Source organism: Porites lutea, chromosome 1 (assembly GCF_958299795.1).
Source record: "Porites lutea chromosome 1, jaPorLute2.1, whole genome shotgun sequence".
Lineage (NCBI taxonomy): Eukaryota > Metazoa > Cnidaria > Anthozoa > Scleractinia > Poritidae > Porites > Porites lutea.
In genome coordinates this window covers 14687543-14759631 of record NC_133201.1, presented here as the reverse complement: position 1 = coordinate 14759631, position 72089 = coordinate 14687543, and the positions used below count along the sequence as shown (strand labels likewise).

Here is a 72089-nt window from a genome sequence, read left to right as displayed (position 1 = left end):
TTTAAGTGTAGACATTTGGGGGCAACGTAATCAGCATTCAGTGACTGACGAGAGAAACGGAGCAACAAGTGCCAAGAGGCAGTGCAGTTTCTCCCCAGCAGAGACAACTGATGTCCAAAGGATGTAACGTTCTTTGAGTTTTCCGGCAGTGTATTAGCTGGTAGGCCAAACAAAGTTTTCTTGATATTCGGTGGTTGTTTTCTCAGCGGCTTGTTTGTTTGAGGCTGCTAGGCCTGTGACTAACAAAAGGATTCGCTGTTCTGTATGATCAATAGCTTTACAATCCCATTTCTGACATTTGTGAAGCCGGCCACCTGAATACTTGTTATTAGATTGTTCACAAGTTGCTGAGAAGAACTTATTGAAATTTCTGCAGATGTCAGGCGATTTCCTTTTTGGTGCTGTGGACTGTTGTGCACATTGATGAGCTTTGTGTTGATTTTTACCGCAAATCCAATACAAACTTTGCTTATTTTGAAAACAAGGTAGTTCGATGAGGAACCTCATTAAAACACAGTGTTTGATCTAGAGCGTGCGCCTTTAACCAGCGTTCACTTCTGAGGAATTCCTCTATCCTTAAACCCCGGCTTGCGTCATCCGCAGGATTGATAGCATCTGGATAATGTCTCCACTGGTGTGGAAAAGTTAGTTCCCTGATTTCAGTTACTCTGTTTGTGACATAGGTCTGGAATCACCGGCTTTCATTCCTGATGTAATTCAGCACTATCATTGAGTCAGTCCAAAAGATAACCTTCTCAAAACTAAACTCTAACTCTCTCTCGAGTCGATCCGCACGGCAAGAAGCGCTCCTTGAAGCTCAAGCCTTGGAATGCTGGCGCTCTTGATGGGCGCATTTCTAGATTTCCCAGTCACAAAGGCGCACTCAGTGAAACGGTCCAGATCCTCCAAGCACAAATAAGAAATAGTTCCATAACCAGATTCTGAGGCGTCACAGAAGTGATGCAGTTGAAATGTGACTCCTTTATGTTCTAAAAGACTGAAGTAGCACCTGGGAACAGTTAATTCCCCGAGGAGGGGAAGACTGCTCTTCCAAACTAACCACTTTTCAAGAGTTTCCCCACTGATCGGTTGATCCCATGGGGCTTTGCGATGCCACAAACTTTGCGTGATCTGTTTGGCTGGCAGCATTACTGGGGTGGCGAAGTTCAAAGGATTAAAAACTGATGAGATCGTCGACAGCACACCGCATAGTATTCGGATTGTTTAAGTCTGCTATTTTAAAACCAAACTTGTCTAACGCAATGTTCCATTCCACTTTAAGAGCTCAGTTAACAGGCAGCTCATCAAGATCGAGGTGTGATGCTGGCACAGCTCTCTCCTCAGCAGGTATTTTAGCCAACACGTTACGATCATTGCTCATAAACTTTGTCAAATTAAACCCTCCCTTAGCACACAGCTCAATCAGTTGACCGGCCAGTCTTGTCGCTGTAGCAGGCGTGGGCACTGTCTTCAATAGATCGTCAACATAGAAATTGCGTCATAGCATCTGAACTTTGATGGTGTCAAAATCCTTATCATTATCGTGCGCCGTTCGCTTGAGAGTTGAATTTGCTACACATGGTGAGTCGGTCGCGCTGAAGATGTGCACCGTCATCACATACATCTCTAATGAATCACCTGTACTCTCATCCCACCACAGGAATTGTAGGGAGTCTTGGTCTTCTTCACGAACCCTAACCTGGTGGAGCATACTTTCGATGTCAGCTACTATTGCAGTGTTTTCTTGTCGGAATCTGAGCAGGATCCCAATAAGAGAATTTGTGCTATCTGGACCCTGTAGCAGGTTCTTGTTGAGGGAAGTTCGATTATTTTCAGCGGCAGCATCAAAGACAATTCGCACTTTTCCTGGCTTGTTTTGATTTATGACAGGAAAGTGAGATACCATGTTCTAGCGCTTAGACGATCAGCTTCTTCCGATAAGAGCTTACGGGCATAACCCTTGCCAATGTATTCGTTCATCACTGCATGGTATCTCTGCTCGAGATCGGGGTCTCTAGAGAATTTCCTTTTCAGGCTGCACCTTCTCCTCTCTGCTTCACAACGGTTGTTGGGTAACCGGACATCTTCTTTGCGCCACAACAGAAAGTCTGTTTCTGAAGGTTGGGTAATCACTTGGGTTTTCCTGAGAATTTAATAGGGTGCATTCCCTGAAACATTGTTAGCTTTAGCAGGATAGCTGAAGTCTGATTACCCTCAATAACAGGCTTGTCCCTTTGAGCTTCGTTCTTAGGCGTCTTGCACCCCTCCCCTAGTGGATCTTTTTTCCCGCTCTGCTAATGGTCGTGTTTGGGCTTTTTATTCTTATCGCACAGCTCACTCTCCATTTCTCAATCTTTTCTTTATCACTCATTGTCGGTAGAAACTCAAAACCACTTTTACCCCCCAGACCACGTTGGCTTCTGCTATCGCTCCTATCATCTTCTAAAAGCTGAGCCTCTTTCTCGGCTATTTAGATCTGAAATTTTAGTTCGCATGCTCTTTTCTTCCTTTCAAATTCCAGTTCAATTTTCTTTCCTCCTTGTCAAGTTCAAATTGTGCCAGTTCTTGCTCTTGCTCTAATGTTAACTTTTTCATTTTTATATCCCTTCTTAAATCTTTTAATCTCGATTGTTTCGAAGAAGGCTCTGATTTAGCTGACTTTCCTTTAGTACTCGTTTTCTTCATTTGCGTTAAACAATCATTAATTCTTATTGTGCATTCTTCATACTGAACTACTATTTCTGTGTACCTGTCTCGCACACGATCAAGTTTGCCTTTTGGCAAGGTCTTCGTAATATATTTCTCATAAAAACTGTCGTACCTCTCCCAAGCCACATCTAATTCCTTTCGAACACTCTCTAAGTCGCCTACTCTCTTATCCGCGATGCAGGCATTTGCGTTCCTTATCCACCTGCTCACTCGACCAAGGAAGCCAGCGAGGGATCTCTTTTGATGTTCAAATTCGTCGGCTGATTCTTCCATATTTTCGTCGCAGGGAGGACCTTCGGGATCTTTCTCCTGTTCAGCTTGTCGAATGATGTTGTTGTCTTTTCGCTGTTCTTCAAGATTCATTATTTAATTCTGTCTCAGTATTCTAACAGTTCAAGTTAATCAGCATTCACACATCGACAATGGCTTGCCTCTTTCAATTCTACATTTCGAGGATTAATAGTGTGAGTTACAGAATGATTCACTGAAAAAGGAGAAACCGAAATGTGCTGATAAGATATACGCACGAAGGATGAAAAAACTCTTAGAAAAAAAAAACTACTTACACTAGCGTGAATCTTCGGGTCTTCGTTTCTAAATCTGAATTCTTCTGTTCATGTCCACTGCTAGCTCAAACTGAATTTTTGGTTTTGAAATTTTGCTTTTGAAATTTTGTTTGTGAAATTTTGCTTGTGAAATCCAGAATCCTGGGCTCTGGAGTCCAGAATACAGCTCTACGAATCTGGAATCCCACTAACGACTGAAATTCAGAATCCAAGCTCCACTGACAAATACTGGAATCCAGAAACCAAAACTGTCTTGATTACCTTACATGGGGCGAAATCATCAATAAACCAAAGCATGCATAAACTGTATTTTCATTTAGTAATTATGCTTACCTGAGCCTACGGGAACAAAAAACGTCTCATGTCTCCTTTATCTCTTTCGACGTTTTCAAATTCACCCCTCTGGATACTTTACTCTTACGGCGACCATGTAGCGGATTGTTGACGGACAATATTTTACTCCAAGTAAAGCGTGATGCTTTGGGCAAATAACCATACCCTTACCCTCCTTGCCAAACAAACCGACACGAGCAAGTGTCAGCTCTCTCTCAGAGGCTACACATGATTGTTTTGTTTGCAGTTCTCTCAAGTACGCCTTTGCAAGAATTCAAGGAAAAAACTGCGTACGATCGGGTTATCTGGTTGATACATCACACTCACTTGTACAGTGCCCGGCAAAAGAGCACGAGAACTGCGACATCGTTTTTAACAAGAGATCGTTTCACCTCTACATCGTATACCTTAAACTGATCGGCAGAGCGGAGGAAAACTTTGAAATATTCATGCACGTGCATTTATTGATAGAAAGCCTGTGAATCTCAACAACCTTTTGATGTATCTGGGCTATTAGGTCTATTACATATCCTAAGGCCGAATTCAACATTAAGAATCGCCCAACCTTTATACATGTGAGAACTTCGATTTTAAAGAAAAAAACAAAGCAACTCGATTCGTTCTGATCAATTTGTATTTTTAAAGCGAAAGTTTGTTCTTTTTTGGTTATTATGGAAGATCGAATCAAGCTATCAAATTACAAAGATGTATGCGCTTGCCAGGAAGTAATTTCCAGGGATTATTTTACAGCCTAACGCTCTTCTCCTCTTTTACTCCTTTTCAGCAGTATTAAGCAACCAACATTGAGTCGCAAGCAAATCAATTTATTTTCAGAAGAACGAATTCTTTTGGATAACAATTTGTGCATCAAGATGTAATGTGGTGTGCAAGTTTCAAGCGAATATATTACTCCTTTATTAGACGAACAAAAGCAAATTTTATTATACAATCATTGTAACATTCAAATACAGACAATGTAAGCCTTTTAATAGTATTCTGTGAATCGCGTGTTTGACTTGGCGAAGAGTAAGTTCCGTTACATAGTTCACTTATACAATAATAGAGGTCATCATAAGGCCGCCGATTCTTATTTTCATGGCTTGGTTGAGATGACTTGTGTGATAGCAACTAGCCGTAGAAGAACGAAACGTTAACAGTAAAGTTTCTTTGCGTAGGATAACATTCACTGAAAATATGAAAAGATTTGGTTGAATTCTTTTAGCAGTAGAGCTTTATACTTTCGACCAATTTTTAGGTGACTTTTTGTCATTTGTGTAAAAAAAAAAAACAAGGGGGGTGGTCATCTCCCCCCGGTTTTGACCAAATTTCCTTAAACTTAGAGTGAACTAGTTTTGGGTGACCCCTTCAAACCGGCCAAGTTTCACCAAAATTGGTGAGATGGCTTGTGCCACCCCTGCCTGGTCCTCTCGTGGATGCACTCTTAAACGTATGAAAAAAGAGGTCATTATGATATGAGTACCTAAAACACGCAATAAAGAACGCATTTATGTTAAAAATGTCAAGGATATTAGGAATCCGAAAAAGGGGTGCGGCATGGGCAAGATGTTGAGTTCCACAAATCATTCTAACGATGCGTTTCTGTAGGTAGAGAATCTTATTCAAATTGGATGGATACGATGAGCAATAGACAAGGTTACATTTTAGTTAAGATATGGGTACACCAATGTACAGTGTAAGGATAACAAAGATTTAGAAGTAAGAAAGTAGTTTTTATGTGAATTTTGAAGGCTGCAAGTTTATGATCATAGCAGTTTGTTTTCGCAATCCTTATTAGCCTGTGATTAAGCTTATTTTTAAAAGTTTCTTAACCCTTTTCAACAGTGACACTTGGGTTCTCAAGGAAGTTTTTGTAAAGTTTAGCTTTTATCGTTATGGATTTCAAAAGACCTTTCATGAGCCAAGGGTTACAACATGATTTTTGACCCCGATACTTGAGTTGAATGGCTTTGGTAGGAATGTTTTTGTTATACATTTCACGGAATTTATTAAGAAAAGATACATGGGCTGAATTGGCATCTGATTTATCAAGATTCACCCAATCAATAAGTTCTAACGTTATTACGGCTTTGACTTTCTTACACGATTTACGAAAGAAAGCTCTATTAAATTGCATGACAAAAAGAAATCGAAAAGGTTTCGACTATATTGTGTGTAAATTTCCAGTTTATCGTCGCAGTAAACACGGACTGTCGAAAAATACTTTTATTTTCCTAATTTCGCCGCAGCTCGAAACTTTTTACCCTTCCTATACTCCAAATTGTGTTGTGTTTGATCTGAAATGTTTTGGCCATTCGTACCAAGTTTGTTCTTTTTTCATAAGTCGGGTTGCAAAGATTTTCATAAAAGTGCCCAACATCAAATATTTGTGCCTCAAATGTGCCCAAATTGTGCCTAAAATGTGCCTTAGCAGTATTTAACACGTGCCTTAACTGTGCCTAAAGTGTGTCTAATCTCGGCCTTTGCATGTTTTTTCCCCGTGCTTTTTCTTGAGCGCAAATTGTAAGTAGGCACGGTGGTTATCCTCATGTACACCAGTAGCGTGCGCCAAGCCGTATCTTTTCTGCCCGAGAGAAAGCTGATTGTATGGAAAGAAAGGTTTTAAGGTTAACTCACATTTACCTTAATGGTTTGCTTGATCTTGAAGACTGAGAGGAGTTCGTCATTATAGCTCCAAACTGTAGTGGTTTTCAATCATCGAAATGATAGTAAGGCTTCAGTTCTGCACTTTCCTATGTTAAGCAAGAGTGAGAAGCGAATAACTTTAATTTCTTAATTTTGATCAGTAATTAGCACTCAACAAGTCAAATTCTTTAAAATGCTCAATACAACAACTCAAGTTTTCCATAGAACGCCGATGACTGTGGTTTGCATTGCGAACACGAGTAAGACACAGTGGAGAGAGGGTGTGGACAGTTTGGCTACCTTCGAGCACAACGTCTGGGAATGAAACTGTTGTTACCTTAAAAGTCCCATTGTTGAATGTGGGATCAATTTAAACTGGTCGAAAATCCACTTCATCTGCACAAGACTGTGAGTATACAACTCAATCAGTTGCTAAGAATCACATTAGCTCAGGGTTATTGACGATTGCGCATTGGAGTGAAATCGCGATCATCTTTGGCAGCTGTAATGAGGTTGTACAGTTCATCCTTCTTATTTGTGTTTACTACCTGTTCCAGCACTAGCTCTGATATTCCCGAGTGGCAAAGTGACCTTGGTGAGTGCGTCACACATCTTCAGCAGGTGATTTGTCATCAAAAGTGGAGAAACCAAAATCGTTCTCTGTGAGTTCAATTACTTTCCTTCATTTCTTACAAGATTCCGTTCAGGTTTCCTCTTGGAAAAACGTTCATGAAAGCAAAAGGAATGTTGTTCCTTTTGAAAGTTCCATGGGGCGCTAACTTAACCTTTTCTTCCTCTTCTTTCATGGGTTTGATTTTCCATCTTTCTTAATATATAAATTCTTCTGTGAAAGGTCGTCTTCTATTATTGTCGATAATATAGTCAGGCCATATGGTAAAAAAAATGGTGCACTTAGGGGTAAAAGCACCAAATTGGGCATGATAATAGTACTTGGGCTGCTTAACAATATTAGCTATGGACCCCAGTCAGAGGGGCAATTTTCTATTTAGGGGGGTGGGGTGATTGCAATTTATAAAAACATTTGACATTATGCCGAATTTTCTCAGACAAATAGGGCGTTATGTCCTTAAGATGTTATGTAGGTCTCCTCCGGCACTTAGAATTCCTTTATAAAGGGTGGGGGTAAGGGGTAGGTGGTTAGACAGGAGGGGTGGCCGTCTTGATCTCTGTATGCCTGTGTTAGCATTTCTCGTGGATAGAAATGCAATGCCCTTCTTAAAAGTCGGGAAGAATTAGAATTTTTTGCGATTAAGGTTCTCCAGAGCTCTTTAGAGGGCTTCGTCTACTGTCATGGGGGAAGTGGGAGGGGGGGAGATGATAGGGCAGTTTTGCAGCTTGGCGTAGAATGCACAACCACGTGTGCATTTTATCAGTAAACCAATAGTTCTACCGAGAGAAACTACACGATTAAATGCAATGTTTTTTACTTAAACTCCTGGTAATCGTTGAATCATTTACCGAAGAGTTGCAATATATTTTGTCACGGATTTTAGCAGTATCTTGAGTTCTTTTTTGAAGTCTACTACTGTTTCAATTGCACTGATAAAAAACCCGTTTGAGGTAAGTAAGCCTTGTCTAAATTCTTGTCAAAAAGTCGGCGAGCTTAATCCTTCCTTGTGCATTCACCACCACATTTACAAAGCGCAGTACAAGACATTCCAGCTGTTAAACATTTGCACCGTCCTTTACAACCTCTCTCGTCTTTACACCCACATTTCACTAGCTCCTGGCAAGGTTTTGATACTTCAGGTAAGGTGGACCACAAAGGCTGCCACACATCTGATTCAGATCTTGTCCATCCCCATTCACTAGGAGAGGGCAATTCTGGAATACAAACCAAACACTGTCCCCAACAATGTCCAGCTTGGTAGGCCACTCTCTTGGCATGTTGTAATAATGCATCAGCAGTAGGGGAATGTTCTCAAGGGTCCTTCCCTTTTGTGTGAACAGAACTTTCCTGGCATCATTGACGCTCTGACACTGGCTTGCTCGGTCATACATCAAAACTACAAATCGTTCAAGCACAGGCAGAGCATCTTGAACATCCTTCATAGTGGGCTGTTTGCTAACGGATTTAAAAACTGCTGTGGCTTCTCCATCAGACATCCACGTAGCCCAGGCGGTACTTTTCCCTCTTCCTAACAATGCTTATGTCTGATCCCAGCCTGTAAATGCGTGGAAAACGTGCTGCTGGTAATGGAAGGCGCTAATCCCTCCGGCCAGAAACATGAGAAACTGGTAAAAATTTGCATCAAGGAAATCCTTGCATTCTCGTACAAACTCCATCCAATCAAAAAATGCAAGGGGTGATTCGACTTTTAATGGGGAGCAGCGAATTTACTCCTTGAGCAGATTGTCTAAAATGGGAATTGTCATCCCAGTGAGAAACGAGAGCATGAAAACATGCTCCTGATTCCCATCTGGAATGAGGAAACCTAAATAGGTCATCTGCCGAAAAAAAAGGAGAAGAAATAATTACCTCGCCCCTCCTAGATTTGAACACCTCTTGTAAGCCACTAGGTCAGCCTGATTCTGTCATTGACAACCTTCAAAATGGATGCCCAATTAATCTTAAAGAAAGAATTAATGCAATCGTTACAGAAAATCGTAAACCCTTGCAAGTGGAAAGATGGGCTCGAAGGCCTGGTGGAAAAAGGTCGATGCGCTGTCAAATAGAAAAGAAAGATCCAACCCAAACTTTGACGAGGACTCTGTGAGAGAACTGAATCATTATTTTGCAAATTTATGTCACGATGAAGATTATATCAGACCCGTACCCATGGACATCACGGAAAACATTCCTGCACCAAAGCTCACACTGAGCCAGGTTTCCTACGCTCTGCTCAAAACAAAGCAAACATCTACCAGCCCAGATTATGGGTTTGGAAGGATAACGCTGCCATATTGGCAGTACCTGCAGCACAAGCAATCTGGAACGTATCCCTGTCAAATCAAAGGTCGCCCAGTGCATGGAAGCGAGGTAATGTCTATCCGCTACCCAAAGTAGACATTCCAGTCAAGCCTCAGGACTTTAGGGGAATCTGCGTCACATCGGTAATTGCTAGGACTTTTGTGCGAGTGGTGTATTACACCTTGGTAAAGAAGGTGTGGAGAATAACTTGAATAATAACCAGTTTGCGTACAGAACAGAAGGCAGTTGTACAAACGCGCTTCTTAAAATGCAGCTTGAGCTTCTCCAAGCTTTAGCAGGCAACGATAACCAGTCAGGTTATCGTCGTGGTTAACGATAAAGAGTCAGGCTATTTACGATGGATTTTTTAAAAGCCTTTGGCAGAGTCAAGCACAACTTTTTAATAGAGGAACTGACACAGAGCCCTTTAAACCCATATATTGTCAACTGGTACGTCAGCTTCTTGTCGGACAGAAAACAAACAGTGGTCTGCCATAATACTGTTGGTGATTGGAAGGATGTCAACTGCAGTACTACTCAAGGAAGCGTCAGTGGCCTGTATTTGTTTAACCTGTTCTAAAACGATCTTGACATCACTCAGTACTGCCAAGATAGCGGTCGTACTAAGTATGCTGACGACTCTTCTATTCTTGTGACTGTGTGTACAAATAGTGTACATGAATCACAAAAGGTACTGAATGCTTTTTAGAGTGGAAGGAGATTTATGGTATGAGCTGTAACACAAGCAAATGCAAAGAACTGGGAATCGCTAAAAAAGGTGTCAAACCTAACTTTCCCCCACTATGTGGCATACAACAGAGCGTCAGTCTTACTCTATTAGGTGTCACATTACAAAACGACTGTAAGTTTTCATCTCATGTTAAGGGAAAGCTTCGGGAAGCAAACAAGTGTTTGTACATTTTAAGATCACAAAGAAAAGATGGATACACCCAGGTAGAGATAGATCACCTCTTTAAGGCTATTGTTCTGCTAAGGATCACATACGCACTTCCAGTCTATGAAGCCAGCCAGGTAGATTTAACCGCCAAACAGTGTTACACGTTACACTTCTGAGTTAATTAATATCTATGACCTTTTAGAAAAGTGTGACCGCAGTTTATTCACCAAAATTAAGAACAATGTTAACCATCCGTTATATGCCTTTTTGCCGAAAGTCAAAGAGTCATCCAAGAGGTTAAGATCACAAGCAAGTCAATTACAACGGATTAATACAGAACGTCTTAAGAATTGCTACTTTAATAGAATAAGGTTTCAATACAACGTAGCCATTTAACGATATAGATACCCGATGTTTTATCAGGTTTTATATAATAATTGTAAATGATCTGTGCGATTTTCATGATTTGTATACTTCACTCTTTGTAATGATTGTTATGTATTTGAACGGGCGAAATAAAGACATTTATTATTATTATTATTATTATTAATGTCATATACCTGTAAACTACTGTTAAAAACGTAGACATTGCTGTCACGCTGCTTTCCAATGTTGAAGGCTGCTTTCTTTTTCCGCATGCCTTTGCTGTGGAATTTTTCCAGCTCTGCCATTAGAAATTGGCGCAACTGAGAGTCATTGAGCTTTGAGCTTTTCCCACATTACCCCTCCATTTGCGGCTAAAACTCAGTTTATCCAAGTGTGAATCTCTTTACGGTGTTCATCTCCCCGCAAGAATTAATTAAAATGAATTCTTATGATAGCATAGAGGCAAATACTCGAAGGAGCCCCAGTCCTGCCTGGCAGGGGTTGAAGGGGAAGAGAAAGGGACGATACCTGCCATGCTGTGAGTCGCAAACAGGGCTAAATTGTAGCAAAAAATAGTTGCTCAACAAACTTAATTCAAACAGCACTAGATTGGGGCGAAAAATAGTTGCTTGGCTAACTTTATTCAAGTCAGTTGCGTGCTAACGATATTTAGGATCTGTTAGAATACCTTTAGTGGTTTTGTTTTGAATTTTCAGACTGCCGGGCATTTCTTACTAGCAGCAACTAAAATTTTTATAAGTGTCGCAATGAGGCGATTTTATTCTGAGCCAACGCAAGCCAAACTAGTTAGCTGAAAAGCCACTATCCTTTTCCCAATTGCACGGCAAATCTGAACAAAGATAGGACACTTTTGAGAGGCTAGGTCAAAGCATTCCCTTTAAATCTGTAAAAATGTCTGACTGCCGTGGGTACTGTATAGCGAACATTATTCTTCCTTAAAATCTACTTAAGCTGTTTCGCAATTCTGATATTTTAACTTATTATCGTTTTTACACGCAGGGACGTGTGGGACGTCTAAATGGCTCCCGTCCCTAAACAACATAGGGTGTTACATTAATTACATAAAATCACTAAAAGTAGTTCTTGTTGACTTCGCAAAGCTAAGTGTGCAATTATCTAAATAAGCCACTGTTTACAAATTTTACACGATTTAAAATATTATACCTATGATTATTTTAATTAATTACATAACTGGACCTGTTAAATGAGAACATGCCTTGAGAAGCTGCTTTGCATTTCTTTGGCATTGATTAAATTCATCCCATAGACTGAACAACTTAGTTTGCAGTTTCATATACTTATTTCTCTGAATCCTACGAAGTTTCTTCTCTAATTCGAGGCCAATTTGTACTTAAGTGAGAAGAGCTTCCTTGTGTAGCAGTTTTACCAAGATATAAGATGATAGCTGTGACTTGCCAGATGCCTGTCTGTTCAGTCGGAAATGCCAGCCCTCTACGTCGTTGTTAGTGCGGTTGATTCCATAAATACTGACCACTACTACGGCGCCCAATTTCTTGTCTCGTCGATCCATGTGCTCTTCATGTACTGGGCTAGGTTGGTGAGCTCTGGGGTCGACGCATCTCTCTCTAGTTGTCTGAGCATTGGACCTAACTCATCTTCCGGTAAATATGGCAAGGCCATCATCTTTTTTAGAAGGGCGTGGGTCCCCCGATCGTTTAAAAAGGCTGCCTGAAGACCCAGCTCTTGAACCTAGATAGGGAAACAAATACAAATTGCTACTTCTTGTTTGCATAAACAATGGTTTTTGGCACGCGCATGGATTCGTACTTCAGTGAAGATCTTTCTTATAGGGACCACATGGCTTTTTCAAAGTCTACAGTGATTTGTCTTACTCGTGGCATACTTGGAACAATCTGTAAAACCATCTTTAAAACCTGGAATAAAATTGTGTTTAATAATACAGCATATATGCATGAACACCTCTCTATCCTATGTCCACGGGAACTTAACATCAATGTTTAGGCTTTTCAAAAAAAAAACTATGGGAACTTAGCATCGCTTTGGCCATATGCCCTTGAGGCATTAAGGGTCTTAAATTGTTCTGGCTTTTGCAAAATGAAACAAGTAATAAATTCAGCTTTCGTACGATCTCATGAAATAAAGATTGGAATTCTTACCTCAACGTAGTTTCATTCCTTGTGAGCCGACATCAGCACCAATAGGAGAGGTACTTGCCTGACATGGTCTTTTCCCACGAAGGCGTTGATGGACAGCAGCTGCATGAAGGGATGCCGACAGACTTTAAATGTACTGTCGATATACCAGGACTTTGACCGGGCTTGGTCATGTAGCTGCTCATCCGTGGCAAAAATCAGGTGACGCCGACTATGAGCTCCTAGATCTGACCACAGAAAACCAGTGGGGATGTGCTCTTCTTCAAGGTCGAAGTCCAGGTCTTTAGGGTCATCTGGTCGGAGCTTTTGCCGTAAGCGATTTGCTTGTCTGGCAAGGTAATCGGGCTGGGGAAGACCAGGGCAGGGGGCATTACTTATTTCTTCCAAATAAACCTATAAGAAACAAAAAGAATATTTAAATGACTGTCTATATTCAATTTGACGATTAAATTCTGTGGGGAACAAAAGATAAAGGACTGCAGTATACTGATATTTTATGATTTATCAAATATCATGGATTGAATAACTTCAACATATAGTTTACATTTTATCATAGCTTACCTGATGAACAATTGCTGGAACTGGTCTAAAGATGTCTTTCTTGAACTTGGATTTTACAATGGAAATCACTTTCGCGGCAATAGTGGACCCCACATAAGCTGGGTGGTTGTGTCCACTAGGTCCTGCTTTGAAACTCTTACCACGTTGTTTTACTTTCGCTCTACACGGATTCAACATGGGCCTGACTGAACACTGTCAGTCAACAGCATCGCCTCGACAATGATGAAGATATATCCTCTGCTGTCAACGAGCTTCTGCTGCCCCCTTGTAGTTTCGTCGTAGACTATTTGGTACGTCACCGGTCATCATCGAGTTGATGCTGGTCTTGCTGTTGGGGTACAGATGGATCGTCGAGCGAAGATTCGGCACTAGCACCGTGGATGGTAGGAGAGGGGCATTTGGCTGCCCTCGACCTCACTGTTAACGGAATCCCTATTCCTATATTGCGAAAAAAAGGACAAAAGCGAATAACTTTTTGGTACTTAATTTTGCGGGTTTTAAACAGACCTATCCCTGAAAAAGCGATCAACTGGAGAATGTTAGGGCCTGGATTTCAGAAAACAGTCCAAAACGATTCCTAGCGGAGCTCTGGCGCGCGAAGCGCGCCTGCGGAGCACCATGGGTAAGTAAATCTACCCATCCCAGAAAATTTGGTAATCACGTGACCGTACACCGCCCTCAGCCCGCCCGTCCGTCCGCACCACAGGCATACCAACGCAAAATTTGGGGTAGTCTGTGTCGTCTGTGAGTGAGTTTTTTTTTTTTGGCGCGAAAACGAATGGCCACCCGCGTTTTGTAAAGGGTAATCTTAAAAGTTCAGCGAAGTAAATTCAGAACAAAAAGAAATTTTTCGTATTGGTTGACGGAAATTGTTTTTACTTCTATATTTTCTAAATTTTTTACTCATTAATTATGTCCTCTGGTTTGGAGTATAGATACAGAGAGAGACAGAGAAAACGAGAAAGTAGGCGGCAAGCAAGCCAAGCTCAACGAGAGAGAGAGCGGCAGAGAGCTATAGAAAGGAGGCGAAACTGCACTGACAAGCAACGGGAAAGGGAGAAAGAAAGAGACAGAGAAAGGAGACGCAATGTTACTGACGAACAACGGGAAAGGGAGAGAGAAAGAGACAGAGAAAGGAGAAGCAATGTTACTGACGAGCAACGGGAAATACAGCAGGAAAGGGATAGAGAAAGGAGGCGCAACTTTACTGATGAGCAACGTGAGAGGGAGCACGAGAGAAACAGAGAAAGGAGGCAAAATTTCACTGAAGAGCAACTGGAGAATGAACGAGAGAGAGCAAGAGAAAATAGACGCCGAATTAGCGACGAGCGGCGAAGAAGAGGGCGAGAAACAGCAAGGGGAAACGCGCGTCGTATAAACGAAGACGAGCGGGAAGGAGGAGAAGGTGAGTGGCTATCTTCGAGGTTAGTTTACTGTTAATATATATGTAGCGGATAGAAGGCGTTTTTGGTTTTTACAAAAACACTTTGAAAACTATCTGACTAGCTGTTGTTTTGTTTGTCTGACCAATCAGCACACGTCACTTATTGTCACGCAGTGTCGAGTTTCAGACATCTTACATCTTGAGGGAAATGTATTCCGTCTCTAGTAATTTGCCGCGGTTAAGATATTTTGACATGTGTTTAAGTTCGGTTAAAAGAAAGGAAATTGAAGTTTCAATTTAGCAAGACAGGCACATAGTTGCTCGCTCGCGTGGATAAGTAATATATTTTTGAGTTGTCCTTATTGAGATTGAGTTTTTCGAGTTGTACGGTCATCAATGATCGAATGAGGGTTCCATTTAACGTTTCAGCTTTTGAACAAACGATCGGATCACATTAATTCATCTTAAACTTGATTTGTTAGTTTCTTTCATTCGTTTAAATAGGTGATAACTAATGATTATTTATTAAGATTAAACGGTTTTTAATAGGACTCGTGCATGTTTTCTGAGAGGTAGGTAAAGTTTGATTCTCTAAAGTACGATATTTCTGATGTACCGTAGTTATCGGACTCAATAACATTTTGTAAAACGAAGTGACCTTCCATGTATTTAATTTTAACGTAGTCTAACGAGCCTTTTGTCCATGAAAAATGAAGTGAAAGTAATATGCTCGCATTATCCCGAGATATATCAACCGCAGGAATATTTAAAATGCACAGGCCTACCGCATGCGGAAAAGATCGTTTGAAAAGGCCTGGGTTCAAAGAGCAATGTTAGGTTAGGTCCTTTCATGTGTCGATCGACTTTAGGATTTGTAACTGTACTCTCTGGGCTAATCCAGATGTCAACGATATTTGGCGTCCTCCAGGACCAATGTGAAGTTAATTGATTCGCAATGTGCAGTGAAATTAACACACGATGCTCTCACTATAATTTATGTAAGTAGATCTGAAAATACTTTCATCTATGTTCTGGTCGCTACTCTGTATTATCACATTTACGCACCCTCAAAGTTCACGCTAACTCGAAGTAATTTTTGTTTTCCTTCAGATCATTCCTATAAAAATTTGCCCTAGATAACTTGAACCTTGAATGTTTGATTTACCTGGGAGTTGACTGTAATCTTAACGCCTGGTTTCTAATATTCTGTATGTTCAAAATGGCGTCACAACGTTTGGGAGGTGTAAAAACACTGTTGTTGGATCGTTGATGTTTGAAAAGATGAACTTGGGACCTGTTTCATACGCTGAGTTGGATGAATCGAATCAACTTTCTACGTGGATCGAATCGACTTTGTTGATGAATTGTAACCACCGTCTGTAGCTGAAACAATTAGCGTTAAGTTTATGTACCACTGAATTGGCTCGGATAACCCAGAATGTACTTCGTAGAAAGCAAGGGGAGCAAGGGTGGCACAGTGGTGAGAGCACTCGCCTCCCACCAATGTGGCCCGGGTTTGAATCCTGGCGTCGACGCCATATATGTGTGTTGAGTTTGTTGTACGTTGGTTCTCTCCCTTGCTCCGAGAGGTTTTTCGCCAGGTACTCCAGTTTTCCCCTCTCCTTAAAAAAACCAACACTTTCAAATTCCAGTTCGATCTGGAACGCACTGACACGTTTCAACGAGTTCTTATGAACTCCTTAGTGCTCCGTGGGTAAGCAAATTACAATTTACAAATTTAGAACATACTCTCTCCCCGAATGACCAGGTGCAAAATGATAGTGCCGCACTATCAAGTTTGTAACGTGGTGGTCTTTAGGCAAAATGATTTGACGTTTGACATGTTCAGGCAGCGAAGCCTGCCGCAACTGTCCACCAACAACCAGAATTCCGTCCACCAGAACGAGGTCCAAACCAAATATGCCACTACCTCTCTTAACTGAACCTCCTTTGGACCTTTGACTTAGAATCACAGTTACAATATCCTGATTTCTCTTAAGGCTTTCAATCTCCTCTCTGAAGTGCTTCTCTTGAACATACTTAACAATACTTCATTCAGCCTCTCTCATTTCTGGCACACTAATCGGCTCAATACTAGACTTTACAGCCGCTATCACCGGCTTCTCCTTGTCTCGAGCACAGAACTTGTGGAGGCTTGTCTTATATCTTAGGAATTATGCAACAAAGTTCTCTTAAGGCTGTGCCAAGACGAGAATCTCCCCAACAACTGGTCAACTTGTACAGCATCACCATCAGTGAGTACACCACCAACCTTCGCATCTTTCTTGTCTTCAGGATCGTCTTCAGAGAGCTCTTCCACACCAGGATAACTTGGCCATTTGTCTTCTAACTGCCACAGAAAGGGTGGACTCACCTTCAAACTGCTGTTTGTAAGTAGCTCATCAACTTTGAGACCCCTCGACGCATCATCGGCTGGGTTCAATTTTGACGGTACATACCTCCATTAAGAAGGAGAAGAACAGTCATGAATCTCACACAACCTCTTCGCCACAAACGTGCGGAACCTTGTGTGACTGTTTGCTACATACTTCAGCACGGACGTACTATCTGTCCAGAAAAACGATCGATCAACAGCTAGTTCTAACTCTCGTTTGGTCATCTTATCAAGTCCGACAGAGACAATGGCAGCGGAATATTAGTTCCAATCGAGGTATAGTAATCCTGTTCAGAGGGACGACCCTTGCCTTGGACATCACAAAGGTACAATGAATATGACTTGAAACGTTGACTAAGCGAAGATAAGTGACTGCACCGTAACCAACTTGCGAAGCGTCACGAAGTGGTGGAGTTCACAACTGCTAGCATCTCCAAACCCATAAGAAGTACAACAGCGATTAACAGAAAATCCTTCCAGTCGTGGAAGATCACAAAGCCACTGTTACCAGTTCTCCAAGTGTTTGTCAAGGACCACCTCGTCCCATCTCAATCAACAACAGAACAGGTCTTGCAGGATAACATAAGCAGGTAATACGAAAGGACTGGCGAACCCCAGAGGGTCATACACTGAACTGACCAAGGACAATATACCGCGGCCAGTAGGGGGCTTCTCTTTAACCTTCACTTTGAAACCAAATATGTCTGACTCTCGATTCCACTTGACGCCTAGGGCCCGTTGAGAAGGCATGACACCTAACTGAAGATCCTTTACAGACTTCCCTCTCTGATTCAGGAACAGTGGCAAGTACGCTCGAGGAATTAGACACCCACTGAGTCAGGTGGAATCCTCCACTTGACAGGAGCTCTCCAAGCTTAGGCACGAGTGAAACTGGTGAGACTTCATCTGTCACTGACTTTAAGCAGTCGTCGACATAAAAGTTCTTGTTCACTGTCTCAATAACCTCCAGAGGAAATAGACCTTCATTGTCTTGGTCTGTTCTGCGCAAAGCATAACCAGCACAAACAGTTGAGCAAACAGCACCAAACGGAAAAACCTTTAGCCGGCAATCTTGTGGCTCCCTTTCCATGTCATTTCCTGGCCACCATAAGAACCTCAGTGCATCACAGTGATCTAGAGCTACTTCCACCTGATGAAACATGGACTCAATGTCTGACATTAAGGGTATGGATTCCTTTCCAAACCTTGCCATTACGCCCACCAAGGTATTGATGAAATCCGGCCTTTGCAAGAGTTTATCATTCAATGACACTTCTCTAAACTTAGCAGCACAATCAAAAACAACCCTTTTCTTGTCGGGCTTGTCAGGATACAAAACGGGGTGGTGGGGAAGGTACCAAACCCAACCATCAGAGCGGTCAAGCAGACTTTCAGGCACCTTTTTTGTGTATCCTTTGTAAAGATGATCATCTATTACCTGCGAGTATTTACTGAACAAACCTGGATCTTTGTGAAATCTCTTTTTCAGGAGCATTAATTTGTGTAAGGCCATCACCCTGTCATTCGGCAAAAGAGGAGGAGATGATTTCTATGGCAACGCCATTGCGTAATGATTTCCATTTAGAACCGCTGTCTGCTCCATAATTGCAACCGCTTTGTGATCATCTTTAGACATTTGCATAGCTGTGTCCACAATAGTCACTAAACTCTTGGTTACAAAATCTCTTAAACTGCTCCTCCAGTTCGAAGTCCTATTTCATTAAGTTATCAGTGTGGTTACCTCCAGTCCTCTCGCGACCCAGTGGATCATTCATTGTCCAGCCAAACACAGTTCTAACGGCAAATGGGCCCTTTCTCCTGCTCTTCTCAATCTCCCTTGGTTCAAGTGCTTTCGGATTGTCATTACCAATAAGTACACCAACTTACGCTTCCACCTTTGGTATATAGACCCCATCGAGGTGTAGCCATCTCTTAACATCCTCTTGCTTTGGGATATGATCGCATGTAATTGGCAAAGCTGGTGTAGAGAAGACTGATGGCAAGTCAATAAACTCGTCCTCTTGAAGATTGTGCACAACCAAACTAACAACACTACATTTGACCTCACTGTTCTGTTTCTCAATAGTGGATAATGAGAAACTTGTCTCCTCGCCCGTCAGCCCCAACTCGTTTAGTAGGTCCTCTGTGCAAAACGTTAGATTGGAACCATTGTCCAAAAATGCATAAGTTATCACAGGCTTTTCACACCCTATCCCCGTAACCTTTACGGGCACCACAGGCAGACCAACCGTTACCTTTGACATTCCTGTAAAACCACAAAGTACAGGCTCGACTTCAATAAAACTATAGTTAATCTTTGGGGCAGCTGGTTCACGTCCTTGTTCAGCGGGATTCTTTTGTCGTTTACCAGCCGAATTCTGATCTTTGTTTGCATTACCACCAGCTACCGGGGGATGAGGTAACAATGATGAATGTTTTCTACCACAGTCGTTGCAAGCTCTTTTCTTTCTGCAATCTTGCACTCTACGGTACAGTCTCAGGCACTTGAAGCAGAGTTTTTGCTTCTTCAAACTGTGCGCGCTCGTCAGAAGACTCCCTTTTAAATTCGGGAGCGTCATGCAGGTAATGATCCCTTGTACACTTTAAACAGTTGTTTGGATTTCCATTCCTTTCACTAGCGGGATACTCCTTGCTTTCATTGCTTCTTCCCTGGACGGCATCTTCCCCTTTGATTGCAAAGCGTTTTCCTTTTGTTTTGGAATAGGTGTTCTTTTCCCTTTCATGATCCCAGGAGCGAGCTGAGATGTCACCAAAAACTGAGTGTGAAGCAGCACGGGCTTGTTTCTCTACAAATACAACAATGTCTTCAAACTTAATCACTTCTTTCTTAAATCATAAGGTGGCCTATTGATAACGCCCCTAAGCTGTCTGGATTTTCAATCTTGCTACTGCAACCAATGCTTTTCAAAGTGTTTCCACAACTTGTCAGCAAGGTGGCAAAGTTCTGCAATCCTCTTCTGTCTTCAGACTAAATTGTTGTCCCTTAGTCACCTTATCTACATAAGCTGTGGCAATCTTATAACTCTGACCATACCGCTGTTTCAGTAATTTACAGGCTTCAGGATAACCGTCTTCTGGATCTATAGCTAAACAACTGTGCATCAACTTCTGAACCTCTCCTTGTGCATAGTGTACAAGGTAATACAATCTTGAGCTACTACTTTCTGTCCTAGACTCTAACAGACACTCAAATGCTTTCACAAAGTTTGAATATTCAACAGGATCTCCCCCAAAACCTGGTACTTCAGGCTTAGGCAGGGTTAAAGTTAGTGCACTCTTGTATCGCTGATTAATTAGGCCCTTCATGCATTTTGCCTGTTTTTCCTGGATGTCACCATTCTTTCAATAGCTTCTACACTGGCTTGTGATTGATACATTCCTTGTTCTCACGGGGCATAGGTGAAGGAGATCACCCAGAGACCACAGGGTTGAGCCCTCACGTTCAACTTTAGCTGCTCCTGTTTCTTCACATTCTTTGATCTTGCAATTTTGAGGATAAAGTTCCTTTGACTTGAGACCTAACTCAAATGTACTACTCTTTTGTTTGTCTGTTTGTTTGTTTTTTACTCTGCTAACTCACACACACTATACTTTATATCATACACATCATTTTGCCATCTCCGCCTGCAAATAGCAAAAGCTACACGAGGCTGGCGGAGAGGAAAGGTTACAGCAGTCAATATAAAGATAATATACAGATAATATTGCAGTCAGTATACAGATAATATTGTAAAGTAACTAAATAAACTATCTGGATAAATAAGAATTACAGAAAAACAAGCTGAAGTTACAAAATGTATAGTCTTTTTAAAAGCTCCTTTGCAGAGTTGACGAAATTCGTTAGGAATTGCGTTCCAAAGTTTAGCTCCAAACCTGGAAAAAGAATCTTGATTTAGATTCATTCTTGAAGTTTGGACATAATAATTTCCAGACGAAGAAAACCTGGTCTCATGCTTGTGCTTTGAATTAGCTTTAGTGAAGAAGTCACAGATGTTAGACGGAGCATTCATGCAGGAGACGTCAAACATTATAGAAGACACTTTTTCAGCATATAACATTTGTAAGGGTAGAATTTTTGAGGAAATAAATAAAGACACAGCATGGGCTCTAGGTTCAGAAAAATACATCAAACGAAGGACTCGTTTTCGAAGCACGAGAATTTCTTGTAAATGGGTTTTGGCAGCTTGACCCCAAGCCGCCAAACCATTTGTCAGATAAGGCAATATCAATGATTGATAAATATTTAAAAGGGTTGTACGTGGGACGAAGTGCCTAAGATGGGCAACAACACCAACAGTTCTGCTTATTTTTAATGCAACATTATTAATTTGAAATTTCCAGCTTAAATTGCTGTCCAATAGGACGCCAAGATATTTAACATGGTCTTCGCACTGAAGCGTGGTAGGAATTTGAGTACAGTTATCAATCATTTCAATGTTAACCGAGTAGTTCAACTTACGTTGATATGGACGAAAGATAACATAGTTTGACTTCTTAGCATTGAGTGTTAGCTTATTTGCATTGAGCCAGTCGGAGACTTTGAGCACTTTGCTATTAACGGTTTTTTCAAGAGATTTCAAATTAGTGGCAGCATAGAACAAGCTCGTGTCATCAGCAAAGAGATAGAATGACAATTTCGCTGAAGAGTTGTGTATATCGTTAATATAGATGAAGAATAACAGAGGACCAAGCACATACCCCTGTGGGACACCACATGAGATTATACATTCGGTAGATAAGTTAAAACCCAGTTCAGTTACTTGTGAACGACCGAGAAGGTACGAGGCAAACCAGGCATTGATAATTCCTCTGATGCCATAATGATTAAGTTTTTGAAGCAAGATTAAATGGTCGACGGTATCAAAGGCCATTTTTAAGTCGAAAAACATCCGGCAAGTGAAAAGTTTTTAGTCCATATTGTTTTGTATGACATTAACGATATTAATAATGGCATGTTGCGTGGAATGGTTTTCGCGGAAGTCATACTGTGACTTAAAGAGAATATCGTTTTTACCAAGATAGGATTTGAGGCGGTGGTATTTTAATTTTTCAAATATCCGATTGAAAATAGACAGTAATGCTATCGGACGATAATTACCAGGCTCAGTCTCATCGTCCTTTTTGCACACAGGAACAACTTTCGCTTTTTTCAGTTTGGATGGAAAGATGCCCTTTTGCACAGATATGTTTATGATGATGGAGAGAGGGCCTGAAATAACACATCTTGCGTCAGTTAAAATACGACTCGGACAAGAGTAGAGACCGTAAGTTTTATTTTTAGGGATCAAAAGTATATCACGTACATCAAGTGGATCAAAGAATAAAGAGCTTGGATTATAATTGGGAGACAAGTATTCGGTAAAATAGCGAGATGAACGAGGTACGCGTGAAGGTAGGTTTTTACCGACCGAAGAAAAGTAGTTATTGAAGATGTTAGAAATCTCAAGAGGATCATTAGTTAAGCTGTTATCATCAGGACGTTTGAGGGAAGAAATGACTTTTCTATTCTTTTTGTTGTTAATTAGCCTATTTATTCCAGGTGTTCTTCATATTTAAATTTTAAGCAAAGAATGCGTGATAATAATTCTTTTTACTCAGCCGAGTAAGACTAGAAATTTTATTTCTGTATATTTTATAATTTAAGAGATCACCCGATTGGAGGAGGGAATTTTTTATTTTGATGGATTTTCTAAGGCCACTCGTTATCCATGGCTTAGAGAACTGCTTATAAGCTTGCGATTCGAAACAGTCTTTAAAGAAGCATGTTTGTCAACGAGTGCCAATAGTGTATTAATGTAAAAGTAAGAAAAAGCTGTATCGACATCAAACTGATCGCTAAAGTTAGTTTGGCTTACCAAAGCATCAGAGAGTTCAGAGTTGAACTTGCTCCTGGAATAAAAAGAAAAGTCTCTGCGTTTTTGCTTTCCGGGTTTTGGCCTCTGAATAAAATTGTGAGAAATACAGAATTGTGAATAGTGATCACTTATGTCAGAGATAATATTCCCACTGGTAATTTCAACATCAACTTTGTTAGAATATTATCAATTAGGGTGGCTGGGTTATTGTAAACACGTGTTGGTTTGTCAATAGTTGGGATAAATGAAAAGCTTTGAAGAGAAAGTAAGAAGTCCTGAGCATAACAGGAAGTTACAGCGTGAAGGAGGTTTATGTTGAAGTCGCCCATAATATATATTGATTTGTTTGAGGTAATTAGTCTTTCAAGTTTATCATCAAAATGTTCTTGGAAGCGTTTGGGAGAGTTATGTTGTCTATATATGATACCAAAAATGATGTTACTTTTCTGCTGAAGTTGGATTTCGATCCAAAGTGACTGGAAGGCTTCATCAGATACTTTTTCAATGACAGTATATTTCAGAGAATCATTAATGTACAAGCCAACACCTCCAGAAGCTAGAGGTGTCGGCACATATTCGAAAACATATCCAGGTATGCTTGGATTAAAATCCATTTCTTTACCACTGATTATTTTAGTTTCTGAGACTCCTATATTGCTAAATTCGAAATATAACTCGTCCAATAGATGAACTTGAAAGTTTACAAGGTTTCCCTTAAGACTCCTGATATTATTATGTAAAAGAGAGAAGCTCGAATCACTGACACGACTGGGAAGTTCACTTTTAAATTTGTAGAAACTATTTGGGGAATAGTATCAAGTATAAATACGATGATTATAGAGACTATCACCCAGATTGGGGTCTTCAAGTGCGTTTAGTCTGAAAAGATTAAGGTCATAAATGCTAGAGTTTTTCCACGTATTTTTTGGCCGGCAAATGGGAAGGTAAACAATTATTAAATTGACCATGAGCCAAGTTTACATTTAATCCAAAATATGGGAGCTCACGGAATAAAGATAGAGTATCGCAAGAGTTTTGATCGTTAGCACTAATGAATAGAACTAACTAAAATAGATCATAGTAAATACTTATCGAACTGATAATGTCAGGTCTCCGAGACAAGTCGCTGTAGACTACCAATGTCCGTTATCTTTATTGGTCGGGAACCCTCACTCTTGCATAAATAAATCGTGGAATTCTTGGCGCAGCAGAAGCGGTATTGGTTCTGTTCTTTAAATCTGTTCGCTTCAAACAACAGGTATTGTTTTTTGGGGGTGAGGTGATCGAAGATTCTGGCTTGTCAAGAACACAATCAGCAGACAGACCGATATTTGATGGGTTGACTTGAGAGGCACTTTGTCGAATTTCCATGACACTTGCTTTTGCAATGCGTCTTACAAATTTACAGATGGTCGGTTTCGGAGCGACTTTTTGCTGCCTCGAGGGGACGTGATGAGCAAGGTCAATGCCCGACAGAAACACTTCTGCCCCCATCTCCTGGAATAATTTTACGCACAGGGCACTTGTTTCAGCTGCGGTCTCACTGCTTTTCTCTGGCAATATTCCTCAACCTCGTCAATGGCGTTGCCAACACGTGTGACTTCAGCGCTAAGCTTATTAAGACGACGGCTTAATCATCCTTGAGTTGATCAACGACACCAGAATTAGACGACGACAGGTCGTCGTATTCGTCGCTCAGATATTGTAGATTACAAGACACGAGTTCATCATTCGAAGCATTATTATTGCTATTACCAGACGTAGCAGCTGCTTCAGCACCAAAGGTAATGGCCGAATCGACCCGAACCTTCTCTTTCAGCTGCGTTATTTCCTTCGAAAGGGCGTCGACCTTATCCTTTAAATCTTGATTTTGTTGCTTTAGTGAAGTAACTGACTCTTTTGGCATGATTTCAGTGAAAATTATTAACAAAAGGACAGTAGAAAAACGACTCATAAAGGTAAGAAGCGGGAGCTCAAAATTAAACGTCCATCTTGGCTCCCGACTGCTGACCTCTTTCCAAAGCATCTGCTTCTGCATACACTTGCTCCTTTGCTGCTATCTGGATAAGATCAGACTTAATTTTTGATCTCTTGTCCTGCTTCTGCAACTGGAATTTTCTTTCTGCTAAAGCTTGTTGCTACTCAAACAACTTCAACTTTGCGTCCAAGGCTCTTCTTTTGGCTGATTCTTCAACATATCTTTGTCTCACAGAACTTGCTTTGCTACTACTGGCCACAGATCTACCACCTATACCTGCCTGACTGATTAAATCTTCAGGTAAAACATTAGTACCAGGCAAATTTGGATTTGCACACTCAACACCGACGATCCAACTAGCTACCTTTTCTTTCAAACGACTAGCAGCATGATACTCGGCGTGAAAATACTCAAAAGCTAATTTAATACTACCGACATCAAGAAGACTCTTGGTGTACAACTCATGAGCTCCCTTGAAGTTTTCAAATGCTTGATTAAGCTCAGATACTTTCTTCTTTACACAATCAACGTCAGCACCAACCTGTGATAATTCAGAGAGTTCATTCCTCTTCCTCGTAAGCACTGACTTAAAACCAGCTGTAGTTCTTTTCAGTTAGGTACATTCTTGCGCATGTCTGGCTTCTTCACCGCGTGGACCAAACATTTTATCGCTAACTGCATTTGCTTTGTATTCCATGGAGACACCGGCACCTGTTTAAACTAATGTAGCCGCCAAAAACCATAAATTCGGAACTACAGGGAGATCTTACGTGTCAAACTCATGTACGATAATCAACTTCACGATAAACACGGTTTCTGGATGGAATACAAAATACATGAAGATTACAGAAATAAAATGGAAAACTTACACTAACACTTAAAAGCCGCGAGATACAGAAAACGCTAACAAAGGAAACTTACAAACACGTGTTAAGACGTCCAGCGAGTACGATGAAAACCGATTACTTAATGCAAAAACAAATACAACTTAAAACTTGGCACAAGCATTGCGAGCACCTTTTCACATGTTTACGACTGTGCGGTCCTGGGCGTAAGTAAAATACCGCTGGTCGGTTAAATAATAAACCGAATTTAGGCATAAGAAAGGACCCAAAAAACTGGAACTACAGGTTGTTCCAGGGAAAGCAAAACTCAAAGGCAAGTTTTTGAAGAACATGATTTGTTTACGCGCGGGCAGATGACAACGCACATGAACTCGTACCGAGGACTCAAATGAAGGCAAATAGAAACGTTTTCTCTTTTGATTATGTTATAAAAGAAATGGTAAACGTTGCAGCTGTGCAACCATGGACTTATGGATGCACTTGACAGGTTTGCTAAGCACTCGAGAAGCTAGAGTTGTACTCAGCTGTCACCTCGTGCAACTCTTACGCTTCTTTCGTGCTTAGCAACCTCCCGCGTGCATCCATAACTCCATGGTTGCACGCTGCACGTTGACCATTTCTTAATTTAACTTTCTGGATGACACACTCAGCTGAAATTCTATCATCACGATGCCCTGTCTGGTATACAAGGGTATCTTCTTCCGACTTTTCCTGCAATCTCAAACCCATGCGATCTTCCTGCAATGTTATAATCCTCAAATGTTGTTTCTTTTTTTATAACATTTTTCTCAATTCCTTTTCACTTTTTCTCTTCATTTAACCCATCAAATTCAAAACTATAAAGTTTTGCTCTGAGTCCAACAAAATGTCCACAAGCTTCATCCTTAAATTTGCCAATCACTTCTTTATTTATTCCTGCCTTAATGCCCGTTGGATGGGCCTCTGGATAATCACTTGTAACAAACTTTTTCTTATAGCGGAGCTCTCGCGCGCGCGAAGCGCGCGCGCAGTGGAGCACCATGGGTAAGAAAATTTGGTAAACTATCCATCCGAGAAAATTTGGTTATGACGTAGCGTCCGCCCACCCGTACACACACTTCATGTAAGCCGAAGTCAAATGTCACAATAGATCTTAAACAACTTCACTAGCCTCTTAGTTATGTAAACCATCCGAAACCATCCGTATGAGTATGATTAGATTGACAGCTGTCAAAATCAGACATCCGCTGACAATTATCACATGGCCATCTCGCGGGCTCAGATGAAAGACTAGTCGTTTCGCCCCTCCATATAAGCTGATACAATATGTCACACTAACCAATTCAACATAAAAACGAAACTACGCCTGGCAAGGCTGTCAGTTGGCTGACAGTCGTTTAAAGTTATATTGGTAAGCCAAATTAAGGTCAATGACAGCTGTCAAAATGGGACATGTGCAGACCACTATCAGAAAACTAATAACGTGAGCTCAGGTTCGCTCAGGTACACGATCTGGCATTTTCCACTACATGCCGGACGGATATGTCTTACTCACACTAGTAGTCTGTTAATTCGAATATTCGCATCCTAATAAAGGTTAATTGACAGCTGTAAAACTAGAGTATACGCTGACCATCATCACCTGAGTGTATCGCGGGCTCATTTTTCTATCCATTGAGGTCACGTAGTGTTTAAAGTTTTCCGCTGATATTTTATTTGATCACGGGCTCAATTCGAAGCCCCATAGCTTAGAAAACCTATCCATTCTAGAAAATTCGGCAATCACGTGACCGTAAACCGACCACCCGACCTTCTGTCCGTCCGCACCACAGGCATACAAATGTTTAATCTCACACTTTCTGGCTAGTTTGGGAGCCTACAACCTGACATTGTAAATCCATGTTTTGATTAATTGACAGCTGTCAAAATAGTGTTTCTGCTGACCAGTATCGCCTGACCGTATCGCGGGCTCAGGTATCGACCCACTGAGTTCGAGTGTTTTTTGAAGGTATCCGCTGACAAGTTGATACTTTTCAAATGATCGCAGACTCAAGTTAAATTTTTTTAAAATGCATATGAAATAAGTCGTGTTCATGAGCAGCACTTAAAAGGTTGATTTCGAACTGACCTCGGATGCGAAAATTCAACCGGCTTTTACATTTACATGCAGGGAAGGCAATCGCTTTTGACTTTTCTTACTGTCACGCGTTGATCACGCTCTACGTTCAATTCTTATGTTCTGATTGGTCAAAATTTGACAGGTGAGTTCATACGGAAAATTTTTGCAGCGTCTGGAAACTTGCTTACTGATAGCTGGAGCTGACAGAGTTTTGTCGGGGAGTTTTGTGTCATCTTGTGATGTTTTAAACTGTCTTTTTCTACTTTGTGTACAAAATGAAATACAGCTGCTATCAAGATTGTTCTGTAATTCATGGCTGGTTTGTTTATTGCGCTTTTTGTTGACAAATGCACCGCTTGTCAAAGTCATTGGAAATCCGATTTCGGATGGCATCGTTTTCAAAAATGAGCTTTCTCACTTGCCCTTGCTTGAGGCGTAAGAGGGTTGAAAAGTCTCAAGCGATTCTGGAACACTTGATGACCTTCAGAAGCAGCATCTCGACTGGTAGGCCTCAGCAATTATTGTCTTTGATGTGTTTTTTTTTTCGGTTTCCTGAAGTCGAGCGTATGGTTTATGCGGCTTAAGTTTATACACGAGCAATGATCTAACCTACAGTAGTATCAGGTTTAAAAAGCCTTTAGACATTTTTTGACCGCAAATTCAAAGAAACGGTTCCGAAGATTATTTAGTTATGATTTTGGCTGTAAACAGAAAGCTCTGAGCGATTTTCTTGCCTCGAGTTCATCTTGAAAAAGAGCAAACACCGGGAGCCGGCTTAAAACATAAATAAGCTTATGCTTACCTGACTCATGATTTTCAGAGACTCTTTACTCTCAATACTTCTCTTCGTGAATGAAAATTATTGTCTCTGTACATGTTTCACTGAATTATATTCATTTTATTGATTGTTAGTAGTCCCTCTCGCAATTTTTATCGCTGCACCGGTTGTTTCCAGTCGAACATAAACATCGCATGTATCGCATCGCACTCAAAACGCCGCACGTAAATGTCAATCGCTTTTAAAGATTACACATAAAACCATACACAGTTTAATAAATAAAGGGAAATAAAACCTAAACATAACAATTTCTCTATCATGTTGAAGCGTAAATGGTAACTCTGTTAGTCGCACTGCAAATTTGGTGCCTGTCAAAAAGTGAGAACCCGTCCGGCTGGCCGAAAAGGTGATTTTGGGAATTTTTTTATCGTTTTCATTAATTATTATCCTGCATATCACATAGGACCAGATTTTTCTAACTGAAAAGTCCCTGCATTATCTGAGAATTCTCTTCATGACAACGTTTTATAATTCAATGCTATAATTTGTTGTGCAAAGGAAGCGCGTGCTTTGATCGTCGTGGATATTGAATGAGTGCAAATTCTCTTGCAAAATTGTGAAAAACTGCAGAATTATAGGTTTAAATAGGGCAAAAAAGAACAAATTCTGTCCGAGGTCTGTATGATAAAAAAGGGCCTCAGAGTACTGTTTACCTGAGACGTGATGAGAAAAAGTATGTATAAAAGGCTGGTTTACACGCCACCACATTCGTCGCCAAGATTTACTAGTAATAACACAAAAAATCCGGCCTGATTTTTTATGTTGGGCTCTCTTTTAGACAGAGGAATGCAACGTGTAAATTGGCTGCCACCAAGGACTATCGTGGCGCGTGTGTTTCTTAAAATTATATTTCGGGGTTGTCCAATTATCCATAGTCTCTCTAACGGAGCAATGTTGGAGAGACTGGTGAATGCCACATTATGATGCAACAGCTAATGCAAATACAATACACGAATAGGTCTATTTGTTTTCCAGGCCTAATCTGCTGTGATCGAACATGATTGCTATTTTTGGGTGTACAAGTAAGACTATTTAATAACTCGATGTAAAATTGTTTCACTCTTGGACTGTCAAATTATTTTTCTCTAAAATCACTTAGCCTTTGCCTCAAAAGTCAAATGAATGTGCCCTGATCTGTGGATTACAAGTTTATTGTTTGAGCTAGAAATTGCGAAATGATACAAAATTAGATGGGAATCCTAGCTAGCGAAAAGACAGTCAAATAAAGGAAGACAAATTGCAGAAAACTTACATTTGTCCAACCTCGTAAAAACATAGAGTTAAGAAACTCGCCAACTTAAAAAAACGTCTTCATAAAATCCTTGTTGAAAAACCGAGTACATTCCGTGCCACACTTAAAGGAAAACGTATTATATAACAAAATTACATGGGCGTAAATTGTTCTCAGTCAGTTCCGGTTTATGTAAGGTAACATTCCCCCCCGGCAATGGGTTAACCCATTCTACTCGGGAAAGCCTTCGGCAGGACAAATCACGCAAATCTTGGTGATAGGGCGCGTGTACGTTCCAGTAGCAGTCTTGACTCGCACGTTTCGCACTACTCCATTCTCTCCAGGGAATGCTTCAAGAACTCTGCCCGCGTTCCATTTTCCATGAACTGCGTTTGAATCAGCCACGATAACATAGTCGTTGACTGCAACATTTCTTCTTCGGACATGCCATTTCTTCCTGAATACAAGGTGAGGCATAACATCTCTAGTCCATTTCTTCCAGAAAGAATCCACAATTTTCTGGCAGAATTCAAATCGATGACGAGGATTTTCCGTACGGCGGAATGGACCTTGGGGAACTGTACTTGATGCTCTCCCTAACAGGATATCGTTTGGACAAAGATAAGTACCATCGTCAGGGTCGTTTGGAATCCTCCCAATGGGTCGCTGATTGACTAAATTTGCCACTTCAAGAAGGCATATATAGAGCTCAAAAGGGGCGAGCACCGTGTCCCCAATAGCTTTCTTGAGTGCTTTCTTCACGGTTTTCACCAATTATATAATGATAGAATTACATGAAATCCAGTATAAGAGTTCTATTTACAATTGTTGGTTATCTGCATAGTGCATTGTAAAAGAATTTCTAAACCTCTTTGTTTTTACACGTGGGATTGAAAACATAGGCCTATTCCTTAAGTCTTATCTCTCATTGTCGTTGCGCGCGGGCAGCAGGCCAGCTAGTTTATGCTGGCCATCGCTTCATACAATTTGTTTAAACAGAGTGCTACATAATTCCTCTCGTCTATGTTAGAGTGTTTTTAAACCCTCATCTTCCAGGGCCTTGCCATATGAGACCTTGGGGAATAGAATCCTTAAGACTCTTTTCTGAACCCTCTCTATTTGGTCGGACTAATAGGCTGGTAAGCTGGAATGGAAAGCCTGGCATGCATATTCTAGGAAGGAACGAATGTATGCGCAATCAAATTGAATTAGGGACTTACGGTCTATGCCAGCGCGCTTAAGTTGCTTAAGCAAACAAATTAGTCGAGACGCTTTCGCAGTAATATTATCGAGGTGATCGTGCCATTTAAGGTCATTCCCTACAGTGAGGCCTAATATTTTAGCTGATTTCACAATTCAAAAGCAATACCATTAGCCTTACGAGAATCAGTGTCCAAGTTACTTTCCCTTCGAAAGTCTATTCTGAGTTCCTTGCACTTAAGTGAGTTCACTTTGAATCTACTGTCGTTAGACCAATGAAGGACATCATGTATTGTATTTTGGAGCATTGATGCACCAAACTTGGGAACAATTTCCGAGACCGTGGTGTCGTCTGCAAATTTCCGTATGGAAGAGAGGGTGTTACCGAGGTCATTAATCATAACCGAAAAGAGCCATGGGCCAATCCGGGTTCCATGTGGAATTCCGGCCGGGACTGGTTTAAAATCTGAGAAACAATCAGAATTAAGTGTGACACGTTGATATCTGTCTCGTAAAAAGTCCGCCACCCAGTTGACAACGCTTGGTTTTACTCCTAGACTATAGAGGTTGGCGATCAGCAAGTTGCGGTGAACAAGATCAAAGGCTTTCTTGTAGTCCAAGAGTGCTGGCCTAACATTGGCGCCAGTCCCGCAGTGGCTTCGAACCAGTGATGTAGCATGGAGATGAGTGCGAACGTAGTGCAGGAATCTCGTATAAAACCAAACTGGTTTGTGTCCATACACTCGAGCATCAATGGTTTGAGTTCTCGGTCGATAACAAACCCCTCCGCGACTTTGGACAGTCGTAAATGTTATAGGGATATGGGTCTCATGTCCTTGTTAAAGTCTTCAATAGAGGCCGTTGGGAACAGGTGGAACATCCGCTAGCTTCCATGTACGTGGGACTTTAGATTCTTGAAATGACTGATTTAACACCTCAGTTAAAGCTGGAGCTATTATGTCAGAGAACGTTTTCAGCACCCGGTTTGGCGGGTCGTCGGGCCCACCTGCTCGAGACGTACTGATATTGCTTAGGCGAGCTGCAACAGAGTCAGTTGTCACTTGAATAAGCTCGTCGTCCTCGCATAAGACCAGGGTGTCATTGGATAGTGGATTGTACTCTTACAAATTCAAATAAGTTTTTATTCCATCCAATCCTTTTAAGATACAAACAAAATCCTGAAGGATCATGTTTTTGATACTCCATAGCAAAAGAATAGTCTGAATCTGGTTCGCAATTATCAATTGCTTTTGTCAAACATTCAAAATCTGCATATACTACAAAGGAATTGGAAGTTTCTTGTAATGATTATTGAAAAAAAGTGATGAGGTTTTTGGCCGCATTTTGACAGCTACTGTTTCATTAACGCAACAATATGCAATGTGTTTTTTAATTAATTGCTCTTTTACAAAATGTGAAAGTCATTTCTTGTAAAAGTATTTTTTTTGGATTGGTATCTTTACTCACCTGAGAACTTGCTAATCTTGAAAAATTTTTGATAAGTCCATAGTGACTTCATTTTTTCTTAATGGGTAGCTTTCATTTTGTTCATTGACAATACATTAATTTTTGGAATATTTGAATTTTGTTTTTCAGACTTTGTTATATCTTTGACTTTTACTGGAAAATCAATACCTTTAAAATTAAGGTCATTCTCGTATTGCTTGAGATCATTTATCCTTGTGCTGTTAAGGTTAAACTTAGTATCGATCACATAAAACAGTTATTATTATCTTTGTTTTCTGTATTAAGAATTGCTTTTTTTCCCATTATAAGAGGGATGTAAGGCGAGCCTTTTAAAGGTTCGTAGTCTACTGTGTGAATTTTCAATGATAAAACCACTTTAAAATACCAACCAGAACCATTTCTTTGATAATTTAAAATTCCTTCAAGAATCTCATAAATCATTCCAATCAGTATTTTCTTAACATTTGCTCCTTTAAGATTGATTTAAGTTTGAGATTGAAAATAAGCTTTACCTTGTTTTATCATTGTAATCTTTCGTTCAGTAGTTTACTGCTCCATTAAACAAACCATTATCATTTTAATTTTAATATTCCTAACAAATTCTTTTAATCGTGGAGCTTGTTCCCCAAAGTAATCAATTGGAATAATTTTTAGTTTTCCGTCAATTATATATTTTTCAGCAAAATTATCAAGAGCTGATTTTTCATATTTGATTCCAACTTGATATTCTCTCATTGCTCTTTCAAGAGCTTTTTTTGAGGTAAGCTGGTTTGTCTCTTGGAATCTTCTTATTTTTATACATTCAAGAAAATAATCATCAAATGTTCTTACTTTTTTGGGTTTTTGTTTTGTTTTGGGAGTAGATTTTGCTTTTGTAATGTTTTTCCTTTGTTTTTCTATTCCCGTAATTTCATCAATCAGTTTTTTTTTTCTTGTTGCTGTTTATACTCATTAAACTCTTTTTTCAACGTGTTTTTTTAATCCTTTTTTATTTTCTTATAACAAGTTATTTAAGTCGATTGAGCTCATGCTTTTATTATATGCTTAGATTATTTTTTGAATATCAATTTTATTTTTTCTAAATCAACCTCCTTATCTAAACTAAAAACTTCGCTTTTAACACCTGCTTTTAATTTACATTACTCAACCAATCAAAATTTAACAAATGCTACTGCTACTTGTCATAAATTAGCAGGGGGGATCGAGGGGAGGTGGAAAACAGAGGAGGATCGCTGATTCTTGAGCCTTTCAAAAGGGAGGGTTATGAAAAAATGACAAAAAAAAAGGGAAGGTGGCAAAAAATTAAGCCACCATGATCATAAAGAAATGCTTTAATATTGTTTTACGAGAATACAAATCATATATGAAAATCATTACAAGCAATCATTTCCCGACTAATGATATACATGAAAAAATTTCTCGTTTGTGAATGGCTAACAGAAATGCAGTTTTTAGGGGCCGGCCTTTTAACTCTTGTGGGGGGGGGGGGGGGGAGGTGATTTTGAAAAAAAAATTCCTGCAAGCGCTTGTCGGAAGAAAAAAATTGCATGCAGCACAAATGTAATAGAAAGCTTATGGGAAAAAAAGGGAAAAAATATCCTGCCCACCAGATTGCTAGAAAAAAAATTCTTGATGACCACAAATCACCCCCCCCCCCCCTCCCCCAAATGGTCGGCCCCTTAGGTAACACGGTGCAGAAAAAAAGTAACAAACGTGACGTTCTGATTGGTTAATAAACAAAGGAACTCGCTGAGAGCCAATCAAATGCGCCCTCTACATGGTGAAAAATTTGAATGCGCTCTGGACCAGCTTTGAGCAAAAACCGCAATGGTTTGCGTTTGTAGCACATTTGTTTTTGCGACCGAAACAACTCTAAAGGAGCTGAAAAACTGTTCTAAAAAGAAAACACTGCGGAAAGCACTGGTTTTTGGCTCTCTTTTTGGAAGCATTGGTGCGTAGAGAAGAAAATTACTGACGAAATAGAAAATTATGAGGCGGGTGAGCTTGACACTTTGCTCGAAGTACACAATGAAAAAGGTGAAGATTATGAACCAGAAAGCCTTAAAGTAATGATGGCATTGATCGATAGACACTTAAAGAACAAAGGCTGCACCCTGTCCATTGTACGTGACCGAGAATCTTAATAGTTCGTCCAAAGAGGTGTTAAAGGACAAAGAGAAACAGCTTCGCTTGGCTGGCCGTGCGTGGTAAGCGCCCAAACAAAACTCGGCAAGTATCAGAGGAGGAAGAAGAAATTCTCTGGAAGAGCGGAAAACTCGAAGGTAATAACCCAGAATCTTTAATTCAAACAGATTGAACAATTCCATGAACTGTTGAACCCATCTCTGTGGCTTGCAAACTTTAAAAACATCGAGGAAAATGTTGTTTTGACTACACGTGTGATGATCTTTGTAGAATTTGAACAAATTAGTTTTGCACGTAGTTTACGCGTGTTGACTCTCTATCTGTCTCTCAATTTTTTCATGAATGTTATTAATAAGTAATCACATGATTTTTCTCGTGCAATTTGGAATAAATAAGCACTCGTAAATTTTTTCAAAGACCACAAATTGCACTCGCTCTACGGCCTCCTGCAATTTTGTTAGCCTTTGAAAAAATTTACTCCTGCTTATTTATTCCAAATTGCACTCGAAACCATGTGATTACCTGTACATATTGTGAAGACAAGCAATTGAAAGTTTAGTTTAAGAGCCCAACTTATAAAATTGTCAATTTCAAATATCTCAGAACAGCTCTGTTTGACATGAGCATCACCATCAGCAGTTCTGCCAGCTGCCATCATGATTATAATCATCAACAACATTATTTCATCGCCATCACAATCATCATCATCATCCTCATCGTCATCCCTACTATGATCACTATCATCATCCTCAGTCTCACTTATGGTAAATGTTTTAGGTTGCTTGATAATGTCCTTTTCACCAACAGTGGTCAGTCCTTTGTCAAAGGCATTTGGATGAACATGTAACTGCAGGCCAGAGGCAACTGATTCTTTTTTAGAGCGCTAATTCCTTCATAATAGAGTTCCAGGGGGTGCAATGGTTCTAATTATCAGTTTACAGTTACCCTTCATTTTGTTGTGTTTTACTTTCTTGGCCTTTCTCTTGTTTTGCCTCTGTTTCCTACTTTTTGGCAGCGAGTATGTTGCCTTACAGAGTCAAGTGCACTTTTCTTGTAATTAAAGTAACTGAATATTAATTTCCTTCACTTTCTTGTGTAGAAGGGCTACTTCTCCTACTTGATTTTACTTTGCGGGAGGTGGTCGGTAAAGTTTAATATAAATGAACCCTTTTCTATAGCCTGCTGTTTTGTGACTTGTCCCTGGCTGCAGCATCACTTGAAGTGTTCTCCGCTGAAACAACATTGAGAAGTGCAACTTTAGTCGAGAAAATCGTCTGATCTAAGTGATTCTGTCTTTGTTTCTAGTTGTGAGGGAGAGACTGTTATCATCCTATTAAACTAAAAGCTTTCTTTTGTCCTGTTTCTCCAACGGAAGAAACACTTGCATAGGTCAGTTTTAATACAAGGTTGCTTTTTTGAAAGTACTGGATTATTTTTCTTGTACCACTGTATAAGAATTTGGACAAATTATTTATCCAAAGGACGGTCACGGATTTTCAGGACGATTTCCAGGGGAGGGTCGGAACATTTTAATCCCTTACCTTGGGAGGGTCATTTTATTGTCATCGCTTAACTGAAAATCTCCACCTCCTCTCCCCCTGCTAATTTCTGACATGTCCCTAATGGTGGGATATATGTAACATTGTTTATAAAGGTAAAAAGTTTTTTTTCAATTAAATTGCAAATCATTGCGCTTAAGGTTGATTAATTTCCATTTCTACTGCTGAATCATTTTTTGTATCTTCTTGCAAATCTTGTCTGCCAATTTTGTGTGACAATGAGGGAGAAATCTTCATCGCAAAAGCTGAAAAATCTTTCAGTTCTGTCACTCTTTCCTCCGACATTTTTGTCAACTCCCGCATGATTTCAGCTAAATTAAATGAATGTATAAAATTGATGTCAAAATTATGCTGACTAGTAATATCCACTCTCTCTCCTCTACAGGCCTTGATTTTCTCTACACAGTTATCCAGTCGGTCGTGAAGCTGTTTCAAGTTTTCAGGCATCATAAAATCCTAGTCTTTACCAAACAAAGTGCTTCACTGATTGTCTTACTAAAATTTTTACAGACCGATGACGTTTCATTGAAATTTTCATTGAAGTTAAAACTTTTGTGTCATTACCTGCTTGGTTAAAAAAGGGAAAAACCCTTTGTCTAGAATATTCACAACATAGTCAAAACAGGCCGGTGGGCGTTTGCGCCACTGTTATGTAAATTTATTGTATACTTTGGGTAGTTATAATAATATGATTTCTCCTTCAATCACGGCCAAAGTACTTTTTTCTCACATTTCTCAGGTTTTTTCTCAAGCGAAGCGAGCGCATGATTTTTTTTAACGACTAGGATTAAATGGAAATGTTAGGTTTTACATCACTTCTCGTTTAAATGGGACATTTAAGTGATGGGGAGGAAAAAGTACAAATAATATCGGTAGTAAGTAATTAATATTTTTTTCTTTAATTCAAATTGGGATTTATGACGAAAATTGCGTGACGGAAATAATCTGAAAATTTTTGTACTAAGAAAAAAGATTGGTTGACAGAAAAAAACGGAAAAATGAGGGAAAAAAAGTACTTTGGAATTGAGGGAGAAAGCATGTTATTATAACTACTGGAAGTACAACCTACAGCCTTACTCACTGCCAAATTCACTTCATAGGCAATTTTTAAACATTTAGTGAAGACTCCTATAACAACAACCACATTTCTTATGATCATAGAACAATATATCTCTTAGTTTGCGGGTAATTCATAAGCATACTTGCACATAAACTGTGATCTACATAAATTGGACAATTACATTGAAAATTTGAACTCCTACATAAATTAAAACTTAACAGATCGAGAAAACTACAATGCTGCTGGAGTCTAAATCGTGTATCTACATTGTGCCGATATAACTTATAATACAGGCACCACAAACTTGTTGAACTGGAACATGAAGAATTAACTGGGCGTGGATCTGGAAGTTCTTCTACAGACTGAGCACGTCTATATATCTGCATGTTCCTCAATGGCACTGATGGGAAATGTGTCCCAGCAAGTAGGGCAGTTGACGAGAAAGCAATCATCCCAGCTGACGATGCTTACGAGACTGCTGCAGTGCTTTTTCCTCTTCCAGAACTAAAATCAGCCTGCCTTCTTAGTGGTAAAGGATGCAATGATGGTTTTAATCAGACTTAGTGAAATCTTCATCATCACTGGAATCTTTAGTGGCACTCTTGGCACCATCACACAACAAATCGTCATCTTCATCAACATATCGTCGAAGTTCGTTAAATATACTCCCTTCAGGTCGGAGAAAAAGAGTTATTGGTCCATATCCCAATCTAGACTCTCCCTTATACCTCCTCAAAGTAAAGAGTCTTTTAGGGCCTATGCCAGGGATGTGTTTAGCTTCACTGCCATCCTTGAAGGCCAGTTTGTACTAAGATTGTGAATGAATAAACCTGCTGAAAATCTTCGGCAGATGCTGTTGATGGAACCTTCAAGGGCAAGGTTTCTCCTCGTTTGTTCACATCCCTCTCCTCCATCACTTCCACGTTGATTCATCGTCGAATTTTCTCTTCTTGCGGCCGGCAGGCGTTTTACGAGCAAATAATGTCTTTCTCCTTGACTCTTTTTGAGACTTGACTGTCTGAAAGTTTGGAAGAGAAAACGGTGTCGTAGTTGTTTCACAACGGCCACTGGAAAATGATCTTACTTTTACACCAGATCGGGACAGAACTTGAAATGAATGAGAACAGAGTGAACATGAACCCAGTGCATCCATGTTTGATGCTTTGGCTGGTACGGTTCGTGAATTGGCACGAAAATGATGTATTGCCTTTGTGGGCCACCGAATACTTCAGTTCTTAATACACAAATAGAAACACGTAGTGATTATCGAGAAACTTAATAATTCTGTAATCGATGATAAGTTTGTAATTCGATTTGTTTATAAAAGGTCTTCCAAAATGGTTTATAAAAGGGTAAGGGATTGGACCTTGGAGCGGGGTTTCCCGTATAAGACTTTGTTGAGTATCCCCCCCTCCTTTCCGGGGCCAGTTCCTGTATCACTGACAAATGACATGATGGTCACTTCAGTATTTTAAGTATTTTGTGAAGTTTTGTCATGTAAACCTATGATTGCGTACGGGAAAGAAGAAACACGAACGCATGGTTGGTAAAGGTTCAGAGTAATTCATATTTCTATGACGAAAACCTCGATATTGAAAAAAGAAAATGCCCATTATTGCCTAGCTCACCTCACTAAAACGGGAAAAATATATTTTTAAAGACTGAAATACATGATAGTAATAGATTTTTCCAACTCTCTCATTTGAAATTGTCCGGCACTCAGAGGACAGTCGCACAGAATTTTCAAAATACACGGTACCCAGTAGTCTGATTGTTTTCTCGTTTAGATGTATTATGCTAAGAAAGATTAGGGATTTGTGGAAGTAGGGCTAGAACCAGGAATATGGTCGTTTTTTGACGGTTATCACACGCGAAAATTTTGATTTGACCCAGAGAATTTTGAAAATTGTTTCAGGCTTCCGGACATGTAATCACGTGAATGTAGACAGCTGGTAGATTTTTAACGGCGCGCGACCACAAGTATTTGCATAATGGCAAAAAAAGAGACTTTTATATCTATAATGTATCATTGCAGGGAGATTCATGTTGGCTGTGGACCGGGCTGTGTATCCCCAAAAGAAGGCCTCTACACCAGACAAAATTTTTTCTCGTAGTAAAACTTGAAACGACAAGCCCCGAAAAACCTTAGTATTTTCCCCGCCAATTCTTTGTAAAGAAGCAGAAGCGTTCCATGGGTACCCTTGCAAATGTCGTTTTGTATAGGTTGATTTTTCCCTTGTCCCTCCCTGCCCAGGGGATTTTGAACATGTGTAGTGACCACACCCTACTCTATACTGAGAACAAAGGTCATTGGAAGTACACCCAGAAGGAAAGGGAATGGACGGAAGTGCCAGATTTCATTCAATTTTTCGGTTACATTTATCGTCCTCTCGAGGCCGTAGCTCAATGTTTGGAACTATGTTGACGTTTTCAAGGGAAGAGAATCTTCGGTCTCCGCTCAAGTGAAGATTTGGAGTGATTTGTATGGAAAGGTTATTTTTGGAGCTTATTTTTGGACTCTTGCAGCCGAGTTTTCCCTTGTCTTCTTCTTAGTGGGTCGGAAACCAGAACACGGATACTTGCTAAATAACGTTTTTAGTCCGAAAACAGTGCCAAGGAAACAACACAGAGTCGTGTATTGACACTTAAATGAATGTTTGTGTCCATTTCAACCTTCTCATGGAACTTACGATATTAAAATTCCCCCCCAAAATCCTCGTAATTTGGCATCGAGGAGGTTCATTGTTTTAAACCTTGTCTCCGCCCTGTGGTGACATGTTTATCGTTATTCAATATTTATTTAAATAACCAAAGGTCCTTGTGATTCCGGAATGCATTGGTAAACCCTGAAGAAGGTTAGTTTAACTGAAATCTTATTAAAGTTTTCAGATGACAAGCGACGTAATACGCTTGGAAACATAAAATAAAACCACTTTAGTGCTTAAAATAAGTACCATAACACATAAGAGGGGAAGAACATAGAGAATTTGAAATCCCTTGTATCATCCAGATATCTTACCGAAGACTCGTTCCGCACAAAACTGAGGTCAGGCTCTACTTTCGTTTCGCGTAGTATTTAAAAATAGATTTCCAGCGGGCAAGACGAATGGGAAGGTCTAACATCGAATACAGAAAATGACATGTGTTTACGAATCAAAGAAACATTGCTCCATGTGCTCATTCAAGTGATTAAGAAAGTGCCGCTGACCACTCCCGCCAAGAACACTTCTGCGGGCTCGCTCGGAATGTCGTAAGGTACTTGCGAGGAGTACAGCAATGACGTTGAAAGAAACAATGATGCTTTAATAACAAACCTGATCAAATTCAGTCTTTATAAGCTGTATTATCCATCTTATTACGTCAATTCTCATTTTGAATTCTAACCTTTCAGGCACCTTCTCGGTTAAGTCTACGTGATAATATTTGGAAATAAGTTAGTTCAAAATACCATCACGAACATAGTAACGTCAGAAACCGTCCAATCGAAGTTTCCAAAGTAACGACTCCCCAAATATAAAGTTGAGGATTGATGCCCGTCTAATGAACAGTAAAGGTACCTAATGGCTTTTCGGAAAAAGCAGCCCCCCTCCCCTTCCCCCTGGTTAGCGCGGGTTATTGATCAAGAAAATGAAAAATTGCAAATCATGAACACCTGCTCATCACCTGCCAATCAAGCTGCATATGTTGTGGTTGTAGGCGGCCTAGTACGTGAAGTAGGACGAAATTTATTTGTTCACCGTAAACACGTAATATCTCTAATCATTCCCTCAAGAAGGGATGCACATGTGTTCTCACAAGTGGCGAACACCGAAAAAATCTGCTCATCCCTTGGTTACAGCCTCAGGGTAGGAACCATATGAAGTGAGCAGCGCGCTGGTTTTTGGACTTAAATGTAAAATGTCTTGAAAAGTAGGATATTCGCTCGCTGCTTTTTCAGTTTAAAGAGGCGTTGAGACATGAAACTATCGTGCTATATATCTATAGACATAGCCTCATAACGCTTTTAATTTTTCTAATAAAATACTCCACATCTCAAGCCTTAGTGGATAGATCACCCCAGAGTGTTTTAAGGGGGTTGGCCGATATTTTTTTATTTGGGAGAAGAGAAGATCCTTTCTTGGTTGGTTCGGCTATTTTTTTTCTTGACATAAATTGTCTTTAGTTGATTTTAAAGATATGTATATTAACGCTGTTTCGCTTAGCATAAAAAATTTTCTTGTGCTAAATCTCCAGGTCCTTATTAAAAGGTTTCGTAAAAACTACTGACTGAGTTTGAGAAATAGTCACTGTGTGACGTTTTTCTGTGGAAAACTTGCTGTCACTGTTATTTGTTTTGCCACTTGCGAAGGCCAGTCTTGTAGACTGTTTAACCTTTGTTTTCGCTTTTTAACTCCATGAACGCCCGAACGGTGACGACGAAGAGAAAAAAAAATGAACAAATTCCTACCCCGAATTGTCACATTCCTCATTTCCAGTTTGGGTTGTGAAAATAGAGAGGCGATGAACACAACCTCGTCCCCAGGGCTTTTCCCTCAATAAATGGGTGGGGCCTGTCACAGCGTTTTGGGCATCCCCGCGTTTTGGGCATCCCCATTCCCAAATCCCTAGCGTTTTGGGCATCCCCTTCTCATATTACTGCAGCGTTTTGGGCATCCCCCGGTACCCTCCCGGGATGCCCAAATCACTAGTGTTTTGGTCATCCCCTCCAAAAAAATGCTGGATTTCGCGGGAAAATCGAAAACGTTTTAGAGATGGCTTCCGCTAAATATAGAAATCTTTTCCAGTATCTTAAAAAGAAGGCTTATCCGGAAGGCTTTACAAAGCAAAAAAACGACTCCGCGAAATTCGAGTATGACTCAAAATTAGAGTCCTTGTTGTAGGTGGCCAAGGAGAAGGATGGCACAGCGCTTCGACGAATTGTTCACTGACGAAGAGAAAGCGAGGGTCTTCGAAGAGTGCCACTCTGCTCCTTTTTCTGGACACGCCGGTCGCGATAATACTTTTGCACCCTGTGAAGGTTGTTCCTAAGGTGTGGTACTAGGTCGGAATTGATTTAATAGAAGCCCCTACTACATCTCAAAACGGCAACAGATTTGTTCTGTCCCGTAGGTGCAAGAGGCCTCTGTATAAATTGTGTGACAGCCTTTTGTGTGTCAAGTAGCGCTGCGGGGTTAAGTTGTACAGGCCTCAAATGTCATGCATACTATGAATTCAACACCGCAAAACACAGTTTTATTCATGTTTGTGTTTTGATTGTTTTGTTTAGTATTCTTGTTTTTGGCTGTTTGGAATCAGACGATCGCAGCTGCCGGCGATTGCGGCATTTCTCGCTGGTGAACAGTTCTATTAAATAAAATTGAAGCTTTGCAAACAATGAAGCGTTGTACAGCGAAGGGATGTTATGCGGTTGTAAATTTCAGTTTCGTCCCGTTATCAGCCAACGTTTACTGCCTATGGGTTTTTTTTCTGCGCAATAAACCCGGCGAAAAGTGTCAGACCATATAATTCTAACATGCATTTACACTATTCAGCCGTAAATTAGTGATTGACAATCCCGACTTTTCCCCAGTCTGAAATAATTTAGGCAAAGTCGAAGCGATCAGCGTTTTGGGCATCCCCCACCGGGGATGCCCAAAACGCTAGGGATTTGGGAATGGGGATGCCCAAAACGCGGGGATGCCCAAAACGCTGTGACGCCCTGGCATCGGCTGGTCACGTGTACAGCCTAAATATTCCTGAGAAGCTAATTTATATGCAACCCGCTGGTTTTGCGCTGACCGAAGGGAGTAACAATGGAAAATAATAACATCGCAAACTATGTCAATATTTTCGCGTGTGTGCAATTCAAAAGCTTAAGATCCATTTCATTGCGCATTATTCAAATGCTACAAGTTTATGAAAGGGCGTACCGGCTCTGCGTTGTCTCGTACAAAATATGTCAAATGCTTCAGCGTTGAGACAAGCTGTTATGTCCCACTGTTATCGACTAGTACTTCAACTAAACTTCATCGATCAAGCGGAAAGTGATTTTGTCCGATGTCAAACAAAAATGCGGACCTTTGCCTCCAGGATCTGCAGTGAATTTAAACAAATTGAACTTTATTGCAATAGAATTGTTAATCAAAATGCTTTATGAAGTCTGGTCTTCTCTACAAACCGACCATTAAACAAACAAATCTCCGCGCCGGATGCAAGTCAGCCCTCCAGCCAGGAACGATGACAGGTCGCCGATCTGAAACATTTGAAGAACTCTTATATCTTTTCTCTTCCGAGGATAAGTACAAAGGATTGACTGATCGATTGGAATCGACTACAGCTCTGTCGATTTTAAATGGACCTAAGTCTTTCTTTGTTGCCAGTCGTTTGATCGCAGAGTTCAATGAATTTTTTTAAAACAGTACGGGTCATAAAGGATAAGTCTAAACCAACGCGTGTCGCTATGATATGGCTGAGAGTTAACGTGAATAGAACTAGGCTAAGTACGGTGGCCCACTTCGCGAGAAATGAAATAAAATATCAGAAGAGTCGAGAAAGCGGACTTTTCCCGTACAACCTTTATGCACGTACGATAGCTTGTTTGTAATTTATACCGCTCTATAAACAGAAGTTTCACAAATGTTACTCGCTGTCCCCTTCATAGAAATCGAAGGAAAGCCAAAAATTACAAAAAGGAAACCTTGTAAAACTTTTCGTTAATCAACAGATATAAAAGGTCGCCCAAGATCGCACGCTGTGAGGTTGCGCATAATTTTAGCTTTTCACATGGCGCTAATTTATTACACCCAGGATTTTAGGGTGTACGAGGAGACACGTGACCAGCCGATGCCAGGGCCTTTTCCCGCCCCACCCATTTTTTGAGGGAAAAGCCCTGGGGACGAGGTTGGCGATGAACAGTTTCTCCAGGCCATTCATTCTTTTATCAGAAGTATTATGCACCTATCAATGTAAATCCCTTGGGGGGGGGGGGGGGGAGTGCGGGCAAGGGGAGGGGATTTGATGCCTGAGATTATCCCCCTGTCGGGCTTTTGATCGTGCGAAGCGACCCCAGGGTCGGGACATTTGACTTTGACCGATAGAAGCCTGGTATCAATTCAGAAGCGGTTACCAAGTCCGTCCCTCGAGGCTTTCTGAAAGTCACGCTGTTGGAGAATGGTATGAAGTTTTCATTTGTTTTAATCGCCATAATCCGATACTTTACACTGTCATCTAAACAGATAATGTCTACTTTGAGAAAGTTTTTATCTTCAAGTTCCCATCTGATTGTAAACCTCGATTGAAATCGAATTTTACCATGAAAGTCAGAGGATTTTTTACAGGTCACTGATCCGACCTGTTCCGACATGTTGAGCAGATGTTATAAAGCATTTTACGTTTCATTAATATAATAACACGGTCAATCTTCCTGGAGCGATTATGTTGTTCAAAATAAGAGATGCTAGTTGAGAGAGAAAATACTTAATTACAGCTAGTAATTTAACGGAACTTACGTTTAACCTTAAATAAAAGTAGTAAGAACGTACTTTTGAAATGATCTTTTATTCGTTTTATTTAGTATTATAGTATTGTTTGTTTAGATTTTTCCCCTGGGGTGGGGGCTTTTTTGACACTTTTGATTGACCTTTCGTTTCCCACCCTGGGGAATTTGATCAAAAAATTTTAAAATTTGTCAAATCTCCGCCCCTTGCCCGCACTCCCCCCCCCCCACGGGGTTTACATTGATAGGTGCATTAATAGCATACGTCAAGACGCAGGCTCGACTAACACTTGCTCTGAAAAGAGTATTTAGTACATGCACAGCGAGGTGGAAATAAATGGATTGATTACAGGAAGAAGCAGACATGCAGGACATTTTTTTAAAATTTATCTCGCCCATTTTTGGCCATCACAAGCGAGAACATGACCTTCATCTTGTGTACCTTTTTTCCATGGTTGTTTTCTTCTTTCAAGTTCGTTGTATGAAAGAAAAAATAACCTTTCAAGCGGAGACCCTTGGTCTTTGTTAGCCTGCCAGTAAGTTCTCCATTTGGGGGAGTTGCGAGAGGTCACGCAAGAGCTTCACGCGAAAGGACACGCGTGTGCAAAGGGCAGGGAAAATCTTTTCCACCACCCCTCTGCGGCTACGCCGCTCGCTGGCGCGTTCTCTCGCAATTCTGTTCGCTGGCCTCTGGATGTGGAGAGCTTGCTCGCACGCTAGGTCTTGGGTCAATATTTTACCTTGATGGTTTGAAACAGTGACGTTTTAGCGCGTGAACGAAAGGCGAAGCTACGAGGGAACCAGGGAAAATTTCCTCGCTCGTTCGCGCGCACGTTTCCCCAAAAAACTATTTGCCACTTATTCTTAGACACTACTTCGCGGGCTAAGTAAATATTCACTGGATTATATTTGCTAGGCAGGCTACCGTGCATGACCTTAATACCCGGCCTTATTACCGCATAGCTTACTAGCAGATAGCAGTCTGCGTGGCAGGTGTTGAAGGGGAAGGGAATTTGGGCGAGGAAGAAGGGAGGAGGGGAGGGGTTCCTTAACTCCCCCCCTCCACCCCGCGCGCCCGGAATCTCCTTCCTTAACTACGAGATATATAAGTGTAAAGGCTAGTTTACACGTAACGATTTGTCAGCCGAATAAAATTGAAACGAAGACATATGGTGAACACAAAAATCGGTCCGATTTTCCCTCTAGCTCTTTCCTTTAAACAGAAAAATAGACTGTAAATTGGCCATTGCCTACCCTGGGTGTCAGAGGTTTTTTTTTTCGGGGAACTAGAAAAAGCGAGAAAAAGCTTTTTCGCTATTTCGCTCTTTCTTGTTTCCCCGGAAAAAAAAAAAAAAAAAAACCTCTGGCACACAGGGTAGCCATTGCCGAAACGTTTCATGAATTAACACCAGCATTTAGAACATTAAATTTAGGGGATAACAAACTGCTTCAAGATGTGCTTCGAGATTCAGTAATGCAGTCTAGCCAAGAATTTTCAAGCATACTACTGTGATCGGACTGATTTATACGTTTTTGCTGCAAATGTGTAAGTCTGTTAGCTACATAGATAAAAGAGTTATTCTTAGATATTTTTGTGAAATCACCCAACCCCTCCTTCCTAAAGTTAAGCAGAGATTTGTGGATTTCCTTGCAATGGTATAAATTTTATTGGTTTAAAGTTCATTGTTTATTATTTTAAGTATATAAACGGAAGTTTCGCTTTTAGTCTTGGCTAAATCTAATACGCTTATTTATCTCTTATTACAAGTTACATCTTCCTCTTTCAGCACCAACATTCTCGTGTTACCCTGTTTCCATACAAGCTGTTAAGGCAAGTTGATTTTGATGTTCCTCTGACAATCTTACTGACTTTAAAAAGATCGCCAGGAGTAAACAGCACAGTAAGATTGTGCTGCGCTCCACGACCGACTTGAGTTCCGTCCCGACAGACTTAAAGTTTATATAGGAGAGACAACAAAGATAGTCTGATTCAGATAGCTGCGTAGTTCTTTGCCATGAGCTACTTAATTTTCATCTTGTTGGCATAGAGGCTATTTTTTAAGCAGAATTTTCGTATTTCCTTCCCTGTCTGACTGTCTATAGCTTGTATTCTTGATAAACCGAAAATTTGCTACGAAACTTTTTTTCTTTTCATATCGCTTGTCATGACCCTTGAGTTCCTAAAACGAACACATTGTTTTGTCAAAATAAGGTGCTAGGAAACTACACCTCAAAGCTGCGTGAAGCCCTATGAGATAAATCACCGAATTAACTGTCCTGTTTTACTCAGGGACTTGCCGACAAAAGAAAAGCACCCAAGAGTGCTGGGAACCGGAAATAGTGGGAGACTCTTCGTTGACGGGCATCCGACGTTTCATGTGATGGGAGCCTTTTATGGTAATCAAGGTCATTAATTTGCGTAACACGGGGGAACTTCAATCCAGCGGTTTAGTGAGGCCTTTAATGAAATTGCCTAAGATTGCATTGCATAAGTGCATAAGGGACCGGTCATAAAGTACAGGTGGGGGTGGGCTATGAAAAATTGGGGGGTGGGTCAGGAAAAATAATGTACTGCATCACATATCATTCTAGCCTGCATATCTTTCTAGCCTGCGTAGCAGGCGCTTGGAAGTAGTGGGCGAAAGAGAGAACTGGCGCGCGCGAGGGAGACACGCAAACTGTGTGTTCATAAACCTATTATAAACTTATGTTAACATCTTTTTTAATATCTTCTTCTACAGGGTGTCCCAAAAGTTCGTTCCTCTACTTTATAAGTTTGTATTTCAGTACGATTGAACTTGTTAAGCAAATCATTGAAACAAAAGTTGTGTCTTTTAATCCAATTCACTATTTTCATACTTATTGTGCCATCTTTTGACTCGAAAATTCGATTTGTGTTCTTCCGCGCCAAAAGTGTCCGGGTGCGCGAGTATATTTTCCAGCCACATATTTTTTGTATTTTATAGCCCTTATTGCTCGAACTCCTTCCATGTGTTTTGTGAATATCACGAAAGATAAACCCCCTTAACGCAAAAAAGTTCAGCGAAGTGAGAACATAAGCATGTATACTTCGATTTACTGGCTTATCTGTTGTAGAAACTGTTAAAAAACTGCTAAAATCCGAATGTTGGGTGGTAAAATGATCATGGAGAAATGAAGGTTTTGAAGGCAAGATACGAAGGGGAAGACTAAAAGTCCTGAAGAAAGCAGCTAAAATAGTTTTAAAGAAGGCTAGATACAAAGTAGGAGACTCACAGGTTCTCTCACATAGTTAGAGAGTCAAGTCCAGAAAGGGTCATGAAAAGCTGTTTAAAATGCTTACTTTTAGAGGCCCCTAAGATGGCAAAAAAAACCTCTGCTTAGTCTGCCAAGTAACGGCCAGCTGGTCTCAGATTTGTAAAGAAGTACAAAAGCCTTGCTGTGGAAGGAGGCAGGAATGATTATCTTTTTTGGATGAACGACCAATATATATATATTTTTTCAGCTGCCTGAAATAAACAAACATTGTTTGGGGGTGGACTGGCTGGTGCGCAACAGGTGATAAAAAATCTCAAAATAGATCACCTGTGGGTCTACACATTGTATCCCACTTCATGCCGCAACGGCTACAGAATGAGATAAAAAATCAAAAAGCGCATGCCAGTTACTGAATTTCTGACTGCATGTACTCGGTAGAGAAATAAACATCTTCTAGCAATTGCATGTAAAAATAAAGTTTTGATCAAAAGTCATAGTATATTAAATTAGAGGAACGAACTTTTGGGACACCCTGCAATCATCTTTAGTCATATTCACCATTACCATCACCCTCAGAAGCATTACCATCCTCCTCGTCCTCGTCCTCGTCCTCCTTCTCATTATCATCATCATCATCACTATCATCTATAGCACTCAATACAACTGGTGACATGGATGCTCTGATTGTTTCAATAGCATCCACTGTAAATTTACCTTTACTTATTAATAGTTTTAACCGCCTACCATCTCTCTTTGTTAAGTTGTTAAGGCCTATCACACTACAATGATCAGAGGTTAGAACTTCACCATAAGATGATGAGTGACTGATTGCGGAGAACACTCTCACAATTTTTCTCTGTTCTCTCACGGCGTCGCTTCCTAGCTTTTGCTTTATTTTCTTTCGCTCTTCTCTTTTTCGAGACGAATGTTTCTTTTGCAAAAGAATACATTCTCTTGTGTTTTTCTTTTTGGTCCTATTTTGGTACTATTTTGCGAAATGGCGGTTTTTCACCTTTATTCAGCAAATATGTCCTTTTCGTCTGAAACAAATTGTGTCCACCAATAAAATTATTAACATTTCGCAGAGTCTGGTGACTTCTCATATTATTGACCGTACTAGAACTCATTTCGCAAAGTAGTACTTTTTCCAGAATTACTATTTTGCGAAATGGCGTTTTTTTTTTTTTTTTTCGTGTGATATAACTGGAATTCGTGACTTGTAGTTTCAATTTAGTTTAACAGCGTGACAAGTGCTAGTCGGTCATAATTCACGTGACGTGTCAATTCCAGAAATTGAGTAACTTGCATTTGCGTAAGTTTTCTTGGTGTACACGTGTCGAGAAAAGTTTCTCTGTGCTCGAGGTTTTTATAATCTGTCAGGACTATGGCATTTTTAAAAATTCCATGCAGTTATCAAGCAAACGACCCTAGACTGCTCGGGTCTGCCGCTGTATGACTCCAGGTAAAAAACGCCATTTCGCAAAATAGTAATTCTGGCAAAATTACTACTTTGCGAAATGAGTTCTAGCACGGCTAATAAAATGAGAAGTCACCAGACTCTTCGAAATATTAATCATTTTATTGGTGGACACAATTTGTTTCAGACGAAAAGGACATATTTGCTAAATATAGGTGAAAAAACGCCATTTCGCAAAATAGTAATTGTATTGAAATTACTACTTTGCGAAAAAGGTAAAAATCCCTCATTTTTCGTTAACTATTACTTCCAAACACATTGTCAATGTTTTCTTAAGCTGTGTTTAGGTTAATAAGCATTTTTTCTCCCTCTCCCATATATTTCGTTTCGTTTCGTTTCGTTTCGTTTCGCAAAATAGAATAAGCCAAACGAATCACAAAATTGCAAAAGTGATTGTGTTTTGGATGATGACGAAGGTACAGACAATAACAAGACCGATGAGTTTAGGAACAGAAAAGAAGGCATCTTGCGTCATACAGACTCCAAAATACTGGGGATAATAGAAGAGTGTTTAGGGAACCAGCTTTGTAACAACAACAGTAAATAGTAATGTCTTCTTCTATGCCGCACAAACACAGGTACTCCAAACTCTAGAGTGAGAATCGTTGTTGCGTAACAGAAATATTATAAGGGTTTGTATGGGGATTTAAGCGATCGTTATTTAGGGGTCAAAAATAGTAATAAAAATACAAAGCATCGTCGACGCGATGGAACTAGAGTCGTTATTTTGGCGAGCTGATATTCGCGCTCTGCTGTCGGTTTTGTCCAATAAAGAAAAGGAGTAGTTAGAGGAGGATTGTGACTTGCCTTGGGTAAAATCTGGAGGCGATTGAAGTATTTGGAGGGAATTTAAACAGGGTCCAGAGGAGTTTCGTGTGAATAAATGAATTACTTATTTCAAGTCTCACCTTGAAATTTTTGAAAATTTTTGAAATTTTTGTGTATTCAAGTACGCGCGAAATGTGGGTGACCGTCTATCGCCGTGTTCACATCCTTTTCGCGGTTAGTATTAATTTTCGTGCAATCAGTAATTCCAATTTTCTGCTTTTTGATATTTCAAACGGATCAAAAATAAAATCTGACATCCGGTTTGGAACTGACCTCACTGACCCTAGACTGAATTCGATTTCAAGTAAATGGGTGGTTTCAGGGAAACGAAAAAAAATTATTTGACTTATTTCTCACCGTTTCTTGGTGGAGAAGGTATTAAAAGAGAACGCGAAGAAGAAAATACACATTGACTGCAGTGAAAAGATCTAAGTATACAGTAGTCACAGTCGACTAAGCAAAAGCGTGAACAGAATTGTTTTCTGCTTTTAACCTTTTCTTGTAGGCGCTGTTGCAGTGAGTAGGTGTTTCATAGTTTGTACCCGTTCCCCGTTCCCCATTCCCATTTCCCCATTCCCCGTTCCTTCTTTTAAAGATAGCCTTTCAAAAGCCGTCTGTAAAGGGCATTTTATTAACAAAAACCAATTTTGATACGCTTGGTCGTTTCCGTGCACCCCCTGAGCCGGCTGTTTTAATAACAGAGATAACCGGCGGAAATACCAGTATTTCTTGTTTGACCTCGTTGATGGACATTGAATCAAAAAGACAGAACATTTATTTTCCAAAGGGAATATGTAAACAGTTACATTGGCAATGAATTTTGTCTCAGCAAGCCTTTGTAAACAGGACTAAACTGACTAAAGATTCGTTGAAATTAAGGATTCAGAGAAAGACACGAATTCCTAGTCTTTCCACAGGTGGCTCAAATTAGAAAAATGGGCAAAGATCAATTTGAAATTGATCTCTTCAAAGACTGATTTTTTTTAAATCTGTCCCGCTGCTTTTAAGTTGTTACGAAATTTCACACCTCAAGACAGATCCTGTAACACAGAGGCACAAAGGATTATTCAACAGTTTGAAATCTTGTAAGGTTTTTTATTTATTCTTTCGACATTGTGAACGCTTTTACAGTGACTAAATTGCACCAATTACGATTGGCCTTGATTTCCTCGCGCGCGGCTCGCGACGCCCCACGCGAGTTAATATCCATCACGTTTTACGTCTCATGTGGGCGGGAGTCAAAAGCTCCTTGAGATTACAAAATTCGAATTCCCCAAGAGATCTCACGTCGCTGTTGCGCACATCGTTTAGGTTTATTTAACATCTTGTGTAAAACAGACCATTTCTCTAAAATAAAGCCATTTTTTGACAACTGTTAATGCTTTGGATCACGGAAAGTCCAGTGTATTGAATTTTTTTTACCGCCCCCAAAAACGTAAGCCGCTGACCTTAATGACCCAAGGCATTTTCGCGGTCGTTTTTAGTGAAGTATCACAAAGGACATTCAATCAGTTGGACACGTACCGCGTAGTACACACACAAGACCTGGACAGCGTCGCGAATGAATAGTTTGATACGAATACTAGTTTAGGACAAGAGAAGTTTAACTTTTGCGAAATATTTCAACGACCAACGATGTCTTCCACTGGTGGAAGTAGTATGAATTATTTAGAAGCGAGTTCTCCATACAATGGTTGTACTGGTAGCCTTCGGAGTTGCAACTCGACCTCGTCACTGTATCCACCGTCTGTTAGTGGTTCCGAACAAGTTTACATCAACGATGCCTATGATTATGGAGAGAGCAGCGGTGTAAGTTCCTGTTCAAGTCACGATTACGAAGATTTACAAAGTGTCAGAAAAGAGGCTCAAAGCATTTCTGGTCCGAGAAAAAAGACAAACGAGCTTTACGAATCAACAGGAAACTCGAACCCCAGAAAGAAGATAAATGATGTCTATGAGCCTAGTAGGCCGAGGCGCGAGAGACAAATCACTGAATGTTCAGACATTTCAACTGCCTCGTCTACTTTGAGTGACGCTCTCCCATCCAAACATGACACCTGCCTCAGCAAACTGATCCTTTTTCTTATTCTTGCGATTTCTGTGTCTTCATTGATTTTAGTTGGTCTTCTTATGACTGGCAAAGTTTGTCCTAATTGTGGATGCTCACAAGGTATGTGCTGCTTGGAGGAGTCTTATTAAGTTATTGATAGACAGTCTATTTTCACACATATTATTTTCAAAAGTACTATTCTGTAGTCCAAAAGAAATCCTAAAAAAGAATCGCACGTTTGCGTGTAATCATGCTTTGTTATGCTCTGTGATCTTAAAGCAATCTGCGGTTCCAATTTCATTGAAGTGCATACTAACACGTACAAAGTTGTTCTGCGTAGTGTCAAGACTCGGATGTTATGATTTATATCCAAGCTTGGTTGAAGTCTGGAATGAATGGCTCGGTAGTTCGCGTGGATTTACTCATCCATTCATGAACTTATTCATTGATTCGTTGATTCATTCATTCAGAAAGAATTCGCAAATGTCAATAACGTGCAAGGGATGCTATTTGCGATCGCAAGCCACCGGAAGTATTTGATGAAATGGAACCAAGATTCTCACGAATTGCCTTAGAACGGATAAAAGAAAGAAATAACAGAATTTTAATTTAAAATTACTTACTGTGTTAATCACTGCGCCGTCTAAAAGTAAACCTCCTTTCTCCTTCTTGCTTTGCCCATCTTCTAGATGAAAATTGCCTCATCCGAAGCTTTTCACTCTTGTGAATCGCCTCGTTACTACATGGGAATCTGAATTGTAAAATTCTATTTGTACTTTTTCAAATGCTTTGTTTAATCCGTGCTTCAAAGACGAGCAAAATGGAATCTTTTGGGCTGTAAAAGGGGCGTTGGTCTTTAAGGTCCTGACACTTAAAATTCTGTTACGTCAAGGGAAGCTAATTGGTCGGTAATATATTGAGTATGGACTATAATTCTTCTTAACGTGAGAAGAGAAAGTATTTGGTATCTAGAAATCCATTGAAAATCAAGAGAAAAATCCATTATTTATCAGGTATCGTGATCCTACTGAGTAAAAGAAATGACCCGTCGATTTTTTTCGCAACGAGGTCACATGTTTAGAATATATGGTATGACCGCATCCGCCGATCACTTGCAAGCATTCCGGGAAACTTCAAACACCTCGGCTTGGGTGGCGTTCTATTTCTGACGTTATGTCCGTGCCATTTTTTTGCCACACAAAGACCTTTTTACTGTGGTTAATCAGAGATTGTTTACAGTAGGATTAGAGTATTTATTTATTCTCCCTGTCGACCTAATAACAGGTTTTTTGGCATGAATAAATGATTTTAATCATTTTTCCTGCTATCTTACTAGTAGATGTCTGCATACTTTTGTTTATCAGCGATTTATTATTAAGTCGGTCGTTAATTTTTTTGGCGGGAATGTCGTGCACGTTGTGACTGTGTGAATGATTTGGAAAGTTAATTATGTTGTTAATTTTATTGATGTCAGTTGTTTTTAGTGTCCTCAAACTTTTTTGCGCTCCACTTCCAAAGAGAATCTTAACGAACTGCTCGTCGTGTTGTTTTGTTTTTGACTGTAAAGAGTGACTCTGTTTTCAAGTGTTAAACAGGTTTAGTTACTCTCATTACACATAGATGCTTACATCTCACACGCAAATTTCCGAGTTTCCCTGAAAGCGTTTTCCGGGGTCCTGTGGGTTGGAATGGAGAATGTTTATTGTAGCATTTCTGGTATTGATTTCACTCAACAGAGAAGAATCTTCCCGCCCCAGTCGCTGGAGGTAGTGTATCCGTCCAAAGTCTGTTGAGGCAAATTGAAGTCTTGAAAAGTGATCTGCAGAGAATGCAACAAAAAATGGTAAAGCTCTTTTCGTAGAAATTCTTTTAACAAGCACCTAAACTGGGTGGAGAGGATGGCGGGGAAAGTAAAGCACATAAGATGTAATTCAAACCTACAGAATGCAACAGTGTTCTGTTTCTAGTAAATACGAATCGTGTGTGGCCTGGCGTCTGTCTGCATACCGATGAAAACTAATCAAAAAGCCGAAAGGAGAGTTGTCATTAACCTTGTTGTAAATTGCAAGTAGCGTAACTAGTTCTTTACACCGGGTCTCTTGTAAACGGCGACTTTGAACACAGGCCGACCAGCCTTTTTTACGTGTGGTTCTCGTCGTTTACTTCTACCCCTGGTCGAATGACTACATTGCAAAATAAGAAAAAAATCTTCTTAAATGATTTCATGAACGGCAACAGCTACACTCATAAAGGTTGGTCTGCCTGTGGTTTGAAATGTGGACTTGTAAATGAGTCCTTCAGGCATTCGTTCGTGGGTATGCTAAGTTTTAAGTTAAAAACGTGACTACAAATTCGAGCTCATTAAATACCGTGTCCAAATCCACTGCCGGTGGAAACTACTCTGTAAGCAGAAGCACTTCGATTTTCTTAAGTAAGTCCTTTTCACGACTCATCCTAGGAAGATCGAAGGACCTTTGCTCGCTAGGTTGGTGGAAGCTGACAGCAAACGTCAGTATATTCTTAGGATTTGCAACGCTTTTATGAGCCATCCGTCGGTTCAATGTAATACGAAAAAGTCGAATTCTTATATGACAGCTTTCGGTACACTTGCAGTCTTCACATCTAATGGCGCCACTTGTTAGAAATATCTTGTGTACCCTTTTTTGTAAACCTGTGATATTATAAGTGCTATTATAGCTGTAATAACTAAACTATAAGAAAAAACCTTGTTTATTATAATTTTTTTGACCCCCGCTTTGAGTTTTGTTGATTTTTATTTTGTAGGATGATGGAGATAAAGCCGTGAAAATTTTCTTTGCAAAGAATGAAAACAAGGTTAGTTTCATATTTGGTTTATCGTTATCAGTCTTGACCTCAGTGAAAAACAAACCATTCTCGAAATTTAAACTACGCTGGGAAAACGCAACTTCACTACAAACTTCCACTTTGTTTATAAATAAACGGGAATATGACGGTTAACCATGTATATGACCCTCTGGAAATATCAAGGCCCCCAGTAACAATCAGTCGGCTCTGCTACACGCTTTGAAGTAAAGAACTGGTAGCATTTCAAATAGCTTTTGCCAAACTTGTTTTGGTTTATCGTAAACGACCCTCTCCTTCTTGCTGGGTGTTGACGATTTTTTGTTTTTATAGAAATAATTCGCTGTAAATCAAACTGGTTCAGCTTCTAGTGTCTTTCATTTCAGTTAGATTAAGTTAAATCTGAATTCTCTGTACCTTTCTTAAACTTTTTTTTAACAGATGGAATTTCTTCAGACGCAACTTTCTGCACAAAATAGGACTGTCAACGAAACAGCAGGCAAGGTAAGCATTCCAACGCAGAGGTGCGACTTGCAGTTGCGATACAGTTGCATAGATTAAAAAAGGGGGCAGGGATGTTCAAACTGCCTGCTTTTGCCAAAGATGTTCAATGAACATCAAGGGTTCTCACTTGGAAGCAATTTTGGTTCCTTTGCTATTTTTTTGTTTTCAATGAATGTAATCTACATGCTCCCTCTGATTTTCCTGCATTATGTTTGTTTTAACTGGCTTCAAAATAGGTAATTGATTTTTGTTTATATTGTTACAGGTAGAATTTCTTCAAGCGCAACTTTCTACACAACGTCTGATTATCAATGAAACTGCAGACAAGGTAAGCGGTCATAGATCGTTATCAGCGATAAGCGCCCAAATGATGATGAAGCAGAATATTTATACTAGTGTATTAACGTGGCAAAGGCTTACTTTGCGAACCAAATTGAACACAATTGACTTATCCAAACTGATTACGTAATCACTTCTTTTTCATTTCTAATTGACATATCAGATGGTGTCTGCTGTGAATGGTGTGTGGGTAAATATGTCCAGTGCCGACAAAACTATGGAGAACAAGCTTGTCACTGGGCTCAAAGTGCTCAAAACATCGATAAAATCTCTTAATCAGAGCGATGGCAAATTAATCTCAGAAGTGAATGAGCTGACACGAAATCAGATTGATACGAGAGGAATGACCAAGAGACTGTGGCAGAATGTAACACAGCTGGAATCACGTGTCCAGGAACTAGGAAGATCAAGCCGGAATATAAGTAGCAGAGTTTGGAATCTGAAGCGAGGCTACACCCAGATGAACACTTTAATGAAAAGAATTCAAGCAGTTAACGAAGCACAGAACTTATCACATACATCACTGCAGACCGTGGTCAAACGCTTGAATGGTTCCCTGATAAACGTTAATGCAACATTGTACAATAAGGTAAGTTTTAATGGCTGATACGCCTTGTAACAGACTAACAACGCGTTTATTCATTCTGTCATTCATATTTTCTTTCTTTCGTTATTACGTTGTCATTTGTAAATTATTTAAAGAGAAATATATCACCAAAGAATCAAACCATGATGTTTCTCGGTAGACGTTTTTGTTTCAACACAACTGCAGTGAAATATTAAAAGGTGCGTCTGGCAGGGAATATGTACACTAATTAAATTTGAACAAAATGGAAATTTGAAACTTTTGAGTATGGTTGGAGTGCTTTTTTTGCAAATTATTCAGTGGAGGTGCTTGAAGTTATAACTTAAAGTTGCCTTTTTGGTAATTTTCTTTTTTTTCTTTTTTTTCTTTTTCTGCTGAAGACGTCTGTTTCCAGTGCCGGCAATGCAGGAATAGATATCAGCAAATGTAAGCTCGAGAGAAAAACTGGAGCACCAGGATCGACAGGATCGACCGAAGCGCAAAAAATAACGGCTTACTCTGAAGCAGATTACACCAAACAGACGGTAAGTACACACCTGCATTGGCTTTCTGTGAAATTCAGAGACTATTGTTTGCGTTATGATGAGAATAAATAGGATCACCTTTCATTGCCCTCGTATTGTTTCATGGTGTTTTGCTCCTCAACCTCTTTAAAATAACACGGTGTATTTTCATGGAAGAATTAAGATTAGATGTCCAATCTAGATCTCATGATTTCGTTACTACGAAAAAAAATGGGAATTCAGAGAATGGTTATTAGACGAAAGACATGGAAACTCAGAAACTGAATTATTCACCAAGACAACACCAGGTGGGATTTCGTGGAAAGCGGAGAGAACATGGTGGAACTCTTGATCACTTGCCAGATGATCTCTTCGACTGATAGCTCATTTAATATGCAAAATAACCCTCTTTGGCCCACCAGCGGGGAGAAAACGATAAAATATGAGCCACGACTAATTTGTTCCTGTCCATTTTAATTTTCTTTGTCCTTAATTTAACGAACGATTCTTCTTTTCGCTTCTCTAACAGAATAAACGCATTATGGGAATGACATGCTCTACAGATTATGCAAGAGAGTACAAGCTGAAGTATTATCCACAAAGATCGTTGTACAAGTGTCAGTGTAAGGGCGTATCCTTTGCTACGCCCAACGAAAAAACGATAACATGTTTCTTATATGTGTGGGAATGTCCGATGAGCTGAATTGATTGACCAGTCTAAGGGACGCTCACCGTTTCCACTTCCAAGAATCAAGTCTCACCTGAAACCTGTCTTAAAAACTGTGGAAAAGGACACCCACGCTCCTCCATCCCGCTCACCGTGTCGCCCAGTGTCTCGGCCTCCACCTCTGCTAGTTTGTCAGCCAGTGCGACGACCACTGCCTGCGACAGTTTTGCTTTGTCAAAGCACGCTTATGATAGAAGTCAAGTTAATTGGAATTCAAATTATTTAGAAGCAGTCAATTGAAACCTATTTAATGCGTAGTATTGTATTTTCAGCAACGAGGACATTCCAAAATCACTTCGTTTTTTACTTTTTTGTTACTAAAATGCTTCAATTTAAAAGTTTAAATAAGTTATTTCTTTGGGGGAGGTATATTGATTTTATTTTTTCATGAAACTGAAAGTAATAGCTAGGATAAGGCAGCTGATAATCTCTTCAGAATGGAGTATATAGTGCTTGTTTTTGTTTTTGTTTTTTCTTTTTCACTATATCATACTTAATTTCAAACATAGGACGAACATCCGTCCATTCACAAGAATTTGCCCGTTTTACAGAGAAATTGACAAAATGCCTTCATCGACGAAGCTTCATACAGCGGATCACATGAAAAAAGTCGACGGTTCAACTTGATCGAGAACAGAAGTAGCGATGAAAAAAGAAATTATTTGAAAAAAGTGGCATTTAAAAGGCCATATTTAATATTACCTCTTTGCCTAATAAGGAAGTGTGGAGAAATTTTAATGTAGATTAACGTTTATTAATATGGGTATACATAATCGTTATTTCTCATAAATTTCTTAATTTTACAGAATAGCATTGATAACGACACATAATTCTTCAGTTTAAATTAAATCATTAGTTCTGTGATATATTCCTTTATAAATGGCTTATTGTTACTTAAATTTAGGAATTTAGTTTTTTAATGTAGCCTGCATTCTTGAAAACTTTCGAACCAGTATGTTGATGTTTGGACAAAATAGAAAGAGCACAAATGTACTCGACAGCAACTCATTAATGTACAATCAGTCAGAACTAGTTTATGAGTATTATCGCTGGAATTAATTCACGGATATTTTCTTGTACATAAGTTGATAATTGTCGAAATTACTATATCAGCGTGATTGTGATAACAAAAAATTTCGTCTTGGGATATTTGTATCTGATATTCAGGAATATTATCGTAGACTCAAATTTGATGTTATTATAATTTGTACAGTTTACTTAACTATTAAAAATAATACTTCCACAGTTTCTATATCTTCTATCAAATAAGTTTGGATGTAATAATAGATTTTAATGAACAAAACTACAGGCGACTTCTTAGTTAAATAAAATCTAAACGATCAGTCGGGTACTTTGTGCGCACACATGCAAAATTGCATTCATGACCCGCATTCCCGGATTAGTCTTTGCCAGTCTTTGGCATTTAAACCTTACAATCAAATGAGGCGTTGGCCAATTACACTAACGGCAAGAAAAAAAAACCTATTAACTAAGCACTTTAGATCTCCACGAATTCATTCAGTATTTATCGACCGCTTTTCGTTTATGTCATTTTCAGCGTTACGGTTTTATCGCATACAAAGGTCTATCGCCGTCCGTTTAGCTCTGTTTGAAGATTGCTAGTCTGCTGAGCGGGAGGGCTATGTCTAACCCCTGTCGGACCAGCAACCAAGGCCTTTAAAAAAACCGGTCAGATCATATTAGCTGTGATTAAAACCTTTTCCATTTACTGGAAGACGATAGCCTACGTAGCAGGGAGGAAGGGGAAAATGGAGGAGGATTGGAAAGAGAAGGGACGGGACGCCCGCTACAAGAATCACCCCTCGCAGCCTCGCAGGCCGCTATTATGCATAATCCGATTACTAGAAAGTTGGTGAGCGTCTCTCTCCTCCTCAGAGGCTCCGCAGAGGTCTCTTTGTGTTGTAGGGAAGCTGGGGAGAAAGAAAAAGAAAGCGCGCGGGGTCCTCCTCATCCCATCGTCCACCCCGCGCTTTCTATTTTTCGATTATTGCTAATTTGATTGGGATACCCAGCGGGAGCCTTTGCTAAAGAGAGAGGGTGGGCGTTACTAAAAAAAAAACCGAGATTTTAAAGCAGACGCTCACTTTCCTTCTTTCAGTCTTTCTCCCTTTCCCCTTCCCCGCCTCCTTCCACGCAGGCTATTCAGATGGTCGCATCATTGGGCGGTGAAGTAAGGCCGTTTACCTTGTCTCCTTCATCGTTACACATCTGATCCCAAATCTCTATCCAGTGGATAGTGCAATTGGTTTCCCTAATAGTTTTCCACTGGATATTGATTAATCCGGTGGATAGCGCTATCCAGAGTTTGAACAACTGGGGTCAGCTGTAAGGGGACGTAAGAGACCACGTGACCTCACGAGATTTAGTCACTTTTGCGACAAATGGCAAAAGTGAATTTGTACCACGTGACCAAGTTTTTCCTCCATTTGTCTCTTACTCACATTTGTCTTTATACACAACACGTTGCTGATTGACCAGAGGTGGTTTAGCCTCTGTAATTTTGATCTCATTGGCAATTTTTTTTACTCATAAAAACTGGTCGCAGATCACTAAACCACGTCAGTGAATTGCCTAACAAATAAGGTCAAATAAGGACGCGTCCTGCCAAAACACGCTTCCCGGCTGTACTCGTAGCCTCCCACGTAGGGGTGGTTATTAACAGCATAATACCACAGGTAGCCGAAGCTCGAAATATGAGCATCGGCGAGCATCGGCATATATTGTTGCGTAACATTCAAAATATAAGGATTTGTATGGGAAAAAAACCTATCGTTTCTGTAACCTACGAAAATGAAAGGATTTCAATAAAAAACAGCTTACCTTACTTAAAATGTGTGTTACGTCTCTCCTGTGTGGTCCACGGGCCGATTTATAGCCGTTTTATGGGTTTTTATGTAAACGGTTTTCTCTCTATGCTTTCTTTGATTTTTCCTTCACTACAGAAAGTCTTTGCTAGAAGGTAAATCAAAATAAAACGCATATATGGCAAAGCCAGTCTTAGGCAAATCCGTGCGCTCTGATTGCTTCTTTCTCGGTTGGGATTTTGCAGTACGGACCGTTTCCATGAAAACGGTCGAAGGGTCCAAGCCATGTAGTTTTGTTTTGGAGCAAAGCCGGCAAATTCAAAATTTGCAACCAAAACAGCGAAAAAATGTGAATATTGTCATTCTTCATCGCGAAACTACCAGAAAAAGCTTAAAACATTGAAATTTTACTGAGATTTCAAAGATGGATGAAGAAGACGAATATTCTCCGAGCGAGGTCAGTATTATCCTGAACATCTGGAGCTTTTGATTTAGAAACTGAAACGGGCATCTCCGAAAGCCAGGAGGCTATAGACGATTTTATCAACCAACAGAAAAGTGCAAATACAAACAAGAAAAAGGTTACTGATATGATTACTCTTCTCCGCTACATTGAAGCTAATGGTGTGAAAAATGAGAAAATTGAAAGCTTACCTGCGTCCGAGCTTGACCACTATTTGTCGAAATTTGTTTGAACGGACGGTGGAAAAACGGAGAAGAATAAGAGCCAGCGACAGTCTCCAGTTTTCAGCCCAGTATAAGCTTACAGCGATAGTTAGAAAAAATATCCGTTTAACACATCCAAGGACAATGAGTTCGAAAAATCCAGAAAAGTCCTTGCAGCGAAGCGAAAGTCACTTGTTCTGACACAAGCACGGCAAAGGAAACAAACCGCAAGCTGCTGAGGAAATCGACGAAGACGAAGAGGATATCCTTTTTTAATAATGAATTCAGTGACCCCAATCCAGTTGCGCTTCAAAGAACTGTGAGGTGGTTTTTATACAACACTTCGGTCTCCACCGCTCCAGTTTTTACAGGTGCAAACATAGGATCCATCAGCGGTGGGTGCACATTCTTAATATTTCATGGTAATGTGAAAAATGTCCAGAATGAAAGGACAGCTATGAGGACGATTGACTTTGAAGCTATTTTTGTCAACGATGTCCAGTTTTGAATTAATTTTCACATCTTCGAACTTAGAGCCTGTTTACATGAAGGTGGGTGATCCCAGATAAGTGAGGTAACCGCTGAGGTGGGGTAAAAAAATAACCCTCCTTTATATGCAATCTTACAACCCCGCCATCCCGGGGTACAATTTCTCAAGACTACTGAATGGCTAAGTACGTAAACAAGAAAAAAGCTGGCAAACTACGTTTTTTGGTGATTAATGCTATTCTACACTCACTTGCTGCTCTTGCTGCAACCTCCAGTGCTGTGGCTTTATATTGTTACCTTTAATAATGATACAAAACTACTGCCAAAGTGAATTTTACGCGAATTCAGTATCGCGAATCCGACCTCGGCTAGGTGGGTTACCCCACCTTGAAACGTTTACATGGCAAAATTTGACCCCGGCTGAGAGGGCTACCTGGTCAGGCAGACCGAGCTACCCACCTTGGCGGGTCATCCCACCTATCATGTAAACGTGATCAAATTAAAATGAGAGATAAAATGGACAGGCGGGTTACCTCACCTAAGCGAGTTACCTCAACTACCTGTCCCCCACCCGGCCATGTAAACAGGCCCTTAGACTTTCACTTGCATTGACACTGACTTGATACATATTTCATATTTTGTAATCAAGAAAGTATTGTTTGATCGACAGAAAACCCTTTCTCGAATTTTAGAATCAACAATTGCTTTTGTCAGATTCCTTTACAAGGCGTTTTTTAAGCTAATTTAAGACGATTTCACATCAATGAATTTGTTTTTCCGAACTCTTGGTAGCTTGCATTTTTTGCTTTGTCGCTGCGCACGGTCCGTACTGCCACGACCAAGGGCCAATTATTCCCCAGTACCGCTCGAGCAAGCTGGGTTAGTAAGCGGTAAATGTTCTTTTCAATCTTAACCTCTCAGGTATCCTTTTTGCAGCTGTTTTTCCCATATAATGAATCAGGATTCAATTTCATAGCAAACACCACGCCATGGTTTTAAAAACATGTTATCTGGAATGATTGAAGTACACATATGATGAAAGTATGATGTGATCTCAAACTGGTCAAATAAAACTATAATTATTATAACAGGTCATATTTTGTAGTTCGGATAGCTGGCATATACTCTTGGATAGTTACTAATGGCAATTTTATCAAAGTATATATGTTTGAAAGCAATCTTTATGGTAAAATATAGACTGCAAACGACTGAAAAAGGGAACTAATCAAAATTCTCTCTTTCTTTAACGAACCCGTTGGTTGTCGGTTATTATTAATAATACATGTTTCATCTCATTTAGTTTTTAAATAATATAAAATTGTCCTTTGTTTCTGCCAGGTTTCGGCCACTCTATTAATAAAGCTGAAATTCTCTGAGAAAAAAATGTTTTTATTAGAAGGGTTTTCTTTCAGGGCGGTTTAGAAAATGAGAATACATAATTATTTTTTTCTTTCATTTTAGTCTCCAGTTCAAGATCTTCGATTTTGAAGATCATCAAAAAGCCATTTGGTAACTTATTTAGTCTTCTATCAATCTTTTTTAATTTCGAGCAGTGCTTTTACTTCTTTTAATGCCGAATATTTGTACTTTTAATTTAAGCCACTAGTCATAAACCATTAATCTCTTATGTCTGATTCCATGATCATTGTTATCCACACATTTTGAACACTTCTGTCTTCTTGTCTATCTTTTGTCTCATCCTTTTGTTAGAACTGTAAAAAATTTCCAAGGTAAACCTTTACAGCGTCATGTCAGTGAATTCAGTGAATAAAAAAATGAAATAAATCTAACGAAAACAAAGATTCTGGTACATGAATTGTTGCCACGAAAGGGGCGTACATAATTTTATCTACCACTCGTTCAAATTTGTATCTAGGAAATTATAAATCGCATTCAAAACATCCAAGACAAACAAACACGGTTAATGTTTTAGAATAATAAGCTAGTATTCGAAATAGTCAAGTGATTGTAGTTGAGCGTCGGCAGAGAAGTATCTGCTATCATGGCAGCCTGTAAGGCAAAAACACTTTCAGTAAGTATTGAAATTGATTTATTTTCGACTTTTATTTCAGACGAAAAAGCTGGAATACTTTGCAAAAAAGGAAAGTAGATTAATTCTCAAAGTAATTTCATGATTCCGTTCAAAAATACTCTACACACCTTTTAATATTTAAGACAGAAGACGTCACTAGGGACTAACCACTTTTAAAACAGGACTCCGGCTTCTCTTGAAATGCCGCCATTGTTTCAATTCATTTTTTGCTTTGTTATTGCGCTTTTAGAAAGATCAAGAAATCTGTGAACTTTAAGAGATTTATAAAGGGACTGAGTATCGAGTATTAAATATGAGCAGAGACACTGTGAAACAGGTGAATATTACTTTATTGCTTTGATTTAACCGCTAACAGTGCCATGCCATTAGGCGATACACCGCTTTGTTACTTTGCTATTATTGCCAACCACGTAGTGATTATTAGGAAGGAAGAAAAAACAGAGAAATGTTAATAACAGACCACTTTTAAGTTTTACTGAGGAATAAAAAGAGTCAGGAAAAAAAATGGCGGAGTGCATAAATACTATTACTTTTCAGCAAAACAAGATCCTCAAACATCTTATAAGTTTCTTCATATGACAGCAATACGCCTACAGTTGTCAAACAAGCCAGGTGATTCCCACTGTATTTCCTCATTATATATTAATGCCTGTTTATTACGACCTTCAAGCGAAATTTTCCGGCAACCAATAGATGGCATTTTCTAAATTATAGTTTTTTTGTTTTAAGTGACAACGGAAAAGCTGCAAGTTCATTGGAATATTTTTAACGTGTGAGGTGAACTGTATAAAAACGGAGCCTTTGCGGCCTTTCACTCTCATCAGTCAACTACCAAACTTAAAACAAGGTAAGCCACTTGTTTAATATCTTAAATTTGTTTTGCCTAAACATTATGTTAAAAGAATACGTTTAAAAAAGGCGGTGAGTACTTTTTGTCATTCTTTGATGACAAGAACAGTAATTTTAGTAGTTGGCTTCTTAACTTGGAACGTCAGGACAAGGGTGACGCATTCACATCCTTTGACTTTTTTAGGACTGAAAGTATGTTTTTTTCTTCCCTGTGATCTTTTTGACCAATGCAAAACCTTCTACTTTTTAATTCTGAGAAACAAATTCGAATTTGAAACCTACTTTTTGCTCAACGTTTTTTAAATCAGACAGCGATACAAACAACCGAACTATAGAAAAGAAGTTTCTGAAATGTTTTAAATAATGGACATGCAATATCATAAGGCAAACTTTGTAATATTATCTGATAGTGAACTCTGTAGAAGACGTAAAACTAAATTATTTTGAGCCATAGGCCGCCCGTTAAAAAATGATAAGATAACGAATATTGGTTAGGGTTGTGACTAGATTGTATTTTCCTGCACTCCCCTTAGCCCCTCCTGATCAGTTAAACGAATGAAAATCACTGGTTTGCGGACCATGTCAATCCCAGTGTTCAACCCTTTTGTGATGATGCAAAGACATAAAACCATTTGAATAGACAAACCAATCTTCTATTTACGATGCATTGTCTTTCTTTTAAGTGCAACAGCACTTTGTGAAACTTTGTCAAAAATCCTATATAGACTATGAAATTAAGAATTTACACTCCCATTAACTCGACTTCCAACAAATGTAGGCGATTTAAAATCACTCGTCTTTATTATCGGTAATGAGAAGTAGCGAGCACTGATTACAACAAGCAGATGGCAGAACAGGGTTGAATGAAAGAACAAAACCAAACCAAAGAATACAAGAGGCTCAATCATAAGTCACTTGCCAGGATAATTTTTTTTGGTACAGGCTAAAAACGAAGATAAATCCCGCGCTACTTTTATCGGTTACCTTCAGCTCCGCTTACCATCGTACATTGTACCGGTCACTTGAAATATAGATCTTTTAAGAACAATGAACATAGGCTTAGTCATATTACATAAGGTGTTCATGATCTTGTTCTACATCATGAAAATCAAACGGAAACTTGGGTTTTAACTCAGTTTCGTAAATGAAATTTCACTTTTGATCTCACATTGTTAAAAACACACCCTAAGTATCTCCCCTTGAGTGTTTGCAGCACGAAGCTTTTGGTTTTTGAGCCATGGTGGCAGTCTGTGGTTAGTTATATGTCACTGTCTAGCACAATTGTCTTCAATGATAATTACACCGCCTAAAAACTCGTCATTATCCCTTTTTTACTTTAATGGTTAGAAAAGCAGATGAAACTTTCAGAGAAAACACTAAGATCTAATTCTCGCTAGCTTTTGTCACTTCCTAATAATGAGAGACATTTTTGTATAATTTCCTATTGCCTTTTTTGGAGGCAATAACTGAGACAGATCACAATAATATTCAACTATCGATTCTATCGAGTTAACGGAAGCGAGCATACCCAATTACCAGATGTACAGTAGTTACGCCAAAAGGATGAATTCATTAACAACATAGAGTGAATAAAATCTCCGCCGTACGCATTTCTCAGGAGTGCGTCTATTTTGCTACGTAATGCTGTCAAGAGTATTTTACCGGGCATCAAAGCGAACTTGAAGTTAACTGAAACATTTTCTTATCAGAAATCTACAAGCACGTGTGCAAATAACTAGTATATACTTGTTAATTAAAGTTGATAAATTTGTTGACATCTTGAATTAAGTTGGAGTCCAAAGAATTTTCTTTGAACACTAGTTCAGGAAAAATTCTCGTTTTTTTCATTATGGGTGATGTGGCTTTTCATTTTCACAAATCTCAGACGTTATTGACTTGGCAATGTGACAATTAACTTCGCCAGTTATAAAAGTGTCAGTTACTGTCCTGTTGCAGATAGCTAGATTTCTTAATTTCAGCGATTGATAAGTTGGGAGTCAAATACTTTCAAAGTATGAGACCCAGCAGATAAAGAATTTTAACATTTTCTAGCATGTTTTCATATTCTCACTGTATTCTCGCAAGTCTACGGGAAATATACAGGGGCACCCAACGGCAATTTTCGGGAAAATATCTGTTCGTAAGACGATTTGAGATCTAGAATTTTCGGAGCATTTGTTGTAAAATTTCTTGCTTGCCTGCCTCTCCTAGGATTTTCGAGCATCTACAAAATAGTATAATTACCCATTTTCAACGGATTTTGACCCTAAAAAAGGCCACCTAGAATTTTCGGGAGCCTTTTCCTGGCTGAAGTTTTCGAGAAGGTAAGTTTTTATCCCTATAATTTTCGGATCACTAGACTTTCAGCTAGGTAATTCGAACAGATGAAAAGTTTTTAGGGGATAAAAATATGCCTATATCTACTGTTTGAATACTAAACTACGTTCAACGATGCTATGTTAAGTGGTTTTGAACTATATCCTCGTTGGGTGCCCCTGAATATAAAGTGGTTATTATGTACAGACCAGTTTTAATTGTATAAAATCGTCTGGATCATTTTTTCGATCATCCTAGTCGTCCGAATGATCCCGAAACAATCAGTTTCTATAAGGGATGGATCGGATTTTCCACCGGTTAAATCATTATTCAGTGGTTAAGGGCTGTTTCTTGTTGTCAAAGAAACCATTGCTGTTTGTGGCTATTGTTCACTGTCTTTTCGATCTTTTAATCATTTAATTTGGTGTTAGCACCCATCCTTGACAACTGTGCCAGGCTTTAGACTGAACCGGCGGAACTGACTGAACTGACTCTATTAAGAAAAAAATGTAACAATACTTTAAGCCATTTTATACTAGGATTCATGTTAAAGCATGTATTGCTCCAAAGTCTGAGTTTCTTAAATAACAGAAACTTCCCTAAATTAAACCTTAGTAATTCACATCTGTTATGTTCAGCACTACAAATCGATTGATAATAACTAAAATCTAGTATGATGTCGTCATTTTTTCATTGAAATAATCAGGGGAATTTTTCACATCCAGGTTTTCCATCGTTGAAATTGAGGACGCAACATGAAGACGATAACACTAGTTCTGCTGGCGGCTCTTCTGGTGGTTTGCTTCTCACGATCTTTGGAGGATTCCGAGGATATGGACTCTCGTAAGTATAAATGTGTTTGATAATTAGACCGGGTAAAATTAACCTCAAAAGATTGTCCAAGCAAAGGTTTTTTTTATGTATATATTAAATAGTATTTAATACATCATCAATTTCTCTGTTACTCTTTTTCTGTTCACCTACTGCCATATGAATGAGAATTCTTCGTATACAGTTGGTTTGTTACGTTGCTGTTGACCACACGCTAATAAATAGATATAGCTAACCCTAAGGCGAAACTTCATTAAATGGTCTGAAATAGTATTGGTGAAAAAAACATTGCAATGAATCTACACTCTCACTGTTGCTTCTATCACGACATTAGGTAATTGCAGACTGACTTTGATGGGTGCTGATTTTTCTTATGAGGCCGACCTATGACGGCAAATAGCTTCTTTTTTTAGTACTAAAATTTAAACCTAGTATCACTACATCCTCGGAGACCCAGGGGCAGATAGTGGGGACGAGGGAAAGTCTAAACGGGCGGAAAAATGTACATGGAACGAAGAAAAGTAAAGAACGGCAAGAAAAGCCCCTGGGGACAATGTCTTACCAGGCCAGTTCCAAACGGTCGCCGCCGGTCTGGCTTCTGATTGGTGCCAGAAAACTTGTGTTTTTCCGCCCGTTTAGACTTTCCCTCGTCCCCATGCACTATCTGCCCCTGGGTCTCCGAGGATGGTATCACTTCAGCCTTTCAAAAACTGTTGTACATGTCTTGGCACTTATCTCCATAGAGCACGCGCAAAAAGACCCAACTAAATAAATCAATAAACTAAATAACTAAATAAATCAATACTCAATAATCAAAAAACCCAACATCTCTCACAATTTTATCATGTTTTAAAGCTAAAATACTAAACTTGGAAAAGAGTCAAAATAGACCAGATTTTTACAGACTTATATCTAGATCTTTTCTTATGATGTTTCTCTACCAAGCCCGATGCCTTTCGGGGCCCTTCAGCACTCCGAGTTCCGTTATATTTTCAACAGAACTTAATTGATATAAGGACGATGGGTTAATTTTAATTAGTTTGTCCTTCCTTCCACAGTTGTTCGTGAGCATCGCGCTTCTTGTTTTGAGTCCAGGTATAAGTGCATACGTGCCAATCCTGCAACATGCGGGGGGAATTATTTCCGAAAGTTTTGTCCTGCTTCATGTGGTATCTGCTGGTAAGTTGCTTTTTTCTCGCTTGACTCGTTTCCATGGTCTCTATAGTCTCATCGACCAAAGCTCTCAAACAGCTAGCGCGCGAATAATCGCTTCGTCATGGTGAAACACTGTCCCTCATATCTTCTAAAGACAAAAATTAATACACTAATATACATTTATTGCATGGTTAGGTTCACATGGGCAATCTCGTTTCTTTTGCAGATGTGATTACTGCTGACGCATTATAAAACATTCGACTGACTACATTCTCTAAAGACTGAAGTCACCCAGTACTACGTGCAATCGACCAGCTGCACATTTACATGTATTGTCCTTATTGCTTTTTATGTCACGTTCCTCGAACGTTATTTTTCGTGTCTTAGTGTGATTTTGCTGTACTCTTTTTTGCAATAAAAATATTAGTGCCTCTGTAGAACCAGAAATTGTAGTTCGTTTTCAGTTTATTATTTTAAATTTCTTTATCGTCATGCTTTCATATTTGAATATGTCAACCTTGTAAAGCAAATAAAGAGTTATAGTTAGTCCCTATGTACATGATTTTCAGAGCTTTTAACAAACCTAAGAATAAGAAATAGTTTTAAAAAGAAAAAGGTTGAATCGAAAATAACTTTTAAAATGCATTTTAGAGTGCCTAAAACAAGGTTCATAAATGTAGACCGCTGGTCGCCTATGGGGCGCAAAATGTATTTTTGTTATTTAGAGTGGTTATTTGTAAATAACCAGCCTTGTTTTGGTTATATACAAATAACCACTCTAAATAATGAAAATACATTTGGCGCCCCATAGTCGCCAACCGAAGGCTTTCGGTCCAAAAAGACACCCTGTACAATTGTATGCCCTGTTGACTCAAATCCTTTTCGGCGGCTCATCCACCATCAGGCCAAATAAGGGAGAGACCCTGGGTTTTGACGACGCTAAACTAGACAACCAGGGCCCAGTTGCTCGAAGCATGAATAGCGTTAACCAGCGCTTAATACCTTGACAACGTATTGGCTTTGAAACTGCTTAACCAATAGTTAAAGCTAACCATGCTTTGAGCAACTCAGCCCAGACTGACAATTAAGGTTGCTTCAGAGAAGAATGATGCCTGCTCCATGTTTCATAACCAGCGGTGCATTATTGTAGCAAGTCAAGTAAATTATGTGCCCGCAACAATCCTAGAAACCTAGAAAGCAACGCTGCTGACGCTTCTATGCCGTGTAAGCAGAACGTTAAGACAATGCATTTCAAAACACTGAACCCTAGGCATTTTAATTTAAGACAGTGATTTGAGGTTAGGTTTTTCTCTGTGCTAATATGCAAATGCTGAAAATTTCAACGAGTTTGCTTGGCTCGTGCACGTGGGAATTTTGGATGGAGTTAAAAAAATCAAATTCAAAGCGTTTGTTGAACAACAATAAATAACTTAATATTACGTGTTTATCTATTTTTGAGGCAATTTTTTTTAAAACTGAATACAAAAAGAAGAGCGTCGATTTGCTTTATTGAAATAACCAGCATTCTAGCCCATGCAAAAACGCAGATTAATCAGGCGCTCAAACCTATATATTCATTAAATGTTGTTAAAAGAAGAGGCCTCTATTAATAATTTTTTACTATGAGATTTTAAAAATGAAATTTTTCAGCTCACCCATGCATAAAAATTTTAGCAGCCATTTGACATGAAAGCCCTCTTGAACGCCTTTTTACAAATGGTCTCCATTATTTCAATGAATGTGAACAAGACTAAACTTCCCGCTACAAAAGGGATTATCATAGTGCACTGCAGGCTATGAAACATGGTTCACGGGAGCAACCCTAATTGAAATAGGTGTATAACGTGCACTCTGGTTGCTTGTCGCGTCGGATTCATGTAGGCATAATTAGGGACCTTAAACAACTACGACGACGACGGCGGCAGTGAAAACATCACTGAAAAAATGAATTTGTAACCTTTCAAACTTAATCGCGTCTATTTGGAACCCGCTCAATTCGTCAAATTTAGGCTACTTTTCCTGGAGTTAATTCTTAAGGGCTTTATCCATGTTCAAATAGAGAAAGGAAAATTTGTTGTCGTATGTCCACGTCCTCTACAAAACGTCGCATTGGAAGGTTTCACGTCGTAGTCGTGAAGTGGACGTAAAAGAAATGTACTAAAAAGCTGTTGTTTTGGTCATAAAACTAATTGTTTTTTGACGTTGTTGTTGTCGTCGTCGTAGTAGTTGCGTAAGGTCCCTGATATTGTCTGCCCAACGCAGCATTCAGTTCTTCTCAATATTTAAAAAGTGTTTTTTTTTAACCGTATATGGCTAGCATGGCTCCCTTTCTAATCACACACAAAAAAAGTGATTCATGGTGATAATAAAGAGAATGAAGACATTTCCCTTGAAACAATACGTAAATTTCCATTGTTTATCGTTCACTTTAGGGGTATTTGACATTCCTGTCCAAAGAGTTGCGAGCCTTCTGGTCAGCGGCACGGATCGAAAGCAGCAGTTTTCCATTTTGAACCCACTGGTAAAAGTTCTCATAGCCAGAACCTTCGATCAATGGCTCTTGCAAAAAGGATCGGAGCTCTGGGGTGTTACAACAGACGCCCACAACGGAGAAAATAGCCTTAAGCAACGTGCAGAAAACCGGTTGCGTACCGTCTACAGTCAAACTAGATCAGGCGTCCCTTTAAGATTCCCTAAATTCAGTTGCCATTAATTCAGCTTTTAAGAGCGCCTGTCCGTAAAAATCAAACATATCGCGGCAAGGGTGGAAAATTCGATTTCTTTCATATTTTAATGTTAGATAGGCTAGGGTATAACTAAAATCACTGTATGGTTTTTTTGGTGAAATATCCTTTTATTTCAGAGATAAATGCAAATAAGCAAAATCCGTTAAAATCGTCATTTGAGGTACTCAATTATTACATGGGTTTGAAAGCCTCGCGTGCAAAAACCGATAACTCTCCCGTCTTTAAAACATCACAGTCTTCTTTTAAAACTTCTAAATATCTGTTAAAATGATTTGGGGAGATAGTGCTCTGTTCTTTGTATACAATATAATTTAATTTCGAAGGCATACAATTTACTTCAGTAAAAGTAATGCGTGAAAAAACGTAATTT

The 72089-nt window shown here is 39.6% G+C and overlaps 3 protein-coding genes, 1 long non-coding RNA gene and 2 pseudogenes across 5 annotated transcripts; 3 read left to right on the top strand and 3 right to left on the bottom strand.

The window, feature by feature from the left end:
- Positions 1-1498: 1498 nt before the first annotated feature.
- Positions 1499-1906, bottom strand: LOC140952770 (uncharacterized). The gene has a single exon (XM_073402252.1). The coding sequence runs from the start codon at positions 1904-1906 to the stop codon at positions 1499-1501; it is 408 nt and encodes a 135-aa protein (XP_073258353.1).
- Positions 1907-16715: 14809 nt separating this feature from the next.
- LOC140952674 (uncharacterized) lies at positions 16716-17168 on the bottom strand. The gene is made up of 2 exons (XM_073402147.1): positions 17098-17168; positions 16716-17007 (listed from the first exon to the last, which is right to left on the bottom strand). The coding sequence occupies exons 1-2, from the start codon at positions 17166-17168 to the stop codon at positions 16716-16718; spliced, it is 363 nt and encodes a 120-aa protein (XP_073258248.1).
- A 6756-nt stretch (positions 17169-23924) lies between these two features.
- LOC140941014 (uncharacterized) lies at positions 23925-24725 on the bottom strand (annotated as a pseudogene).
- Positions 24726-51748: 27023 nt separating this feature from the next.
- LOC140945840 (uncharacterized) lies at positions 51749-59037 on the top strand. Its single transcript, XM_073394888.1, has 8 exons — positions 51749-52426; positions 54043-54149; positions 55091-55141; positions 55571-55633; positions 55899-55961; positions 56136-56561; positions 56939-57082; positions 57591-59037. Exons 1-8 carry the CDS (start codon positions 51892-51894, stop codon positions 57762-57764), a joined length of 1563 nt encoding a protein of 520 aa, XP_073250989.1. The 5' UTR covers positions 51749-51891; the 3' UTR covers positions 57765-59037.
- A 105-nt stretch (positions 59038-59142) lies between these two features.
- On the top strand, positions 59143-61787 carry LOC140952579 (uncharacterized; annotated as a pseudogene).
- Positions 61788-63717: 1930 nt separating this feature from the next.
- LOC140935484 (uncharacterized) lies at positions 63718-69519 on the top strand. Of its 2 annotated transcripts, XR_012165215.1 has the most exons (6): positions 63718-63800; positions 64051-64137; positions 64551-64668; positions 67712-67829; positions 68876-68996; positions 69199-69519. It is a non-coding gene; the product is annotated as an uncharacterized lncRNA (long non-coding RNA). The 2 variants fall into 2 exon arrangements; XR_012165216.1 differs by lacking the exon at positions 64051-64137 and having other exon boundaries at positions 63785-63800.
- The last annotated feature ends 2570 nt before the right edge of the window (positions 69520-72089 follow it).

Bases quoted from the DNA above. Each gene is read 5' to 3' on its own strand.
- LOC140952770 (XM_073402252.1), bottom strand. From the start codon at position 1,906: ATGGTATCTCACTTTCCTGTCATAAATCAAAACAAGCCAGGAAAAGTG.
- LOC140952674 (XM_073402147.1), bottom strand. From the start codon at position 17,168: ATGACCAAACGAGAGTTAGAACTAGCTGTTGATCGATCGTTTTTCTGG. The intron at 17,008-17,097 runs GTATGTAGCAAA...TTCTTAATGGAG, and splicing joins GATAGTACGTCCGTGCTGAA to GTATGTACCGTCAAAATTGA.
- LOC140945840 (XM_073394888.1), top strand. From the start codon at position 51,892: ATGTCTTCCACTGGTGGAAGTAGTATGAATTATTTAGAAGCGAGTTCT. The intron at 52,427-54,042 runs GTATGTGCTGCT...TTCACTCAACAG, and splicing joins TAATTGTGGATGCTCACAAG to AGAAGAATCTTCCCGCCCCA. The intron at 55,142-55,570 runs GTTAGTTTCATA...TTTTTTTAACAG, and splicing joins TTGCAAAGAATGAAAACAAG to ATGGAATTTCTTCAGACGCA.